At 34.6% G+C, this 72,089-nt stretch overlaps 2 protein-coding genes, 2 long non-coding RNA genes and 1 other non-coding gene across 5 annotated transcripts; 3 read left to right on the plus strand and 2 right to left on the minus strand.

Annotated features, from left to right (window-relative positions):
- Positions 1 to 19,577: 19,577 nt before the first annotated feature.
- LOC116420579 lies at positions 19,578 to 37,169 on the minus strand. The gene is made up of 3 exons (XR_004230945.1): positions 37,114 to 37,169; positions 36,016 to 36,091; positions 19,578 to 19,860 (listed from the first exon to the last, which is right to left on the minus strand). It is a non-coding gene; the product is annotated as an uncharacterized LOC116420579 (long non-coding RNA).
- On the plus strand, positions 30,694 to 31,941 carry MOS (MOS proto-oncogene, serine/threonine kinase). The gene has a single exon (XM_003759773.2). The coding sequence runs from the start codon at positions 30,812 to 30,814 to the stop codon at positions 31,868 to 31,870; it is 1,059 nt and encodes a 352-aa protein (XP_003759821.1). The 5' UTR covers positions 30,694 to 30,811; the 3' UTR covers positions 31,871 to 31,941.
- A 27,428-nt stretch (positions 37,170 to 64,597) lies between the features above and the next one.
- On the minus strand, positions 64,598 to 65,484 carry LOC116420580. The gene is made up of 2 exons (XR_004230946.1): positions 65,017 to 65,484; positions 64,598 to 64,772 (listed from the first exon to the last, which is right to left on the minus strand). It is a non-coding gene; the product is annotated as an uncharacterized LOC116420580 (long non-coding RNA).
- A 90-nt stretch (positions 65,485 to 65,574) lies between these two features.
- On the plus strand, positions 65,575 to 67,153 carry RPS20 (ribosomal protein S20). Its single transcript, XM_003759766.4, has 4 exons — positions 65,575 to 65,721; positions 65,988 to 66,087; positions 66,540 to 66,613; positions 66,932 to 67,153. The coding sequence occupies exons 1-4, from the start codon at positions 65,719 to 65,721 to the stop codon at positions 67,112 to 67,114; spliced, it is 360 nt and encodes a 119-aa protein (XP_003759814.1). The 5' UTR covers positions 65,575 to 65,718; the 3' UTR covers positions 67,115 to 67,153.
- On the plus strand, positions 66,390 to 66,455 carry LOC111719027. Its single transcript, XR_002769345.1, has one exon. It is a non-coding gene; the product is annotated as a small nucleolar RNA U54 (small nucleolar RNA).
- Positions 67,154 to 72,089: the final 4,936 nt, after the last annotated feature.

Here is a 72,089-nt window from a genome sequence, read left to right on the forward strand (position 1 = left end):
ATTACATTTTTAAATTTAAATTTTTGAACATGGAAACTTATGGTTCTGACAAATAAGGCTTTACATTAAAAAAGACTAAAGTAGAAAAATGTCCAAATACTTCCACCAAGCCAGATAGCAATATCTTGATGGGCGTATGCTACAAAATACCTTGCTGTAAAGAGTAAATGAAAGATGAATTTCTAGAAAAAGTACAGACAGCATTGAATTACAGAAGACTCAACTATTTGAATTTCCAGAGCTCTATCTCTGTTAAAAGCAGAGTAGCTGATAAAATCTTGACTTGCCTTAACAATTATTTGATTTATCAAAAAGTGGAAAAACAAGAACCAGCACCTTGCTGGTAAAAGTAAGAGAAGGCAGTACAACCCAACTCTATCTCATAACCACTCCAAAAAAGATTGAGAAAGTCACTCACCAGGGAAATTACAATGATGCATTTCCCCATCCCAAACTAGGTTGATACAAAGAAATACCCAGAGGCCTGCAGGTATAGAGCAGAGGAAGGTTTGTGTAGACACTGTGGCAGATGAAAGGTAAAATTACTGTATAGGAACATGATGCTCCATGCTATCCAAACCAAGCAGATCTCCTGATAGAAAGTGGAAAGTTCCCAGGAAATTTCTGCAAAAAGTTCAGAATCCTTCAAAGTGTAGTGCTCCACCCTATAACTCTTCAATCAGAGGGGATTGAGGAGTTGAGGTGCTAAGTAACAAAAACTACATCACTATGATGATGAGATTTCATGAGATAAATTTATCTTGGGTGGGCCTGTTATTCTATGGAGTCCAAATCAAGCAGAACTGCTAATGAAAAGTGGAGGAAAAAAACCACAAAAAGGAAAAAGAACTTATATAATGTAAGGAATGAAGAATATGCAAACATAGTGGAAGATGTTGAGGCAGTAGGCATTCCAAGAACCTTACTTTCATCTGAACTAGAAAAGAAAGACTAAAAACACTCAAACTTTTTTCTCAACAAACACAAAGTTTGGTGTAAAAATAGATGTAAACTAAATAGGAAAATTGGTCGGGAAAAGGAGGTAGGGTTAGTGAGGAACTAGTCATGAGGTAAAACATTTTACTGTTCAAGAGTGAAGCAAGAATAGAATATTAAAAGGTAAGGAAAAATAATTTTAAGACTGATCAGAGCAGAAAAATGGGGGGGGGAACAAAGTAGAAATATTGCTTCATATTATAGATCCTCTTTCACAATCTTCTTTGTAAAAAAAAATTGTAAATACAATTTATAAACAAATTTGTAAATAAGAAAAGATAAAAAATAAGGATAAGAATCTGTGAGTGAACATAGTGGAAGTAAAAGCAAAAACTAACTCTCATATGTGAACTTAAATGGGATGAACTTACCAATAAAATGAAAGAGCATTGCAGAATGGCTTAGAAAGAATCCATCAGTGTGTTATTTATAAGAAACATACTTGAAAAAGAAAAATTCATAGAGTTAAAAGACTAAAACAAAACCCATTATGCTTCAGGTAAACTTAAGCAAGAGTAGCAATTATTTCACATGTGATAGTAAAAAGAAACAAAAAGTAAATAAGGTATTTATACTATCCTTAAAACACCAAATATAACAAAAAGATAAATAAAAAAGACAAGTTGCTAAATGAACTTTAGCAAAGTTCAACAGAAAGGATTCTAGATATTTTTGAATTGGGCATGGCACCTTTACAAAAATTTTCAATATCTAGAAGTTTAAAAACCTAACAAATTCAAAGAAAGAAAATATTAATCACATCCTTTATGAAATACAATCAAGATGTTGACCACAATGTAATAAAAAAAAAAATGTTCAATAAAAGCTTTTTTTTTTTTTTTTTTTTCTTTTTTGCTGAGGTAATTGGGGTTAAATGACTTGCCCAGGGTCACACAGCTGGGAAGCATTAAGTGTCTGAGATCAAATTTGAACTCAGGTCCTCCTGACTTCAGGGCTAGTTCTCTTCACTACGCCACCTAGCTGCCCCTCAATAAAAGCCTTTTTAAAAAGCAAGAACTACATAGTAAAATTGTTTTAAAAAAAAAAATTGTCAAAGAATAAATTTTTTAAAATTAGAAATTTTTTTCAACAGAAATGACAATAAGAGAGTAACAAAACTTTTTAGATTTATCTGAAGCAGTCCAAAGAGAATATTAATTAGGAAATGAAATATTAATTAGGAAATGCAACAAGAAAAGCAACAAATCAAAAAATTCTCAGCCAAATCCCAAAATAGAAATTCTGAAAATAGAAAAAAGACTGAATTCCTTAATATATAAAACTATAAACAGTTTTTAAAATTAATAGATATTAATTGGTTTTAAAAAGAGAAAAATCAAATTATGTTAAAAAAAAAGGTAAAAGGAAAATTTGCAATCAGTTAAAGATCAAATAAACTATCAACAATGATTCATCTGAAACTATTTGTAAACATCGTTATATTTTCATTGAATTGTATGACAATATAGATAATGTAGATGAAATGGATGAATATTTACTTAAAATATTAAGTATCATAAGTAAATTAGGAGGATAGCTTGCCTATCAGAACTTTGGAGAAGGGAGGAATTTATGACCAAACAGTTAATACAGAACATTATGAAATACAAAGTGGATAATTTTGCTTACACTAAATTAAAACTTTTGCGCAAAGACAAACAATGCAGCCAGGATTCGAAGAGAATCAGAAAGGGAAGCATGCTTGCACATTTTCTGGATAATAGGCAGTGAGTGCTCTTACTTTTCCAGTCAGCAGTGAAGCTACACAAGTCACTGTGGGAGCTACAGTACTTGCTCCCATTCTTTTTAACATGATGTTTTCAGGAATGTTGCCAAATGTCTTCAACAAAGACAAAAATAACTTCAAGTTCAGTTACCACACTGATGCTAAATTATTTAACTTTAAAAAGCTGCAAGTCAAAGCTAAAGTGGAAAGAGAATTGGTGCGTGACTGCAAGTGATTGTGCACTCATTGCAACCTCTTAGGCTGAACTGTAACATAGTATGGGTCAGTTCTCTGACACTTGTGCTCATTTTAGCCTGATAAATTAATACCAAGAAAACAAATTCTCCACCAGTCAGCACCACACCATATTATCCATGTATGAAATTATTGGTTACAGCAAATAGAGAAAATTCGAATGCTAGGGTTAAATTCATTTAACTTGACAGTATACTTTCCAGTAATGTACACATGGATTATGAGATTGATACATGCATTGCCTGACCTTGTTCAGTGTTTGGGAGGCTCTGAAGGAAAGTATAGGAAAGAAGAGGTAAAAAAAAAATTAGCCTGCTTACCAAAATGAAGATGTACAGAGTCATTGAACTGATCTCATTGTTGTATGAGCATAAATCCTGATCAGCACACCAATACCAAGCTAGAAAACTAAATTTCTTTCATTTGAATTGTCTTAAGAAAATTCTGAATATCACCTGGTAAGATAAGGTACCAGACACTGAGATCCTTTATAAAGCTAAACTGCCAGGCATTTAAACTCTAACGTAGAAAGTGCAACTCTAATGAATTAGCCACTTTGAATGACAAAAATGTGTTTGTCTAAAAGACTATTTTATAGACAATTCACACAAAGCAAGTTTTCACCTGGACATCAGAAGACGTGATACAAGGACACTCAAGATACCAAGGTACTTTAGAATCAATTGTGAGACATGAGAATTACTGGCATAGGACTTCCCAGCGTGGTGTGCCTATATCAAAGAAGGTGCTATGTGCTATGAATAAAGCAGAATTGCAGTAGTTCCAAAGAAGCATGAAAAGTACAAATTTAGAGACATCTCCATTTCAAATGTTGATATGAACTATTTGTTCCTAACCTATAGTATGAGTTTCCAAGCTCATATTGTTCTGGTCAGCCACAGTTGGACACAATGTACCTTAACCCTAACATAGTGATGTTATTTTGGTCATTTTTGAGAACAAATAACAACAACCAGCCAAAAATCTCAGCTACTATATATTTTCTTTCTTTGCAGCTACTCTGTTGATTCAGTGGTTCTTCACCTGAGACTGAACTCTTTTTAAAAATATTTTCATAACTACTTCAACATAACTGATTTCCTTTATAATCCTCTGTATTTTATTTTATTCATATAAAAAACAAGAAGTGATCCATTTTTACTAGACTAATGAAGACATTCATGACACACAAAAATGTTAAATATCTTCCCCTATGATATTTTACTTGGGCAGCTCTCTGCTTTCCTGCATCCTTTTTAGTTTAAAGCTTTTGATTAAATTTTGCCAGACATCTGGCAAATACATTCTTTAAATATGTGCAAATATATGCACTTCTCTATTCCTGAAGAGTTTCAAATGTGAGATCTAATCGTATCTTTTCTTTGACTTCCCTTTCACTTTGATAGAACCCTTTTCTATGTTCCATCACTCTGATAATAATCAGATCTCCCCTCCTCCTCTTCTTCCTCAGATTCCTATAACACACCACCATTTTTTTTTCCTACTGAAGCTTGAATGTTTCCTTTAGGAGACCTTTATTCTTCCTAGTAACCTGGGCTGCAGAGAGGCATTCTTTCTGTCTCCCCAATAGGAAGAAGATCAGCTTACACTTGAAACAGAAATAATAGTCTCTCAACAGCAGCAGAAATAGATCAGTGTATACTTAATGTTAATCACTGAATAATGGATCTCCCATTTTGCATAATGGTTGAAATTTCCAGGCTTGATTCTTGAATCTATTGTAGAGATCTACATTTTAACTCTAGCACTTGATATAAAATTAGTCTACTTAGAACAGTTTTCATCTCTTTATTTGTTGACCACATGCAATTCCTATCCATTATCTCAACAATTCAACACAACAGATTCTTTTCTTTTCACTCTGGTACTAATTTTAGAGACCCAAACTGGTATCACCAGTTTTTCCATACACAAATTAATTGATAGAATTTAATCCACTAATTGTAACAAGGGAAAATGGTGTTTTGGAGATGATTCTGATCTCTTCAGAGAAAAATAGTTCCAAACTATTAAAAGAAGAGAATCTTGGGAAAAATGAAAAATGGTTGCTTCATCTTAACCCTATAAAAGCAGAACCAGGAGAATAATACATACAGTAATTATAATACTACAATTATATATGACAACAACACTAAAAGATATTTAAATATTGATTAATTATAATAGGTCAGTCTTAGTTTCAGAAAACAGCTGATGAAATATACATCCTCTGGAGTAGAGAAGTAATGACACGTTGCATTCATTGTCAAAAGCAGTATCTAAATAGGTCTTTTTTTTACAAGAGAGGACACAATAAGGGATCAGGGTGGGAGGATAGGGAAGAAATCAGTAAATGGTATTAAAAATAATATGCATCAATAAACTTGAACCCTCTTTTTCCTCATTATTTTCCTTAGTTTCCCTTGGCAACTTTAGTTCAGTCTGAATTTTAGCACTCCTAAAACGTCTTGCTGAACCATGCTACACATTTGTTTGCCATTACCAGCCGTTGCTTGTATCATTTATTTGTCTTTTGAGCATCTCAATTTGTGTGTGTGTGTATGTGTAATATCAATGGGGTGTAGAAATCTATCTTACCATACAGTAAATTAGAAAGGGGAGGCTCTAAGAGAGAAGGGTAGGGTGATGAGCTGATGAGATAGAAGAAAGAGCAGTTTTATGGGAAGGTAAAAGTCAGAAGCTAAACACTTGAGATTGGACAGAGAAAATAAGAGAGAATATAATAAATCAGGAATATAGGATGGAGGGAAGTACATAATTGGTAATCATTACTGTGACCAAAAAAAATTATTACATGAGTTTCTCTGACAAAGACTTTATTTCTCAAACATAGAAAATGAAATCAAATTTAGAGAAATAAGATGCATTCCTCATTTGGTAAATGGTCAAAGGATGTGAACAGGCAGTTTTCAGACAAAGTAATCAAGACTCTCTATAATCATTTGGAAGAAAAATGCTCCAAATCCTTCTTGAAGAGAGAAATGCAAAGTAAGACTACTTTGAGCTACCACTTCAAATCATCAGATTGGCTAATATGACAGAAGAAGAAAATGACAAATGTTGGACAGGATGTGAGAAAATTAAAATACTAATGTGTTATTGGTAAAGTCGTATAGAGATTCAACCATTCTGGAGAGCAGTTTGGAGCTGTGTACAAATGACTATAAAACCATGCATATCCTTTGACCAAGAAATACCACTACTAGATCTGTATCCCAAAGAGATAAGTAAGTTAAGAAATTAAGTAAAAGGACCTGTGTATATAAAAATATTTTTTGCAGCTCTTTTGATGGTGGTATGGCCTTGGAAATTGAGGGGATGTTTATCAATTGGGGAATGGCTAAACAAATGTTTAAATGATTATAGTGGAATACTATTGTGCTATACGAAATGATGAGCAGGATGCTCTAAGAAAAACATGGAAAGACTCACATGAACTGATGCAAAGTGAAATGAGCAGAACCAGGAGAACATTATATACAATAATTCCAATATTGTATGATGATCTATTAATAACTTAGCTATTCTTAGCAATACAATGATCCAAGCCAATTTCATAGGATGGATGATGAAAGGTTCTGTTTGATCTCCAGAGAAAGAATGTGAATGCAAATCAAAGATACTTTTCCTTTAGTCTTTATTTTTCTTGAAGTTTTTGTCTTATGTTTTCTTTCACAGAATGACTTAAAACATGGAAATGTATTTTGCATGACTACATGTATAACCTATGTCAAATTGCTTTCCTTTTCAATGGGAAGAACAGGAGAGAATTTAGAAATTAAAATTTGAAGGAAAAAATGTTGCAATTGTTTTTACATGTAATTGGAAAAATTAAAACATTAAATAAGAAAAAAGTAGGGGGGCACTCAGTCTGGTTATGAATCTTCTATGCTTCCACATCACATTTTTTTAGACATTCCATTTTGTGCTTATCAAAATTGTTTCTTTTTGCATCATTAAAAACTTAGGCCGTGGGATCCAAATTACCCTTACTCTGAATGTTTTAAAAATCCGTTCTCCCCAAATCTAAAGTTCACGTCAGACTATACCACTTTTCTTTCTTCTACCTTAAATTCTAAAGTAGAATATTCACTTTTTCTCAAGGTTTCCTTCATTTCAACTCCAGCAACCACTTTTTCTTTATTAGTAAGAATTCTATTTAGACTACATTTCCCTTGTTCATTTTTCCAACTTTTTGCAGAATGAAGTAATTATTAAGGCAAAACATATAATTGTGAAGGGTTTTATTTTTGCAATAACCTTCTGGCTCAAATATTTCCCCGCTCCAACCCATCTTCTACTTAGCTGTTAAAGTATCTTCCTAAAACTTAGGACTATATGACTTCCCTACATACTTTTTAATAAACTGTAGTTGGTCTCTATCACCTCTAAAATTAAATATGAAATTCTCTGACTTTTAAAACCTTTCACTACTTGACCCCTTCCTACCTTTCCAGGCTTCTCACACTTTACTTTCTAAGTACCATGTAATCCAGCAACACTGGCCTTCTTGCTGTTCCCTCACATAAAACAATCAATCTCTTGATTCCATACCTTTTCACTGTGTGCCTGGAATATTCTCCCTCCTCATTTCTACCTCTTGGCTTCCCTGACTTCTTTCTTTCAAATTCCCCCTTTTTTAAGAGGCCTTTCATAGACTCCTCCCTCCTCCAGTGCTTTCCCTTTGAAATTACCTCTCATTTAAACTTTGCTTAATTTACATCATGCTTAATAACCTCTCATTTATACTATGCTTTTAATAATCTCATTTTTTCTTCATTGATATTTACCCAAATACTCTACTCTTTACTTGTCTCTGGATTTTTTTCATATGAATACATCTTATTAATATTGCCTGCTGCTCCCCACCCCTCACTGTGCTTTTTGCCTAGCCTGTTTTCTTTTTAAATAAATACACCCCAATTCATCATGATATATATACGGTCAGATTTCTAATTCATCTTGCTACTGTCCTTTGTGTATTTTTGTTTAGATATATAAGGCTGATATTTTTTCAGTTTTATAGCTGACCCCTAAGTTTTCTCTCCCTTGCATTTCTTGATATAATCACTTGTTAATCTTTCTTTGTCTGCAATAATTTCTAGTTTCTAGCATTTCCATTTCCTTCTTATTTGAAAATCTTAATTAGATTTGTAAAATTTCAGGCAAATATATTTTTACTACCTCTTGTTAGACATGCTCCGTTCTAGGCGAAGAAACCTATCATTTCAGAAGTCAAGTCCTGCTCTCTGATATAATCTCAAACAACTGCTAACTTCCCAAATTGGCTTTTTGCCCCCCTAAAAGCTCTTATCTTCGTTATTTTAGGACACATATTGTATGAGCTTTGAATTGGTTCTGTTCTCTAAAACAATTTGGAATTATGTTCAAAAAGCTATTAAATACATATAGTAGTCTGTTTATAATGTCACATGATGTTAAGTGGGTTTTTTTTTATCTTAGATATCTTAATTAAATTAAATTAAATTAATTCTATTTACCCTTCCCCTACCATCCCCCAATAATAATTAAGTAAACATTTACCCACAGATAGAATAACACAATTTCTCAGCATGAAATCATTTGTTCTTTAAAAATTATTTGGATTTTGCTGTTGTTGCAGGAAGGCAAGGGGTTCAGATTCATGAGTCTGTCTGATTGGGGGTGGGGACTATCCCATAGTGTGACATCCCTCTGATGATACAATTAGCAGATCTTCTATAATTTATACAGTTAGAGAGTTGTTTAGAATATTGAAAGGTTAAATGATTCATTCATTGTCACACAGCTAATACGTATCAAAGGCAGTTTGTGAAATACAGGTCTTTCTGTATACATATTCCCATACATATAGGGAATCAATGCAAAAAATGGAAAGGAAGGAGAACTAGAATAACAAATTTCAAACTATATTACAAAGGTATAATCATCAGAACAATTTGGTATTGGTTAAGAAATAGAGCGGTTGATCTATAGAACAGATTAGGTACACTTTATATGGAAACAAATGAACACAGTAATCTAAGGTTTGATCAATCCAAAGGTCATAGATATTGGGACAAGAACTCACTTTTTGACAAAAACTGCTGGAAAAACTGGAAAATAGTCTAACAGAAATTAGCATCAGACAAACAGGTCACACCATATACCAGGATAAGTTCAAAATGGATATATGATTTAGACATAAGGGTGATATAATAAACAAATAGGAGTACATGGAAGAAAATTACTGTTATATTATTGTTAGTGGGAGAGTTTGTTACCAGATGAGAAAGAGAGGTTCACAGGAAATAAATAATTTTGATAATAAAAAAAATCAAAAGGTTTTGTATAAAATCCATTGTAACTAAAGTTAGAAGGAAATTAGTAAAAACTTTTCAGCAAGTTTCTTTGACAAAGCCTTCATTTCTAAAAGTATAGAGAACAAAGTCAAATTTATAAGAATAATTCATTCTTCAAAAATGAATTATCAAAGTACATGAATAGGTAGTTTTCAGAGAAAAATTAAACCTATCAGTAGTCATATAAAAAAATTAAAATAAATCTGAGGTACTACCTTACACTTATCAATTTGACTAAAATGATTAAAAGGAAAAGAAAACATGAATTCTGGAGTGTTGGAAAATAAACACTAATGAACTATTGGTGAAGCTTTGAATTGGTTCTGTTCTCTAAAACAATTTGGAATTATGTTCAAAAAGCTATTAAAGTGTATATACTCTCTGATCAGTGATATAGTTACTAGCTCTATACCCCAAAGAGATCAAAGAAAGAGTAAAAGGAAGGGAGAATATTATCCACTTTCCCCAGTGCAATTGATGTATGTAAGAATATAGTGAGACACACCAAGGTTTTGATGTAGTAACATGTAGTATCAATACCTTGTGATCCTTTTTTCAATATCTCTTTGAGTCAGAAGGGGCATTGTAAATGGATAGGCTAAAAACTGTCCATATTTTGAGGACCTTAAAAGGCTGAATTGTTAACTACATTCACTTATTCAAGAACACCATTTTCCAGAAGCTTTTCAGAAACATCAAATCTACCATGTTAAATCAGCTTCTACACATGTATTAATGGAGACAGGAGCTGTCTTCTGTTCTCTTGCAAAGGTGGAATAGTATTAGGTATAATTTCATTTATAGGTTTAAGTATTAATGTTTCTCAATTGGTGTTTCAGATTCATACCTTAATTAGCCTTCTGTCTATCTCTTCCATTCTAGGCAAATGTGATGGAGGAAGAAGTTGAGAGAAAGGGAAAATAGGATTAAAAACTGGTTAGGAATTTTAGTCCTATCAGGATACTCAGAGAGAGAAAAGAACTATCTGCTGAAACTGTTCTTCTCCTTTTCACTTTCAAAAGTCCTTGTGCTATACTGAAATATCTGCTCAATTACCTATGTAAGAAAAAAAAAAAAAGGGTGGGGAGTAAAAACTACCCCACCTCATTTTAGCTCTGATACTTTCACAGGATGTTAACATTATCACAACCAATTCAAAAGATCTTAACCTGAGTATGAAAAGTCTTTGATGAAATGACTCAAGAAGTCTATTCCAATTGGAGAATTTTGTTAATGTAATGTAATGTAATGTTAGAGTAAGAGAGTTAGCTGGAAAGGGTGATATTTCAGGAATTGAAACTACCATGGTATTCTAGCTAAAGTCCTTGAGAAATAACCACTATGGGATATGGGTTAGGAAAAGCTTCAACTTTTGCATTGGCCTGGCCAGGTTTCCTTCTGCACCCCCTTTTAGATTGAAGAGGACTTTATCAGTTTCAAAGTGTTGGAAGATGCGGACCTTCCCATTGTTGTCCTAAACATAGAGTTTGCATCTGAAGCCAAGGACAGGTGGACACCTTAAAGAGAAACTCCTGAGTGTCCCCAAAATGGGCGGTGGGGAGGATGGCTTCTAACTACAAGAGCTAAGAGTTACTCCTTTGTTTTGTGTTCTCTAACCTTGAACCCAATTTCTCTTGGACTCTATATACTTGGGGGAGTGTGTGTAATAGACTTGAGGTGTCGTGGGATAGGTGTGTTATACCAATATATTTAATTATTATGTACACCAACTTGGGAAATAGCCCTTTTCTAAAGGTGTTTTAAGTTTGACTACTAAATTCTCAACTGATAATATTGGGAGGAATCATACTAAAATTGAGTGGGAGGAATAACCCTTTTGGTTTTTTTCTTTCTCATTTTTCTTCTTTTTGATCTGCTTTTCTTGTGTAATGTGATAAATGTGGAAATATATATAAAAGAATTGCACATTTCAAACATATATTGGATTACTTGCCTTCTAGAGAAGGGGTTTGGGGAGAAGGGAGGAACAAAAATTGGTAACGCAAGGTTTTGCAAGGGTGAAAGCTGCAAATTATTTTTGCATGTATTTTAAAAATAAAAGACTATTTAAAAAAAGTAACCCTTGACCTCTCAGAGATCTCCCTAGGATTCTGATAAAAAAAATATTATCTTAGTGAGCTCTAGAGACCCAATTCATGCATGAGAAAGAGAGTTAGGACAGTGTGCCTCAAAGTTTACATAGGCTATATTTTCATTTGCCACCCAATTCTGGGTGCATAATAGATGAGGAAGTTAATATCATCATATTAGGGTATGGCTAATAGGATTGTCACATCTTACATTTTATCTGTGTATTATGCATCCTGTTAACTTTCTGATCTTTACAAGCATAACTGTTTGTATTCAGTAAGTACTTCATAAATGTTTCTTAAGTTGTGATTTTCCTAATTATAATATGCATACTTTTACATTTTAAAAAATATATGATTTCATTGGATGTGTGTATACGTGTGTGTGTACACACACACACACACACACGGAGACCTCAATCAACACAAATTTATCCACATACAGTGATTTTCTATGGCTGGAAAAAATGGATGATTTGCTGGCCAGCCTTCCAGTAATGAACACCTCATCACTTAGTTTAGCTAGTTCTTGGAAAAAAGACCCAGAAAACATTGATCTTGTATACAAAGACTTTTTAGCTTGGTAGAAATCTGCCAATTAATCAGCAGACATTTATTAAGTATTTAATTTCTGCTAGGTACTAAGGAGAATGAAGAGAAAATTATTTTTATAGCACCTACTACGTGCCAGGCAATGAATGTACAAAGCACTTTTTTTTTTTTTTACAAATATCTCATTTGATATAACAATCCTGCAAGGTAGGTGCTATAATTTTCCTCTTCTTACAGATGGGGAAGCTGAGGCAAACAGTTTAAGTGTTCAGGATCACACAGATAGTAAATTTCTGAGGCTGGATTTGAATTCAGTGTTCCTAAATATAGGATCAGTGCCCTATTATCTGACCCACAAGCTATCTCTAAGTATTTGAGATACAAACAAAAAGCATAACAATTCTTGCTTTCAAGAATCTTGTTATACTCTAGTAGGAGAAACAACATATATAAATCAAAAAATACAAAATAAAAACATAGTAAATGGAAGGTTATCTTAGAGGTGATAGCACATATGGCAGAATATGTTACAGAGGGGAAGACAGATGTGGTATTACCAAGAAAGGTCTTCTGGAAAAGTTTCTTGGGCTTAATCTTGTAGGAAATTGAGATTCTAATGCCCAGCTTGGGGTAACATACTGTTTTACAAACTCTGTTATTCACACATCTCAATGATGCATTGAAATAGGACTTTAGTACTGGGATCATCATATTCTAGATAGTTAAATGCCTTGATTTGTTAGAGATGAATCTGACTCAGTCCCCCAGTTCAATGATGGAATCATATAAGGCACTCATAGTTAGTTCAACGGTTAACAAAAGATTTATTTTGTCATCAAATGGAAAAGATATAGATAGTCAACAAGAAGATTATCCCCCTCACCCAGGGCTATGAAGTTTATTTAAAGGTCCACAAAACAGTTTTTGTTTTTACTATAGTCCGGCCCTCCAACACTCTGAGGGACAGTGAACTGGCCCCCTATTTAAAAAGTTTGAGGATCCCTGCATTAGAGGATGACTTTTGGGATTTCACTAATGATTTTTTTTTTTTACTTCAGACATATCATAAACTGTCTGAATCCCCCTTTTCCAAATAAAATAAATATAGCAATAATGGCTATAATAGGCAAAAAGATAATTTATTTAAAAAACAAAACTATGGGTACCTTGGGGAAAAAAACAATGTTCTGGTATTATTTGAAAAAGCTAACTGCAATAAATACATTAAAAAGCAACATGAAATAATCGTTACATGGATAACAGCAGCTTGCTTGGTGTCTTGGGGAGGAATGAAGTGAAGAAGAAAGGGAGGAAAAAAATTGGAACTCAAAATCTTACAAAATGCATGTGAAAAATTCTTTACTTGTAATTGGAAAAATAAAATACTATTGAGAAAAAATATAAAGAAAAAAATGAAAATTTTAAAAAGCAATATGACTCAAAGAGGGGCTATAAGACATAGCTTATGAATTCTGATGTTGCCTTTGCCCAATTTGAATAAGTTGAGTCATTTATTCAATTTTCCCACTAATAATATGGAGCTTAATCAGATACCTCTTAAGGCTGTTATAAGACTTCATTATATAGATCAAAAATTGTTATTAAGTGTCAGAATAAGTCTGGAGTTTTCTTCAACTCTTCTTTGTTCTGGGTGTCTTTGTTTTGGGATTAGAAAACTATTCTTTGGTTCTTCAATCAGGTGTTTTCTATGCTTTGAAGATTAAACTAGGAAAACATTCCATTCAAAGCAATCAAATTTCCTTATAAAATTAGTAGACTATTGCAGAAAAAAAGTAGATAATTTGTATTTATACTTATATTTTTAGGGAAGGGTGAATTAACCTAAAAGGGTCATCCCAAATTGCATGCACCCAGTGCTTCCCTGGAAATTTCCATGGATAGCAGGAACATGATGACTCTGAATGTGGGACCTTTGGGAATGACAAACTTGAATGCTTCAGGCCATATGGTGACTAAGTGCTGAAAAGACTTATTATTTTGGTATGATGCAGAAAACTCTTGACTGATCCCTCCCCCTTTACATCATGGAATTAAAGTGTAACATGAGTTAAAAAGAGAGGCAACTTCCCACAGATTCTCTTCCTTCAACCTGGCATTAAACATGGCATCATATAACTCTATGACTAGCCCTTCCTTACCACAAGATCTTGGTGAATCTTTACACATGGCTGTTAGAGTAGGGGGACTCCAGTAGTTGAGCTTTCTCTACCCCTCCCCCCATCTGTTCTTTCTGCTTTGTGTTTTTGTTCCTGAGTAGGAAAATGAGCATTAACTGCCAGGTGGATGTGGCAAGGCTTGAAGGGGACCTTCTGTGCTCAACAGGTGCAGAAATCCTAGGTCCATTAGGTGAATTTGACTAGTGGAAAAAATAATTTCTTCAATATGACTACTTATAAATGGAGACCAAATCCCTGAGTTGTTTATGTCAAAAAATACGGATATTGAATGAAAGGTCATATGCTATGTAAAATAGTTGATCAGTCTTACAAACTTCTCTACATTCTCATGAAGTATCTCAGCCTCCTAGAGATTGTAATAACAGTTATAAGTTCACTTATTGAATATTGCTTTTAAGTTGTTCTTTCAATGCATACTGTACTTCTTTCACGTTTAGTATTCCTTTTGTGTGATGGAAAAAAATACCTGTCCTGTACCTGATTATACTGTGCATTCAGTACTTTTTTATTCTTCTCTTTAAAGAGACCTTTTTAATAGACAAATGGAGCTAGTTTGAAGACCTATAGTTAACTATAAAAATAAACAAAAATTTGTGAGATGTACGTAAGTAGAACAGATCCTTTGAAGATCTGTGCCATTTTAGATTACAAATTTGTTTACAATATTAACGAACAGGATGAAGTCTCTGTTTCCTTTCTGAATAGCCACTTTGCTGTCAATGTACTTCATACACACACACACACACACACACACACACACACACATATGATGTCTAAAAAGTGCTAGTTTAATTTTAAACTTTGTTAACTTGATCCTTGTGGATCATTAATCTTCACAATGATCATATTAGGCAAATAATGCAAATCTCATTTTACAGACAAGAAAATAAAGGCTCAGAAATTGAAAGAGTTTGCTTGAATCTTTGGGAATGATGACTACCCAAACATCAGCAAAGATGTTTTTGTTCAGTCATTTTCAATTATGTCCAGTACTTTATGATCTTATTTGGGATTTTCTTGGCAAGGAAAATCTTATGTCACGTCTCCAGTCTATTTTACAAATGAGGAAACTGAGGCAAACAGGGTAAGTGACTTGATGAGGGTCACAAAGTTAGCAAGTGTCTGAGACCAAATTAGAATTCAGGTTTTCCTGATTCCAGACCCACTACCTATATCAAGAAACATAACAATCATATTTATTTACATAGCCTCTGTATGCTTTATCACAATGCATCTTTACAACAGCTTTTTGAAAATGTTATTTTCATATTACATTTTACATCATTCACCAGACAACTAAAATCACCAATACCTTAATCATCATCTCTCTTTAAATCTTGATGGAGGTTCAGCCCAGACCTTTGAACCCAAGTCTTTCTTTTGAATAACAATTCTTATAGTCCTGTATTAAATAAGTTCAACCCCAGAAACTGATTTGATTTTATCAATATAAATGGCATTAAGGAAAATGTATTAACATCTATTTTACCATTCTACCTGAAGAACCATGGGACTTTTCCATCTGATTTGCAGCTTTAACCTTCTATATGTTTTTCCCCATTAGAATTCAATTAAAATGGAAACTGTCTTACTTTTCTATTTGTAATCCCCTTAAGCACAGTGATTTGCATATAGTAAGAGCTTGATAAAGGCTTCATCCATTCATTATTTTGAAATAACAATAGAAAAATGAAGTTTGATCACTTGATTAAAATAGTGTGAAAGCTTCACAGAAATCCTGAGTATGCTTCACAATCAAAGGTCTATATCAATTTTTTTCTTTGGGTAGGCTAGTAGAGAAGTAGGAAATAGTTCATGGAAGAATACGTAAGAGAAAGATCAACAAAAGGAAATATATAACAGATTGATTCCCCACCTTAAAGATTTTTGTTTTTATTCCCTTTTTGTCTGATTCTTTGTGACCCCATTTGGGATTTTCTTGTGGAAAATACTGGTATGATTTGCGATTTCCTTCTCCAGACCATTCCAGATGAAGAAACTGAGGCAAACAGAGTTAAGTGACTTAGTGAGGATCTCATAAGTAGTATTTGAATCAGATCTGAACTCATCTGGCTCCAAGTCTCAAACTCTATCCACTGTGCCACCTAGCTGCCTTTGCCATACTCCATGATCACCACACTCACTGTATAGCTGGATAATCAATTACAGTACAATGGAAATCATGTTGGATTTGTAATCAGAGGATATGCGTGAAGATTATGGTTTTGCTACTTGCCATCCATGTGATCTTAAGTAAGTCACATCAACTCTGTGAGGAAGTAGTTTAGCCGAAAGGTCTCTTCTGTTCATATTATATTCATATTCTTTAGTCCCCCTCATTTTCTTGCCTGATCAGCAAGTATATTGTTGGTACAGTACTTCCCTCTCACAAGGTATTTTTAGTCAACTAAAGCACTTTTTTTTTTTTATTCAGAAAGAAATCTGAGCACTGTGCCCAGGGAAGGATAGATTTTCTTCTCCATCTATCAATCCACACATAGCCACACTCTAAAAAAAGTACAACTTTGGTGGTTCATAACACTTTAGTCAGAAAGTCATTCAGTTCTGTTAACTAGTGCTAAAATCTAGTGGTTATTTTGGCTATGCTTAGTGGAATAAGGATAGAAATGTCTAAAGCTTAATATAGATAGTAATTTCTAATTAAAGCCTAGAGTACATAAAAACACATTCTCAGTTCACTGTAAAAATCTTTCCTCAGGCAGTAGGCTCATTTATTGTTTATTTTCTTTCTAGTTTTGTTTTTGTATTTTAAGTGTTCACCACATTATGGTGATCCAAATATACAACTTAAAATAAATAGCAAATATATGAACTAAGAACCTAACAGCATTATACATCTTTAGTTATCTTAGATAACAATTTTTTAAAGTCTGCCAAATAGGATTTTCTCCCTTCTCTTTCTCCTTGGTTATGATTTATATGTACATGACACTGTTTTCAACAGTTTATATTCAAAAAATAGAATTTTGTACTTTTTCATTGAATTAATGAATAATATTCTTCTTCTTTCATTGCCTCCCATCATATTTCTCATTCTTTTTTCTAATGCATTGTCTTCCCTGCATTAGAATGTATAAGCATAAAGACTATCTTGTATTCTTGTGTTTTTATTCCCAACTGTTCTGGCATATAGTAAGTAAATATTTACCCTACCTACGCACCTGTCTGCTTACCTATCTACTTCTCTATCAATCCATTCATCCATCCATGAATTATTTAAATTTTAACAAGGTTTATCAGCAAAATACACTCAAATTCATTGCATTTGAATTGTATTTTAAATTGTTTAACAAAATAACTTATCCCAAAATAATGTTCAGTAACTTCAATCTATATGTCTCTATAAGGCATGCTTATGCCATGAGTCCTATCAACATATTTTGACACATCCTATTTCTGAGGTCCAAAACCTTAAATAAAGCTACTATATGTAAGGTACCCAAATCAGACCTTAATAATTACCACTGAAGTTTTGCTAGAAAGGAAAAACATTTTATAAGATTTCTAATGAAGAAAAAAATAGCCAATAACTCATATCTACATAAATATATGTATATATTGTATATGAAATTGTTTACATACACACATTTTATCTTTTAAGCAAATCTAAGTTAGGATGATATGTGTGTGTGTGAAAAGCCTCATTTTAAAAAATATTTTCTATCTCATTTAATCTAAAACTTTGAATGTGGAATTTTGTATGCTTTGTACTAAAAATGAAGTTATTTTGATAAGAATAGTGGAAGTTGCAGTAGTTTCTGAGCTGGAAGACCTGAGCTCATATTCTGGCCCTAACATTTCCTAACAGGAGGAGGAGGGAAAGGAAAAAGAGGAAGAGAAGGAGAAATTATCTCTCTAAGCTTTAAATTCTCAAACAATATTTTCCATAGCACAATTGTGAAAAAAACATTTTTTATACTTTAAAGTGCTGTGTAAATATGAACTATTGTTATTTTGTCTCAGGACTGTTTCAGAGCTATGGCCAATCAAGAGGATATTTTTTTTTTTTTTTACAACACATTAATTTTGCATTTAGAACACTTAGCAATAGAATGATTTTTACGAACTTCTTTTGCCATGAGACGTATTAGATATTAAATTTAATACCTCTTCTTTACTGTATATTCCAATAGTGATATATTAATTTTAATATGTCTTCTTTACTGGGCATTCCAAGAATATAGTTTACTGCTATTCAGTCCTATGCGTACACAGTAGATACTTACCAAACAATATTCCTAATAAAAAGAAAGTGTGAAATGGCTTCCTTGTTTATTTAGATTATGTTCCCACCAAAATAGGAGGGCATTTTTTTTCTATGTCACACCTATCACATTGGAGTTGCTCAATATCCAAATAATGCTTTTTATTTGTGGTTTGAGAAGGTACACATAATTACAAAGAATGCTATGAGGAAGCTAACAAACTGATAAAATGACACCATCTTTTGTCAAGGAGCTCAAAATAAAAGTAGTGAGTCAGAATATAGCATACATGTGAAATAACAGCAATGACAAGGTGTGGAGTAAATTCACTTTTAGTAAGTATGAATCTAGAATAAGTGTGGTTTTGTGGACAAGAGTGCTAACCTCCCAGTCCAACCCACGGCTTGAATTCAAGTCCTACCACTTATACACAATTGCTGTTGACTATAGGCACTCAGTGCTTTAAGCAATTCTCTAAGACTATAATTTGTAGATAGTTACCATTCATAATGAAAGATTTTCTTTTTGTTGTTGTTGTTTTCCGGTTATACATGTACATTAATTTTTAAATACACATTTCTTTATGAATCATGTTGGGAGAGAAACATCAGAACAAAAGGGGAAAACTGTAAGAGGAAAAAAACAGAAAAAAGAAAAAAAGTGAATATAGCATGTGTTGATTATATTCAGTCTCCACATAATGAGAGATTTTTCACTAGGAGTTCCCATAATCAGTAAAGTCCCAAGTTCCCCCAAAAGGATGATTCTGTGTGTACACCCGCTCAAGTTCTTGTTAATTTGCCCTGTTAACCTCATATTTAACAAGTGTAATTTTTAATCACCAAAAGACAGCCCAGTGGCAGGATGAACATGTAATTTTTTTTTTTTTTTTTTGGTCAGAGATGAAAAATCTTCAGGAATGTTACACTCTTCTTGGCTTCAGGAGCCACCAAGAATCCTAGAATAATTATGCTAGTGAAAATGTGATAAAACTTTTCATTTACAAAGTATAATTAGCAGGATGTAATCAAAGGCAGCTTTATTAACAAACAGGTATAATCCTGTTTGCCTCAGTTTCTGCATCTGTAAAATAAACTGAAGAAAGAAATGGCAAACCATTCCAGTATCTTTGCCAAGAAAACTCTAAATGAGGTCACAAAATGAAGTGACTGAACAACAGTGTATAAGTGAGATATAGTCAATGTGCTTGTTTTGCTTAACTCAGTAGTACATTTTGTTTCAAGAGAATATTCTTAGGAAGAATTGGTAAATAATAATGACCAAAAAACAATCAATAAAGCATTTATTTCTAAAATTGTGATGAGGAAACAAACCCTCTTTCTCTTCCTATATAATCCAAATGATCATTAGAAATGGTCATTTCACTAGAAAAATCCTACATACCATGCAAGTCAAAGGAGTCAAATCTTCAAATTAAGTCCACATCATGAAAACCTGTAAAAAGGACAAAATCTATATAATGGCAAAATAGATCAATAAAAGTCTACCTCTAAGAAATTACTCAAGTTATAAAAGACATGCAAATTGGAAAAAAAAAAAAAAGCTATCAAGCATTTAAAAGATAGAGGCCCCACTAATGAAAAAACATGTTCCTTTCTGTCCACGTAATGGTAGCAGTAATAGATATAGTGCAAGCTAAGCAGAGAAATTATATACAAAGAACTGTTCTCCCTAAAGTGCGCTGAGTTTTTGTTTTTGTTTTTTTTCCTGCACATGCCCAAATTTGCAGAAAATAATGCAGAAGGGTTTGGTTGGAGATTCTTTCACCATGTACATCTTCAACTCATCAAAACTCCCAACATTCACAGGCATACTTCACATATGTTTATAGCCTGATCAATCCATATATAAATTCTACTCACCATAATAAGATACTCAAGGAAGGAAGGAAGGAAGGAAGGAAATAAACATTTATTAAGTGCCTACTATATGCCGTGCACTATGCTAAACACTTTACAAATATCTCATTTAATCCTCACAACAACTCTAAGAAGTAGATGTTATTAGTATCCCTATTTTACAGTTGAGGAAATTGAGGCAGACAGAGGTTAAGTGCTTTGCCTAAAGCATCTGAGAAAGGAAATGGAAATCTTGACTCCTGGCTGAGTGCTCCATCCATTGCGCCACCTAGCTGCCTCAGTAAAAAAGAGCAAGTTATTCCTAAACTAAGAGACATCATTTAAAAGAAAAAGATATTCCAAAAGAAAATAAAGAAACAAAACCTAATGGGATGAAAATAAACATGAAAGTAAAAAAGTGAAATTAAATTTTTAAAGCAATTATAAAAATATTGGTATATTTACTAGTCCAAAATCTTACAATCAATACGGTTTTCTTGGAAACCACATGATAACTGGGATTCCTTTTCTGGTGTAGTGACCCTCTTCCAACATGCCCCTCTTTTGCAGGTGCTGCATCCCTAGTTTCATTGGCTAGGTTAGTCAGGTTTGCTTATTTCCTTAGGGATGCTTCTTGGTCCACATAAATTTCCTTTATAATACAGGAATGTGAATGGCCAACTCCTGGTCCAGAAGTATAAATATTACTTTGCAGTAGCTCAGCTTTTCACAGACTATATGTGAAATTTGCACACTGAATGAATCTGCACTCTTGATCAATTCTAATCCGATACTACAGGCGGTTTCAGAGTATAATCAAACATTATGTTAATTCAGTAAAATAGTACACCGGGGGAGCTATGCTTTTTGTTCACATTTCACAGAGCCACAGCTGGGTAGTTCAGTCACACCCAAAGCAAAGAATGCCTCTGCAGAGATATACATCCTTTTCTCCTTTTTCTTGTTAAATCATATTTTTAAAAATTCTGAACTTACCAAAAAATAAAATATTCACATATAAAATAGAAAAAAAGAGAATTTTACATGAAACAATATCATGTACAGGTTGACATTACCTTTAAGTATACAATACAACAATTCTGACTGTCCCTCTTATCTCTTCTTTTTAAACTTAAAATTATTTCAATAATTCTCTTCTCTTATTTAAATGGCAACCATGAAATTATCCCCTCTTATCCTTTTATTCCCATTAAGAAAAAGAAAAACTCATGTAAGTCAAGCAAAACAAATTCCCATATTAAAAATGTGATTTTTAAATTTTATACATTGAATCCAGTATCTGTATGCCAGGAAGTGTTTATCATGCAATGATCATTATGGTTCTTAAGTCTTTCTAAATTATTTTTCATATATAATGTATATATGTATGTATATATTTATATTGTAAAAATTGTTCTCCTAGATCTGCTCACTTCACTCTGCATCCATTCATACAAGTCTACCCAGGTTTCTCTGAAACAGTCTCTTTCATAATTTCTTATATCACCTTAATATTCATATACAGAATTCACTTACCCAATTTTCTCAACCCATCCTCAATTGAGAGAAATTAAAATTAATTTCAAGATATCTGCTACAATAGAGAACTGCTTTAAATACATATAAGCAGTGGATATTGCTGGGCCAAGGGTTTTGCACAGTTTATTAAACTGTGGAATAGTTTTTTGAGGAATAGTTCCAAATTGTAGAGCATTAGTGTCCATTTTTCCATAGGCTCTTATAATGATTATTATTTTCCTGGTTTTTTTTTCACATTTTCAGTTTTTTACCATCAATATATTCAAAACTGAATCATCTCTTTTCCTGACTTTACTATTACTATTGAAGGGACCACCATGCTCTTACAGGCTCACAACTTTTGGTGTCATTCTTGACTTCTCATTCTCTCAGTCCTCATATCCAAGTCCTACCAATTCTACCTTCACAACATCCCTTGTATACACCTTCTTTACTTATCTAATACTGCTACCACCTGGTACAGACCCTTATTACCACAAACCTAGGTTTAAAGTGTGTTCCTGGGTTTATATTCTCGTCTGTCCCTCTGCCTCAAGTCTCTCTCCCCTTCCAATCCATTCTCTGTGATCATATCATCCACCCATTCAAAACTCTAGTGGCTCCCAAGTCTCAGCTAAAATCCTACCATCTATAAGAAACCTTTCCAAGTCCCTAATAATCCCTTTTTCTGTGTGATTGTCTCCAGATAGAGATTATTTTTGCCTTTTTTTTTATCCTTAGTATTTAGAATAATGTCCATCACATAGTAGACACTTAATAAATGCTTAATGACAGCTTTGATTTATTCTGTTATTTTTACCAATATGATAGATGTGAGATGGAATCTCACTGGGGTTTTAATTTTAATTATTATAAGTGATTTAGAACATATTTCATATGTTTCTTATTGAATTTCTTGCTTTGAGAACTGCCTGTTCGCATCCTTTGACCATTTTATGTGTTGGGGAAAATCTTTAATTCATAAATACACATACATATATATGTTTTATATACAAATATACATACATATACAGATGTGTATGTATACAGAACTGTGCATGTGTTTATGTATATACTCTCTAATAAATACTTCACATCCAATCTACATAAGGAACTGATTCAAGATATGTTTATATATATATATATATATATATATTTGAATATGTATATATAATATATATGTATGATAATAGAAAACAAGCAATGATATGGAGGAGAATAACTATACTGGATTGTAAGTTATATGGAGGGGAAAACAAAGTAAGAAAGTAGGAAAGATACAAAAGGGACCATGTAAAGGACTTTAAAAGTCAAATTGGATTTTATATTTTATCCTTGATGTAACTAGAGGCCAACTGGCATTTAGTTAGTGAAGGTAGAAGGAAAGTTGGGCATAGAACAATTTGGAACTTGAAAATAGAATGGGTAGAAGTGGGGAGAGACTTTATACAGGGAGACTGATTTTTTAAAAAGGCTCTTACCTGTATTCCAGGTGTTTCAGGAATACTTTAAATTTTATTCTTTTTCCTCCCTAAACGTTTACTCTGTTTTAATATTTCTCATTGTTTCTCAGTCAGTGGCTATTTGATCTATATTCATTTTAGGAAGAATATTACTTGGGCAAGGTTAGAACACTTTGTGCTCTAAACTGCTCATTTTCCTTCTTTCCACTTCACCTCTCATTTCATTTAACCTTACATTTTGTCCCTCTTGATTTATTTCTTCCAAGTATTTTCCTTGTGGAATTACTCTCTTCTTCCGAGTTTACTTTGTTTGCTTTTTCTCAGTCCATAATATTTCTTAAGTGTATTTGTTATTTTCTTCTGTTGAATCACATTTCCAGTCTCATTTGCTTAAAGAGGGCGGCAGATTCATCTCCATCTTTTACTCTTGGATGGTTTCAGGAAGCTCTGCTTCATCTTGAATATAGCCACTACAGCCAGGCACTCTGTTGTAGGAATTCCTGGGTTTGGGCTCAGTCTTCTGAGAGTTTAACTTGAGTTTTAGCCTCAGCCGCATCCTTCTTACATAAGCTTTAACCCAGAGCTGGCTCCCCCTGACTCCCCTTGCCACCCCGCCTAGGCCTCCAACTAGATGTTGTCAATCATACTGGCAGGCTTCCAGGATTATTTTGATGAGCCTTCCCTGACTATCTTAGGTTTTTGGAGAGCAGCAGGCCAGCAAGTCTATCCCTGTCTCCCGCTGAGCTTGGGCTTCTGGATGAGGATAGTTATACTGCATTGTAAGGTATATGGAGGGGAATACAAAGTAAGAAAGATATAAAAGGGACCATTTAAAAGACTTTAAAAGTCAAGTTGGATTTTATTCCCTGTTTATTCTTGGCTGGGCACAAACTGCCTGGGTTCTGATCTGGCCCTGAATGTCTGATCCAAGGAATGCTGTGGTACCAGGGTCCCAGCACTCACTCAGCTCTTTCTCCTGGAGTGAATTGGGTACACTGACCGGATGCTGTCTTCTGCTTCAAGCCCTGGACCCAGAGCTTCCTTACATTGTCTCCTGAGGTGGGTCTGGACTGCCTACATCTTTTGCCTTCCTGGCTATTTCTGCTCAGGGCAAGTTTCTAAAAGAGGAGCCAATAGTTAGCTTTCTTTGGCTTCATTTGTCATTGTTCTTTCTGGTACATTAGCTCTGTTTGGGGGGTTTGGGGGATTTCTGGGCTACCACACTTTTCTTGTAGTACTCCATCCCCAGTTCTGATGCTGAAAGTTCTATTCTCCTAGACACCTTTCTTAGGAAGGTGACTGAGCCCTTAGTGGAGCTGGGGTGCTTTACCTAAAGAACTATATTCTACTTATTGAAAGTCCAGCAGATTAGAAACTGGTAACACATAGATTCTATCTATCCATGACATTTCCAAAAAAGCCACCACCCCTCCTATCCTCTAGGTGGGGCCACAATCTAGGAATATTTCAAGTGTCATATGCCCTGAAGGAATGCTGCTGTCACTTCTTTCAGTTGAGTAATATTTAGAAATGTGTCCCCACCTTGATGGGGAAAATGAACAGCTTAGAACACAAAATCATGAACCTTGCCCAAGGAAGTTTTGTTATAGTGTAGCCACAGCCCTGAACAAACTCTTCCACCCATTAGTGTTTTAATCAATAACAATTTCTGAGAACTCCAGACTGGTCTTCTAAAATTATCTATTTTTCCTCCTTCCCTTCTCATCTTCATCTTTATCTCTCAAATCCTGGTTGTTCTGTAAGGTTAGCTTAGAATCATAGTCTCTGAGTTGCAATAAAGCACAGAATTTATCATCTATATTCCCCACATCTAAAGAATTATCTCTGCCACATTTCTAACAAATGGTCTGTTGATGAAGAACTCACTCCCTACATCATGAGGGAGTCAGTACACTTGTAGACCAATTTAATTACTGCTAGCTAAGGATAATTGATAAGAGGGGGGAAATGACACAAAGGAAATTTATTTAAAATAGGGATCAGCATTTCGAAATAAAGTAAAGGGGGGAAAGGTTAGAACATTATCCTGGGAAATAAAAATACATATATTTTATCTCACATTTAACAATAGTTGGGATATAATTGCAACTATGGTCTAGTTCTCAGCAAAGAATGAGTCTATTGTTGATTCTGTGGGGAGATAATCTTTTTCTAACAAAACTAGATGATAGTTTTCACTTTGTTTCACTTCTGTATCATATTCACCATCAATCTCTTGCTCCTTTGACATTCAAATCATTGTCTTTTGAAGCAGCTACAACAAAGATGACAGAGATGGGGAGGATACATGCAGGTGTTAGACTGAAAGATGTTTGAATGGAGATATATTTCAGAAGAGGTTAATTCATGAATGAGCCTTTCCTAACTACCTCAGCTTTAAAAATAATGAAAGCTCATAGTTATCTAATTTTTTTATAAATTTACAAGGTGCTTTCTTCAGAACTCCTCTATCAGGAATTTGGCATTCGAATAATGTGGCCAACCCAAAGGAGTTGTGCTTTCTCCAGTAGAGTTTGAGTGCCTGGCAAGTTAGTTTGAGAGAGGATCTCATTGTCTGGTATCTTATCTTCAGAATCTTCCTAAGACAATTCAAATGGAAGCAATTCGGTTTCAGTTTCCTAGCATGGCACTGGACGACTGGTCAGATTTCACAGGCATACAACAATGATATCAGCACAATGGCTCTGTAGACCTTCATTAGGTCAGTCTAATTCCTCTTCTCTCACACTTTCCTTCAGAGCCTCCTAAACCCTGAGCTAACTCTGACAATGCATGTGTCAATCTCTTTATCAATGTGCACATCCCTGAAAGTATATTGCCAAGGTAAGTGAACTTATCAACAGCATTCAAAACTTCATCATTTGCTGTAACCACACTCCCTCCACTTTGTTTTTGGTTTGTAGCCTTTTGAAGTTGAAGAACTTACCAAAAGTGTGTGGTAGCTGACTTTGATTCCATGTTTGCTCCCATTGAAGGCATATAACAATATGGCTGAAAATATGCAAAAATTATGGGAAACAACCCTGTCCAACTCCATTGGTAATTGGGAAGGCTCAAGAGCATTATCCATTGTTCTTGGATAATGAACATTATAAAACTGATGTACTATGCTGAGCACATTGCTTGAATGCCAAATGTACACTTGCCAAAAAGATTATTTTATGGAGAGCTCACTCAGGACAAGCACTTACAAGGTGGTCAGAAAAAGCAATATACTCTCAAGGTCTCTCTTAAAAACTTGAGAATTGATTGTATGTCATGGGAAAACTGGCCCAGGTCTGCCCAGCATAGCATGCCCTCAGAGAAGGTGCTGTGCTCTATGAGCAAAGCAGAATTGAATTGGCTCAGAAGAAACATGATATGTGCAAAGTTAGAAAAGCCACTCCAATTTTATACGGACTATTTGTATCCAACCTGTGGCAGAGCATTCAAGCTTATATTAGGTCTGATCAGTCATTGTCAGACACACTGTAATCCAACTCTAACATAGTGATGTCATTTTGGTTCTCTTAAAAAATAATGGACAACCAATCCTATCAGGTAAGTAGTACACATTTTACAGATTATAAAAAGAGAGAGAGAACTTGAGAGAGGTTAACTGATTTGCCTAAAATGACACTGGATTTATCTATTAGAGTTGGGGTCCAGATTTCTAGGTCTTTCTACTAAATCAGTAGTGTCAAATTTAAATAGAAAAGGATCCTTTCCCATTGTATACTAACTTAGAAAACTGCATATTAATATTAGCTATGTTTTAGTGTGTCTTTATTTATTTTGTTAAATATTTTCCAATTACATTTTAATTTGGTTCTGGCCATAGGGAGTGTTATGGAATGACTGCCTGTTTGACATCTCTGTACTAAACCACATGATCTCCCTTTTATTGTGGTTCTTATATCTGAATTATCTTATAACATATGCTACTCTATAATGTAGTTATATGTAGGCAGGTAAGTGAGGCAGGGGATAGAGTGCCAGGCCTGGAGGGGGAGGGCAACTTGAATTGAAATCCTGATTCAGACACTTATCAGCTGTGTGACCCTGGTCAAGTCACTTGACCCTCTCTGCTTCAGTTTCTCATCTGTAAAATGAGTGGGAGAAGGAAATGGCAAACTACTCCAGTATCTTTGGCAAGAAAACTCCAAACTGGGTCACAGAGACTAGAACATGACTGAAAGAACTACATGTATATACTCTATGTATATGTGTACACACACATATATACACATATACATACACATGCAGGAATTCTCATTTTTCCAACTAAACTGTAAGCTCAAAGAGAAGAATTGTATAATTTTTTTTTGTTTCTCCTACAATATTTAGTACATCTTTTATAAAAGGAAAGGGAATGAGCTGTGATTTTATTGTTATAGGGAATTTAAAAGTGAGGACACTCCCTATACCAGTATATTTGGGGGTTGAAATATTTGCCTAGAACACTGGGAAGTTAAATGAATTGATTTCTCAGGTGTCCCTTGGCAGTATAAATCAGACACACTTCTTTGTGACTTCAAAGTCAATTCTCTGCCTATTAACTATGCTGTCTTTCACACCTTATTTATGACAGAATCTTAATGAATTTTTGCTGAATGGATGAACAATATAAAATTCATAATAATACCAACTCTGCTTTTCAGCCAGGCATTCCATTTAACTAAGTAGAGGTGGGTGGATTTTGGGAGGGAAGAGAGCATTACACTGAGGATTTTAAAGCATTTTATATCTATTACTCTGCTAATATTGACAATACTCCTGAGAACTCAGTACAATTTTAAAAATTCTTTAGTGAAGCTCCTCCTAGTCACACCCAAATTCTCCATTCTGAATCTATTGTAAAGGCTTTGCTGAGTGAAAAAAAATTGAAATGTGTCTCAAACCTGTCACTAAAGAGTATTGATACAGTGATTTGGGCAATTACATTAGATCTTTATTGGCGTGTTATATTGAGCAAGGAATTTACTTAATTTTTCATACCCTCCATTTCCCTATATGTAAAATGGGGGATAATAATACAATATTATACCTGTTTCATAGGCATTTTGTTTTAAATGGATCTGTAATTTTTTCAGTATAAGAAAGTTCCTGAGAGGAATACCTTTTACTAATTGCAGATCCATAACTTTTCGGCAATTTGGAAGTCTTAGAAAGTTGGCTGGGGGCACCAAAAGAGGAATTGATTTGCTTATGCCCACAAAGCAACTCTTGAGACCAGATTTCTATGAAAATGCTTGGTACAATTTAAAAGTACTATGTAATCACAAGATATTATTATTATATGGTGGAGACCTAGGGTAAACTAACTTTTAAAAATAAATAAATAATATTTATTGGCATGCACTTATTTTATAGTTTATAATATATGTGGTATTTGAAAAATTTGAATTTTTAAAAAAAATAATCTACAGTTTTGACTCATTAATTTAAATCAAATCTCTACTGTTTTGAATAAATGGTGAGCTTAATGCCTATAGAAGTAATGTGATTTATCTAAACTCTCATAATAAGTTAGGAGCATGCTCAAGCACAGAAATCACACTCTAGGACTGGAAGGACTCCAAGTCAGTTGTGTCTGATTCTTTGTAATCCCATTTGGGGTTTTCTTGGCAAAGATACTGGAGTGGTTTGCCACATCTTTCTCCAGTTTATTTTGTTGTTGAGGAAATCAAAGCAATCAGGGTTGTGTGACTTGCCTGGGGTTATACAGCTAGTAAGTGTTTGAGGCCAGATTTGGACACAGGAAGTTGAATCTTCCTGACTGCAATCCTGTCATTCTATCCACTGTATTACCTAGCTGCCCATCTCCAAGATATTTTATTCTTATTCAGTTCAAAAATAACCATTTAATGAGGGGCCTCTGTGTTTTTACACCATGAAATTTCAAGTTCTTGATATGTTGACTATGTGCTAATATTGTGTTAGGCTCTTCAGTGATATAAGGCAGAGATTCTTGAGTCTGCCGTTGCGACTTTACCCCCACACACACACGCACACCTGTAATCCAAAGTAGAATTATATAACTTCATAATTATATATATATATAATTATGAAGTTATATATATATATATATATATATATATATATATATATATATATATAATTCTAGCAAAGGTCAGGAGAGTAAGGAAGGAATCACTCTTCTTTCTAAAAGGATAAAAAAAGCCTTCATAAAAGAGAAATTCAACTACATCACAGACATGGAAGTATAAATGCTCACAATAAACTTGTGCCCTTATAGTACTCATAAGTATTCCCAGCAGGCTGACTAAAATGACCTAACTCAGAAGTGGAAGTGAAGCTTTTGGTTCCAAATCTAGGCTTTGACCATTTGTTTTCCAAAACTGAGATAATACTGAACTTGGTGTTTTCTTCATAAAGCAGGTGTAGAAAAAAAAAAAAAATTAATTACTTCGTACCAGGAACTATCATTAACAATTATTTGTTTTATGTTTAGGAGAATTGTATGTATGAATGAATAAGGTTCCTAACATCTTGTATTTTCATGTATTTGTTCTACATATGTATCAGAAATAATGCAGACTTTCTTTTTTTTAAAACAAACTTTTTCTCCTACTTTCTACTGTATATTTGCATTGTTTCAGGGCATGACTGTGACTCTATTTTTTATTCTTTCCCCTTTTGTTGCCAATTTTACTACAAGACTTCTGTAACTCATTTGTCTAAAATCTCTCTTGCTAGTGAATTTACTGGGTGGGCTGAATTGCTATGGAAGGTTAGAAGGATTTTAAGGAATTCCTTCTAGATGTTGCTAAAAAGTATTGCTAATTTCCTCTGGATGTTGAATGGAATGCCAAAGCCTTAACTTTTTTTCTGTTATGTAGGGGAGAGGCCCTTGTTTTAGGGTTACCAGTGATTTTGTTTGTATCAATTACATTAACATTGCAATTCTTTACTGCTGAATATTGCACCTAATTGTTCCCTTAATAAGTTATACAAATGTGTGCTGTTCTTATTTCAACTGGAAATAAGTAACTGCTTCCAGTAACTGCTGGAAGTTATTTAATACAGCTGGAGACAAAAGTTGACAATCACTCGAGTCTAAAAAGTGTGAAATTATTTCATTTCATTGTTGTGGTCTATGTAGTCTAAGAATGGATTTCAGCTGATGACACTTGGGGGGAAAAAACAACTTCCTTTTAATTAGGGACATAGAAAAGGGAATATGATATAAGGTGAGCTGTAGGGCATATGTTTGTTGTTTATATCGTGAACTCTTCTCAGGAATTTTTTTAATGTAAGATTTTTGAGTTATGTGATTGAGATAATACTTTAATCTGAAAGTGATTGTTTTTGCCTTCATTCAGACTTTTCTTTTTCGTAGGGAAAAAAAAAATCCCACCAGCAACAGATGTAGCTTATTTGTTGGGGTTTGGGGACGGGGGTGGGAGAGGAGAAATGAAGGAAGAGAATAAAGAAGGGAGTAGTGATGTATCAGCGTGAGTGGTTACTCTTTGAGGCTCATTTGGCCTTTCCCCCACCTCTTTCTTCAACCGAGGGGAGCTGGTCCCCACCTTAAGGGGGCCGATGCCATCACCAGTTCCCCTGCCTCGTTTCTTTCCCAGAGAATTTTCTCCTTCAGTGGATTTGCGGCCCTGCAGCAGCCCTCTGGAGCTCCCAAGGAAGGGGGGGAAGCTATTTTTAGAGGGAACTCCCTCCCCAAGGGCTCGACGGCTACCCCGGAGACTGGCCTGGTGCTCCATAGACTGGGAACAGATACGTTTCCTGCAGAAGCTGGGGGCCGGGGGGTTTGGCTCCGTCTATAAGGGCACCTACCGAGGGCTTACCGTCGCCATAAAGCAAGTGAAGAAGTGCAGCAAGAACCGGCTGGCTTCGCGACAAAGCTTCTGGGCCGAGCTCAACGTGGCCCGGCTGTGCCACAAAAATGTGGTGCGGGTTGTAGCCGCCAGCACTTGCACTCCTGCGGGCTACGACAGCCTGGGGACCATCATCATGGAGTATGGTGGCCACACGACCCTGCACGACGTCATCTACGGGGCTAGCTCAGCAACCGACGATGAGGAGCCCGGAGTCGGGGAGCTCTCGGACCTGGGAAGATGCCTCCAGTATTCGCTCGACGTGGTCAGTGGTCTGCTTTTCCTCCACTCTCAAGGCATCGTCCACTTGGATCTGAAGCCGGCCAACATCTTTATCGGGGAGCATGAAATCTGCAAAATTGGGGACTTCGGGTGTTCCCAAAGGCTGGAAGATCTGCTGGGCTTGAGCGCCCACCATTGCCATCTGGGCGGCACATACACACATCGGGCCCCGGAGATCCTCAAAGGAGAGGCGGTGACTGGCAAAGCAGACGTCTATTCCTTTGCCATCACGCTCTGGCAAATGGTCACAAAGGAGGTGCCTTATTCAGGTGAGCACCAGTACATCCTGTATGCGGTGGTGGCCTATAACCTCCGGCCACCGCTCACATCCCCGGTCTTCGCCGACTCCATACCTGGCCCAAGACTGGAACACATTATCCGACGCTGCTGGACTGCTGACACTTTGCTCAGACCCAGCTCAGAACTGCTCCTGGGTGATCTCAATTCCTTGCACGCTAACTTGGCAGGCTTGAATGCTAGAAGTTAAGTCAACAAAAAGCTTTCCTATGTGTCTGCTTATTTCTGTGTTTTCTCTTTCTCTTCCCTTGCTTCCATGTGGAGACTTGGAAAGATTTTTTCTTTTTAAAAAAAAAAAATGTTTCTTGATTGCAAGAGAGACTTTTAAAAAAAATAAAGTGACGTGAACTTTTGTGGGTCTCATTTAAATGAAGTTGAGTACAGAGTTCCAAGTTCTGTAATTAAAACCTACTTCTAATTAGAAACTAACCTCTGAGCATTATGTCATTTTGAATTGGCTTTCTGCTGCTACTTTAGTTTCAAAGCTCTTTAGGATTGCACACATACAAACTTACAACTTGTGAAGCTGACAAAATTTGCTTTTATGAAATAGAACCCAGTTGTAGACATTCAGCAGCCAATTCAACTGAAGATTACTTTTTGAAAGAAATGCATTATGCATATATTCATGTAGCTATTTATTTTGCACTTATGCCTTATTCATTAAATCTACACTGGATCAGTTTCTGATAGATAAGCTACTTCCCACAGTTGAGTGGACCATAAACACTCAATAAATGTTTGATTTGAGAAAACCAAGGCAGAGTTGAGTGACTCGAGTCACATTCTTAGTGGTAAAATTGAGACTAGAATTTGTTTCCTGATTTCTAACTTTAGTCTCATGTTTTAAATATTTATGAGAAATTTATCACCTGAGTATGTAATAGCTAATAGTTACCACATATATAGCATTTACTGCGTACCAGGCACTGTGCTAAGCACTTTCCAATTGTCATCTTATTTGATTCTCAAAACAATCCTGAAAGATAAGTGCCATTATTAGCCCCACTTTTGAAAGGAACAAACTGAGGCAAACAGATGTAATTTGCCCAAGGTCACATTGGAACTTTAGTTTGTTTTTTTTTGTTGTTGTTGTTGTTGTTGTTGTTGTTTTAAGCTGAGCCAATTAGGGTCAAGTGATCTGTCTAAGGTCACATAGCTAGGAAGTGTTTGGAAGCTAGTTCTCGCAAATTAGAAGTATTTGAGGTCAGCTTTGAATTCTAGAACTATTGACTTCAGGGCTGGTACTTTATCCTGTCTTACTGATTCCAGACCTCAGTGTTGTATGAACCATTGTGCCCTCTAGTTCCTAGTAATGGTAAAACTGGATCAAAGAATGTACAGTTTTGTGAGTTAAAAAAAAAAACAAGCACACACACAAAACTGTATTCCAAATTTTTTCCAAGACTGTTGGACCAATTCACAGCTCCAAAATGGTATAGTGCAATGTTTGTCATTGTACAATCCAATGGAATCTTTTTCCAGGGGATTATTTTAAGGTCAAGCCATTTTCATCATACTAAAGTATTTTAATTTCTAATATAGTGAATATTAATAGATAAAAGCCAGCAATAGATAAAAAGCAAAAGGTCTTTGGCGGGGTCCTAAGTAATTTTAAGAGTAAAATGAATGCAATACTAAAACAAACAAACAAACAAAAAAAGAACCACCAATGGGATATGGGATTATAGGATGTTGCTTCAAATGTCAACTATAAGGTTATATCTATGTGAGCCTGAACAATCCCTTTAACTCCCAGATTTCACATTTTCTTGTATAAAATGAAGGGGTAAGATTCAATGATTTCTAAGGCCCCTTTTAGCTCTAATTCTGTGATTTTATGATCCCTCCAACATTCACTATTTTTTTCTTTTGTCATCTTTGCCAATCTGATTTTTCCTCTTCCATGTTGCCCTTGACATTCATTTTAAACTGACTTCAACTATATGCAAATGTTGAGATTTGAAGAAGACATAGTAAGACATTGTTATAGGCCCATTGAGATGAGGATCCCATGAGATGGATACTCTAGCCCAAAAGTGTGGATTTCTAAGATATCCCAACCTTGAGGCTTTTAAAAAATTTGCTCATTGATCATTATATACTACAACAATGATACTGTATGAGGATGTATTCTGATGGAAGTGGATTTCTTCGACAAAGAGAAGATCTAACTCAGTTCAATTGATCAATGATGGACAGAAACAGCTACACCCAGAGAAGGAACACTGGGAAATGAGTGTAAACTGTTTGCATTTTTGTTTTTCTTCCCAGGTTATTTTTATCTTCTAAATTAAATTCTCCCTGTGCAACAAGAGAACTGTTTGGTTCTGCATACATATATTGTATCTAGGATATACTATGACATATTTTACATGTATAAGACTGCTTGCCATCTAGGGGAGGGGGTGGAGGGAGGGAAGGGAAAAGTCGGAACAGAAGTGAGTACAAGGGATAATGTAAAAAATTACCCTGGCATGGGCTCTGTCAATAAAAAGTTATAATAAAAAAATTTGCTCATTACATCCCAACATTTGACCTGTAACAAGCTATTTTAAAGTGTATATACAAGTGGAATATACTGAATCTTGAAAGTATTTTCAACAGGATTTTTCTGATCAAGATAACTAGCTTATGAAGATAATAACATGAACCACTACTAGCTGTTCTGTACTAATGTTCATCTTTTACTAATATTCAGAGGTACTGAGAGGTTTCATAAAAGGGGGGGAAGGTGAAGTTATATGACACCCTCACCTGTGTGAGATGATATGAGGATTTTCAGCTAACTAGCACCAATAATTTTCCTATTTGGTCTTTGGTAAAATTACATTTGTTTTCTTTGAAACTGGCATAGTTGTTAGTTTTTACTTATTAAATATAATAGAAAATAGAATGAAATAAATTTAATGTTACTTTTTTGAAGTTTAGTTATCTTACAGAAATTTTTTTAAAGCTCCATATTTAGTTCAGGGAATATATTTTCTTTGAAATCCAGTCTAGCTTTGGGTGGTTTAAACATCATTGGAATATGTTCTATGCATAATGAGATCCAAGTGTTGATTATAGCCCCAGTTTAAAAATCTGAAAATACTTCAATTCTCACTTTTTCTTAATTTAGGAAGATAGAAAACAGACTTTTTCCTTCTTAAATTTGCATTTTTGATGTGTACTTCTGTGATACACCAGGTCATTTTCTAGTGAAAGAAATAAAACAATCTGAGGTTATGGTAGTATTTAAATTCATTGAAATTTCAAGGGATTTTGGATTTAGTGTTCTTTTTTTCCTCTTCTCACCTCATCCACAATAAACCTTGAAGGAAAAATTCTAGGATAGGTATCCTTTGAGGACATGTGGTAATGCTGGATTTGAAATAGGGTAGAACTGAATTCAAATCCTACCTCAAGCATTTATTAATTGTATAACTTCAAAGAAACCATGTAACCTCTTTCTATTTCTATTTCCTTTTCTCCAAAATCTCATTTCTAATAGCACCTTCACTTAAGGGGAGATAATATAGGTAAAGAACTTTGAAAATTTTAAAGAAGCATGGAATGATGATGATAATGAAGTAAATAGAATATTAGGCCTGTTCTCACAAAGATCCGAGTTCAAATGTAACCTCAGACACTGTGAACCTGGGCAACTCTAATTGCCTCAGTTTCCTTATCTGCAAAATTAATTAGAGAAGTAAATGGTAAACCATTCTGGTATGTTTGCCAAGAAAACCCCAAATAAGCTCAGAAAAAGTTGAACACAAATTACTGAACAGTTGTTATTGATGAAGAAAGTGTCACTTGAACATTGAGTATTGAACCAAAATAATGAATCAGAGGAATTGAATGAATGAATTGAATGAATCAGAGGAAATGAATGAAACAGAGGAAACACCCCTCTCCCAAGCATATAGGACAGCTTATGTAAATATAAATGTACATAGAAGAGGGAAGTGACAGGCTGAGTATAGGGAACTTCTGCTTGTCCAGTTTTTTAAAAGAGAGACAATGTGAAAGGAATCAGTATGAAATGAAGGTAGAAATGTAGGCTGGAGCTAGGTTATGGAAGGACTTTGATGCAAGCCTAAGAAGTTCCTATTCACCTAAAGATAATAAGGAGCCACTAAAGATTTTTGAGTAGGAAAGTCACTTTGAAATTACAAACCTGAGATACTGGCAGGATGGTGATGCCCTTGACAAAGAGTAGATTTAAGGGATGAAGATGACATGCCTTTGAAGTATTTAAGTAGAGATGTCCAGTATATAGTTAGAGATGTGGAATTAAAAATCAGGAGAGACTGGAATGGGTATGGAACATTTCATAGATATCACACTTACTTGTTTGGCTTGCCAAGCTTGCTGTTTCTGTGTCTTTTCTCTGTCATTTTTGTTCTTTGTTAAAGAGCATGGTTCTCTGGATAGGGAAAGAGGAAGAGAAATTTGGAATGGAGGTATTGTAAAAATAGGTTAATATTAATAAAAGAAAAAAGTACTCAAGATGGTCACTCATGCTTTATATTTGTTATAGGACTGGCTCCCCCTTTCTGGTTATATCTGGTCGGGTGATATCTATCCTCATTATTTTTTATGCCATTTCACAAATATAAGTCATTATGGACATATGTTACAGTATACTTACATGTATCCTGCATCTTTCCATTGACCTTTTTGCTACCTAACTTTTTTTATGAAATCATGATGTTCCAAAATTCATATTTATACCGAACCACCAAAATAATGTTTGTATGCAAAAAAATAAACTTTCTGTAGCTTCATATAAGTGGCTTAGGAGCACTGAAATCACTATACAATTTCTTAAACACCTTCTAGATTTAGAAGAAATGTGATTTAGTGGATGGAATACTGAAAAAATTGGGAAAACCTACCTCTGGATCCTGTCTCTGATACTTAATAGCTATTGAAACATGGACAGGTTCCTTACCTTTTCTAAGTCTGACCTTTTTATATCTTACAGTTTGTTGTGAAGATAAAATCAATCATAATGCATATAAAATATTTTACAAACCTAAAAGTATAATAAAAATGTCAGCCTTTATTATCATTATCTCTTCTTATTTAATTATGAGCCCAGCTCATTGGCCATTTACAACACTTGTCCCAGCTATAGGTACTCAAATACTATGTCAGTAGACTGCAAGTTCTAATTATATCAATATACTTTCAACATCCAGTTTGTCTTTCCATTGTGGATGGTTTGGTTGGTCTCTTAGACATCTGTGGACCATACTGAAGAAGCTGTATAGGATTTAAGGGTTTAATACCACCAGAACATGTAAAAAGTATTGGCAAATATGATATTTCCTTTCACAGAAAATTTTACTCCATGACACCAACAAACAACCTTGTTTTATATCTAATTTGATGTTGTCCCTCAGTGGATAGTTTTGTTTTTTTAATGGATGCCTTTTGTCTTACCTTATATTCATTTCTGAATTCAGTCCCATCCAGTACACTTTTCTTCATAATAAAACCTTAAAAAGAAAAAAAAACAGTTAAGAAAAGCCATTCAATATGTAGACTCTATCTATTACCCATATTTTCCTCACTTCTTCAATGAAGGAAAAGAAGTACATTTTCTTAATTCTTTTCCAGAGCCATGCTTGGTCATTTTATTTTATAGAAGGTATATTTTTGTTTTGTTCTATTTATATTTTTGTGGTCATCAAATATATACGTTTACTGGTTCTTCATATTTTAAATTCATTTTTTCTATGTTTCTCTCAATTTTTCATAATCATTTGTTATTATGACACAGTAATAATTCATTTCATTAATATGTCACAATCCCTAAATGTTAGGCAATCCCTAAATATTAAATATTTATGGTGTTTTAGGGTCAGTTTCCAAAAAGTGCTAGAATAAATTCTTTATTAAATGTGAGGCCTTTTTTTTCTGCCTTCACCTCCTTGTGATATATGTACATATTGTTATTATTGTCATTTTAAAGATTTCTGTAGTCACATCTGTTGTAGGATTTTATATGATAACATGCAAGGTAGATACTTTATTTAAGGACAGCCTTTAAAGCTACATTTGTCTACCAAATCAAATGCCTTTTTATAACCAATAAATCCCTCATTTCAATGTTACTTAGGAAGTGACATGAACTGTGAAAACTTAGTCTTTTCCAGTTCATCTTGCAGATGAGAAAACTGAGGCAAATAGGGTTAAGTGATTAGTAAGAGTAAGTTTCTGAGTCCAGATTTGAATTTATGAAGATGAATTCTCCCAACTCCAGTTCCAATACTACTCACTATGCTACCTAGCTGTCTAAGAACTGTATTATTCCTAGAAATCTCTGCTCCTTTCCCTTTCTCTGACATTCTGCCTCTATTACAATAGAAATGAAAGGGGACCACATAGTATTCAGGCCATTTGGTTTTGTTGATATTTGAAATCTGTTTCATGTTGATATGACCAAATATATTCATCATCTAAATACCAATATCTTGTGGTGATAACCCCTCTTCATGCTTATTTAAGCAAATAGCACCTATCACTACAATTATACAAAAAATCCTGACAGGACAACAGTCTGATAAAATACTCTTTGAATTCCTAAAGTCATTTCCATTCCATGATAAAGTATTGGAGTATGGTATTTGGGGAGGAATCTGGCTATATTCTCAGGTAAATAGGTTATGGTGATTTGGCATAGTAATCTAGCTATTATTTATAAGTTTTTCTTTTCTGTTGGAAAATACTTTCTGAGTTCCAAATAACAGAATTAAGAATTTTTAGAAGACAACTTTTATATTTTGGGAAATGGATGCACATACATGCACATGATGTGACAATAAAGTGTTTTAGTTTTTGGACTAGACTTAGAGCACCATGAGATTCCATGAATTGTCCAACATCACAGAAATCGTCTCTTACCAGAGACAGGTTTTTTGTACTAAAGTCTTCCTGATCCAAAGACCTGTTATCTGCCATACTACCTCTATTATAAAGCTTTTAATGATTTTTATGTATTGCTTATAGAAACCAATCTTACTATTCTATTCATGCTTTGATTTTAATATAATTAAAAATTCATTTCTATACATAATATAGTAGGAGCTTTTTGCCTAAAATCAAAATATTTGAGTTTTAGTACCACCTCTGACATTGTGTGACCAAAAACAGTCATTTAACCATTCTATGTTTTATTTTATTCTGTAAAATAGGAATAAAAATACTTGTAGTACTTACCAGATTATCATAAAAGTTAAAGACATAATTCATAAAATGTATCCTAATCTTAAAACACTATGTAAATGTTAAACTGGTATAGTAATTTTTATTAATTAAAAGAGAAGACTATTCACTTAAAACTAGTGCCCAACTGGACATTGCACCTCAACAAAGGAACAGACCTGCTGAATTCACGTCAAAGAGATTCCTCCTGCTTTTAAAGCTTTTTTGAAGTAGGAGAGGGAAGCAATGCCTATAAAGAAACTATACTAGAAAGGGAAATGACGAATTGATAGGTACAACTTTTTCTTGGATATAAATATTACTACCTAAACATGATCTGCTATAAAAATATAGAACTTCTAACTGGGACTTTTTGTCTAAAAAAATAAAGTTACAAAAATGCCTATCAGCAATCATCTAAACTGTTTCCCAAAGTCCTAAGTAATATGAAATCTTACTATTGGAATGGACCTGCTTCTATTTAATGTTCAGCAAAATCCCACTCAATGACCAGCCAGCCTTTTCTTGGACTAGTCACAATTTTGTTGTATGTGTTGACATTTTGATTTTTTAGCCTAAGCATCATTCATGTCTGAGTATGTTTTCTGAACAGATTCATTCATTCATTCATTCATTCATCCATGGGAATGCCATTATGGATAAAGATTTCTTGGAACTTTTTAGAAACTTCAAAATTCATGTCTAAGTAATTTGAGATCCTTGAATGAAAGGTGAAGACAAAATATTTTCATAATCATAATTACGAAGATTCACTCTAGATGACTACATCCTTTAAGTTAACCGCAAATACTCTTAAGACTTTTTACCTATCAGTTTCACAGAATCTGAGTTGGAAAGAACTTTGGTGGCCATTGCTCAAACTTGTTATAAATGCCACAGATTTTTTTTCTGCTTTTATCGTAACAAATTTATTTTAAAGAGTGCCAACTAAAACTAACCCTAACTAAATCATCATAGTGTCCAGGAATGTGTGTGTTTTTGTTTGTTTGTTTGTTTGTTTTGTTTTGTTTTGTTTTGTTTTTAGGAAAAGATCTTATTCCTTTTAAGAAAGGTAAAGTCTTCTACAAGTTCACACATTTAATTATGTTTTGGCAGTTGCAAGGATGACATAACATTCTTTTGAAGAATAGAAACACTGTAGACATTTAAAACAATCCATATTTTTAAAACTAATACTTCAAGCCTCTCTTTTTTAATGCTGTCATTCTTTGGACAATGTGTTTCTGTTTTGCATGTTGCTCTGAATGCTCACAAGATGGCACTAATGGTAAAATATGCAGGAGCCTGATAAAAAAAAAAAAAGACACCATGAAGCTTGTATTCAATAGTACATGCCAGAAGGATTCATAAGCTACACTACTTTAAAAAAAAAAAAAATCTTAATAATAGAAATGAAAGTTATTCAAAATAAAACAAAACTTGCTAGAGTTCTTACCTAGTCAACTCATCATTTAAATTCATCTTGATCATTTAAGTTGCAGAAATGGAGAAGTGGTCCACAAAGAACAAATCCAATTCCATTGGAAGTTTATAATTGTGGTTTAAAGAGAGAGTTAATATTTCTGATAGTTTACTATCTTTAGCACAATGGGGATTAGTCTGGTGCAAAAAAAGAGAGGCATCCAAAACAATTATAAAAATCTAAGTAATGAATGAGATAGTGCTTTAATATGAGTTGGCTACATGTTGACTAAGTTAATCTAACTAAATTAGAATAAATAATTTGTAAAAATAAATACCTTATTTGAACCATTAAGGACTGACTTTTGATAGTTACAAGAAAATATATGCTACTTATACTTAAGGGGAATGAAAATTTCACTTCCTATTTATTTCTAAATGATTTTATTACTATAATGCAAAAAGAATATAGCATTTTAAAATGTATTATTAAAACCTTAAATCCACTGAATTCACTGATGAAATCATTCTTTTAAAAATAAAATTAAGAAGGTTTAGAGAAGACTAATTTTTTAAAATTGAAAATTAATCTTAAATCACCAAACATAATGTGCACATTACAACCTAATTTGCTTGGGAGAAATTTTCTGAAAAAAGCTCTATCAATAAGTTTCGATGTGAGGAGAGATCTAAGAAAAATTATGATACTGAATCCTTGGAGAAAAACAAAAAAGGCAAGAGATATGGAAAGATGACCAAAGGAGATGCAAAAGACTAAAGACAATTGGTCCCTCTGGACAATGATAATGTGATATCATTAAAATGGAACTCCTGGAGTGAAAAGAGACATTGATTCATAGTCTTAATTCCCTGGGGCTCTGAGAAGAAAAGGTAATTGGTAGTACAACTAATATGTACCTAAGACAGGAAATGAAGCGAGATATTTTAAACTCCTCTGCCTATTTCAACAGGCTGCTTCTGTTGGTATTTCATACCTATTAAGCATCCTTGTACAGCTTGCTCTCCTTTCTTTCAGATAAGCAGATTCCCTAACTACGCAGTCTCCTTTGGGAGTTTACCTTTCCTTTCTAAGCAACTCCTTCAACCTCCTGTTTCCTTTCTGTCTCCATGCCAGTCTCATCACAATCATTGGAATGAGCTAGATTTTTGTGTCCCTGCCTCCCCACCCCATCTCTTGCCTGGTTTCCACCTCTCTGGCTTCCACATCGACTTACAAGCCTGTTTTTCAACTTGGGAAGTGAGGGGCAATCTTGGGAGTAAAGGTCAGCATGTTCTGCTAGTATCAGTGGGGACCTTCTCCCAAATGTCACTGTCCTCTGTACGGCATGGGCAAATGAATCTGCTGCACATAAATGAGAAAATTAGCTAGAGAACCTTCCTCAAAGTCTCACAAATATTAAACAGCAGAAACAAGATTCAAATCCAGGTTTCCTGATCCATTACTTCAAATTCATTGCTTCCTCACTCCTCTCCCCCAACTAAGCCATGCTGCTTTTTAAACTACCTACTTCTGGTTTAATTACTTATACATAATGACATAATTTAGCCCTTGATCCATATTAGATTTATGTAGATGCTATAGTGTAGAGCAGAGCATCTTAAACTGTGGGGTGCAACACCATATGGAAATGAATGTATCATGAAAAAAATTGACAACAGTAAAAATGATGAGATTTGCCTCCCCTCAATTCCTGATCAGGAAACCAAATGATGAGATTTGGCTCCTCTCAATTCCTGATCAGGGAGCCAAAAATGATGAGGTTTGGCACAGGGCAGGGAGTTGTGAGGACCCCTTCTAGTCGGTGCAGGTCCTTCGTAAATGAATTTATGAACCCAAAAAGTTAAACTGGCAAAAAGAGTTTATTGGCACTGGGAAGTCAGCTTTTGCTAGGTGGCTGACGTCCTTAGTGACAGAGTAGTAGAGAAATCCTCTAGCAGAGAAAGTTTCTAGCAGAGAAATCCCGACAGAGAGGTATATAGGGTCCTGTTAGGGAAATAGGTGAGAGATAAAGAGGGAGTAATGCTGAAAAGAGAATGTCTTTTCAGCAGACAGAGGGTTACAGCAAAACCTGCTGCAACCCCAAAAAGAGAGAGAGGTTCCTTGGAATGATTAGGTCCTATGCAAGGGATTGAGCTGAAGGAAGCTTGTTTTATGGGCAGCTCTTGGTGGGGACTGAGAGTTGGATAGAAATATAGATCTCCAGCTCAGGTTAAGTAGGAGTGGTCCTGGACTCAACTAGTCCCACCCAGATAACAGAATGAATGAAACCACATTATCTTGATTCCCTGGGGCGGGTCTCCCAGGGGAGAACTTTTCTAAGAATTTCCCAAACTTTTCCCTCAAAGTCCGGGAGAGAGAGTGAGAGAGAGTTTGGGGGCTCCCCTCATCAAAAGGGTTCTGAATTCTGAAATATTATCACATATTTATTAGATTGGCTAATACAATAGAAGAGAAAAGGGACAGATGTTGAAAGGACGTGGAGAAAATGAGGCATTAATGCATTGTTGGTGGAACTGTGAACTGATTCAACCATTCTCTTTAATGTAGAACCATGCTTTTAAAGGACTATAAAACCATGCATGCCCTTTGACTTAGCAATATCACTACTGGGTCTGTGTTCCAAGAGAGATTTTTTTTAAAAAGGAAAAGAGCTTATATGTATAAATAGAATGTATAATGTAATACTATATTTGTAAAGCTCCTTTCTAGGGGCAAAGAATTGGAAATTGAGGGGATGGCCATCAATTGGGGAATGGCTGAATAAACTGTGGTTTGTGATTATGATGGAACATTATTGTGCTATAAGAAATGATGATCAGTATGCTCTCAGAAAAACCTGGAAAGACTTTCATGAGCTGATGCAAAGTGAAAATGAACTGTTTACAAAGTAACAGCAATATTGTAAGATGATCAGTTGTGAATGATGTAACTATTCCCAGCAATACAATGATATAAGACAACTGAAAAAGTTATAATAAAAAATGCCATTTATCCTCAGAGAAAGAACTGATGGTGTCTGAATGCAAAATGAAATATACTTTTTTTTTAATTTTCTTTTATTTTTCTTGAGAATTAGCCAGTTTATTTTTGATTTATGTTTTCTTTTGCAACATGACTATTAAAGAAATGTTTTACATGACTACACATGTACGGTCTCTATTGAATTACTTGCATTCCCAATGGAGGGGTGAAAAGGGAGGGAGAAAATCTGAAACTCAGAGTTTTAAAAAACAAATGTTAAAAATTGTTTTTACATGTAACTGGGGAAAATAAAATAGTAAATAAAGAAAAAAAATCATGTTAGTCTGGAAAAAAGTATACAGAAAAAGAAAGTTCAGAAGAGGCAGATAAAAACATCAGAATTGAATCTAATGGGTTGAATATATATATATATATATATATATATATATATATATATATATATATAGTGTGTGTGTGTGTGTGTGTGTGTGTTAAACTTAGCAGGGTGGGGGGAAAAAACCCAGTAAAACAAAAATTAATTCAAAATCAAATGTCTAATGAATCCTAAGTATTTCTGGCAGCACTTGCTGTGTAGTATCATGAGACTTCACCACAGCCTTGGTTGTGAACACAACATGCATACTTTGCACCACCCATGCATGAACATTGCCAGAAACACTTTCACTCAGAGTTGATTTAGGGTCTTAGATTATGAAAGGTCTTAAAGTATTAAAAACAATTATGAAATTTTAAGTTTTAGGTATTCCTCATTTCCAAAGATCTGTGTTCAAATCACTTCAAAGGAGAGGAAACTCAAAGAGATTCTATCTCAGAGCTCACCAGTTAGTGATGCATTTGGAACTTGGTTTTGAGGAGACTGTGTTCTTGAAGGTTTTGAGGAGAGTAAAACCAAAAACCAGAATTTAATAGTTCTTATGTAGCCTACTACATGAGAAGGAAGCATAAAATAATTGGGGACTGAGAGAAGATTTTAAGAAGATGGTGGAGTAGGACAAAAGCCTTTTGATGCTCCAAATTTCCTCAAAAAAGAAAAAAAAAAGATAAAACATTGCCTGAGAATGAATATAGAGCAGCAGAAATAAACAGGAGTCAGGGTAAAGCAAGAGAGCCAACAGCTTACTAAAGGAAGATTGAAGGGCTTTCCACTGTGAAGGGACACCAAGAACAGCTGTGGTGACCTGATGGGGTCTGGGCTGCAGCTTCAACAGGGCTGAAGGGGTAAGATGGGGAGAAGGAATTAGCACATTCCTGATGAATGCCGAATGTGAGCACTTGTAAGAGAGCAAAGTCCCTGACTTCTGTTCCAGAGCATAGAAGACAGCTAGAATTTGCCACTACCAGAACCATAGTAAGAACATTTGTAAGAGAGTGTGGCTGGGGGGCCCTAGCCATGGCTTAGGGGTGAAGAGGAGTGCCTCAGGTTGGGTCCCAGGTTAGGGCCCAGAAAATAATAGTAAGAAGGACCTTAGGATTGGGGCACCATTCCCCAAATTTTGGGAATAGAGTTTGATTATAATAATTTCTAAAAAAAAAAAGAAAAAAAAAAAGTAAAACTGAGTAAGAAAAGGAAAAAGAAAAAGAACCCAATAATAGATAGCTACAATGGGAACAGAGAAGACCTGGCTTCATATTCAAAGATAGTAGACCTAAAAAAGCCATTCTTTTTTTAATGAGAAATATCAAATGCTCCCAAGCCCAAAAAGAGTTCTTGGAAGAATTTTAAAAGGATTTAAATAAAGAGATTCAGGAAAACATTTTTTTTTTAAATGAGCACTTCAAGAAAATTAAAAAATTATAAAAAGAAAGTCAACCAACTGGAGACAAAGAATCAAAAATTTAAGGAAGGAAAAAAATTATTTGAAAGGTAGAAATGGGCAAAGAGAAGCTAATGACATTATCAGATACCAAGAAATAATAAAAACAAAATCAAAAGAATGAAAAAAATAGAAGAGAGTGTGAAAAATCACATCAAAAAAACAACTAATCTAAAAAATATATCAAAGGAAAATAACATAAGAATGGTCAGACTACCTGAAATTTTTGATTTAAAAAAAAAAGAATTTTGATACATTAAAAGAAATTATCAAGGAAAATTGCCCTAAAATTCTAGATAAAGAAGACAATGCAGAAATAAAAAGAATTCACCAATCACTACCTGAAATGGATGCCAGGAAGAAAATGTACAGGAATATTACCATCAAATTTGAAAGCTCCCAGCTTAAGGAGAAACTATTGCAAGCAACAAGAAAAAAAAAAACTAATTTAAATATCATGCAACTAAAATAAATATTACACAAGTCCTAGCTGTTACCATGCTGAAAAACCATAGGTCTTGGAATTACCACTTTTCATAGAGCAAAAGAACTGGGATTTAACCAGGGCTAACTTACCCTGCAAAGAAGTATAATTCTCCAGGGGAAAAAAATGGAAATTTAATGAACTGAGAGATTTTTGAGTGTTTGTGACAAAAACAGCGTAACTTAAACAGCAGAAAATTCAATGTTTAAGATCCAGGAGAAATGTAAGATAAATATTAAAGACCAATTATAAGGATCTCAGTAAAATCAAATTGTTTATAATTTATATGTGAAAATAGTATTAGTACTCTTATGGACTATCATCATTATTTAGGTAGTTTGAAAGAAAGCTTAGGCTGAGCTGTATATGATTTTTTTAAAAAGTAAAACTGTAGGGAGAGATAAAAGTCAATGATCTCATACAAATGAAGCATGAAAGCAAGAACTGATAGAGAAGAAGAAAGTGATGAGCAATAAAGGATGGTAGTACTAGAATTTACTCTTATCAGAAATGGATAAAGAGTAAATAATATATGTATCTACAAAGATATCAAAGTGTTCTAAATTTAGAAAAAATAAGAGAGTGAGGGGATATGATGGGTAAAGAGGATAATATATGGATTCTTAGAGGAGTGGGTAGATTAAGAAACATTAGGGCAAGCTGGCTGATAGAAGTAAATTAGAGAAGGAGGAATAGAATAAATAGGATAAGTATGGTGAGGGGGAAATATACAAAAAGTAATTAAAACTTACAATGTGAATGGAATGAATATACCCATAAAACAGAAATGGATGTCAGATCAAAAATCTGAATCCAAAAATATATTTATTGCTTTCAGGAAATACAATAAAAATGAGAGAAAAAATAAATGACTAGATTAGAATTTATCATGTAAAAAAGCAGGAATAGTAATCATAATCTGACAAAATTAAAGCTAAATTGTTTAATTAAAAGAGAAAAATAGGAAAACTACACTATATGTCACCAATATTATCCAATATTGATTTATGCCATTTAAAATAAGTAGGCAGTATAAAATTCCTGAGAATATACCTACCAAAACAAATACAGGAGCTACATAAATATGAACATAAAGCAGTTTTTTCTACAAATTATTCGTGGGTAAATAAAGCCAACATAATAAAAAATGATAATTTTACTTAAGTAATCTATTTATTCAAAGTAATCCAAACTAAGATACTAAATATTATTTTACTGTTAGAAAAAAAATAATAGCAGTTCATTTGGAAGAACAAAGGTCAGGAATTTCAAAGAAACTGGGGAAAAAGATATGAAGAAAGAAGATTCAGCAGTAGCAGACCTTAACTTATATATAAGGTGAAAATATTATTAAAATGTAAAATGGATATTTGATTATTTTAAATTAAAGGTGTCTTGTATAAATGAAACCAATGTAGCTAAGAATAGAAGGACTAAAGAAAATTGAGGGGAAATCTTTCATAAATAATCTCTTATTAGGATGTAATTGTGCAGACAAATATATACATATATCTGAATGTAATTGTAGCTTTCTTTAAGGCAGGGAGAGGGGAAGAGGGAGAAACAAAATGCACAGCAAAGAACAAAAAAAAAAAAAAAACCTACAAGGAAGCAAAGAAAAGCTGAGTAGTTTTGAAAACAATATGTAATATTTATTATATAGGTTTTCTTGAAATGGAAATTTATATTGAATCCTCTCTTGTGTTCTGGTTGCTATGTACATGGAAATATTCTTTTTTTCACTTTGTGTTTAAGTTTAAATGAATAAAATATTTACCAAAAAATAAAAGATAACTGAGGACTGATCTCTTAGTACTGGACTCCTCTTCTTCCATATTCTGATGAGGTCTTCTTACAGATAAGGGGAATGAATAACTAAACTGATTGGTACACACTGGTGAGACTTTAGAGAAATGGAAATCAGTTTTTTAACGCTTTGGAAGAAGACTAAATTGAGGAGAATAAGCTGATCCTATTCTTCATTCAAGGAAACTCAGACTTTTTTTGTTCTTCAATCACTACCCATTATTGCTGTTACTTTATCATTGTATCATTAATTTGTTATAACTATATTACAGTCTAGTATTGCTTATCTCAACTTCTAATCAAGGGGGTAGGCTAGGTCCCCAAGAGCACAATTTCCATGATCTCCTCAGAACCCAAGGGTAGTCCTGAAGGGTTGGGTAATTTTTCTACTGCTATAGCTGAGGAATCCCCAATTTGTGTGTTCCCCACCATTATTATTTAATATCAATTAGCCAAAACAAATTAGCTTTCAGAAATAAAGAGGTGTTTGCTGAGATGGTATGGTACAAAAAAAGATGTTTACTGAGATGGTATTGGTACAAAAAAATCTCACCACCACAAAAGTCTGGACATACTCTCCAACCCATACAGACACAATCTAGGAAAAGCAGGCTCCCGTTTAGAGTGCATACAATAAAAGAGCTAACTCTTAACTCCAGGAAATCATTTTGCTGGAGTCCTCAATATATTTCCCTTGGTGTGAAGTCACCAAGCTCTTTATAAAGCTTTGAAGCAGGTTGTGGTCCCTTTAAGAAACTGTATTTCCTATTAATTGGTGCCCTTTGAATTCCAATAGGAGATCTGGCCTTGTCCCAGCCCCCACTGGTTCTGATCTGCTCAGACTTCCTAACCCCCGCTAAGACACCCAATATAATAAGCTTCCATCAACTAAAGTCTTTTCAGATGAATCTTGGCAGCTCCCTTTGGTGCCAGGACCTTCTGTCCACTGAGAACTGCATTCTAGTGCAAAACTCCATTTTCCATAGATTTATCCACTGGAATATTCTTTTCCAGTGCCATCCTCTTTTATTTATTTATTTATTTATTTTTATTTATTATAATAACTTTTTATTGACAGAACCCATGCCAGGGTAATTTTTTTACAACATTATCCCTTGCACTCACTTCTGTTCCGATTTTTCCCCTCTCTCTCTCCACCCCCTTCCCTAGATGACAAGCAGTCCTATATATGTTGAATATGTCGCAGTACATCCTAGATACAATATATGTGTGCAGAACCAAACAGTTATCTTGTTGCAGTGCCATCCTCTCTTTACCCTCACCTATTTCCCTAACCAGACCTTATGCCTCTCTGTCAGAATTTCTAACTTTACTTCCAATATCCATAATAAATCTCTTTTATCAATCTAGGTTTTCGGGTCTGTAAATTCCTTTACAGAGAACCTCTGTGCCACCAGAAGGGAACCCCCAAAACTCCCTACCCTTGCACCGAATCCCAAGGAATTGTAGGGGAGCCAAACCTCTTCATTTGGTTCCCTGAACCCTGAACCTGCCACTAGATCTTATCATTTAACTCCCTAACCACCAGAAACCCTAATCTCATTTTGTTTCCCTAAATCTAGACCTTATCATATTTTGGTTCCCTAACCGGGAACCCCAAAAAACTAGACATCAACTTCAAATCTTTTCCCTGTGTCCAGCTTGTTCTCAGTTCCTAATGTGGGCACTAGTCACAGCTATCCAGTTGCAATGCCAGAATGACAATAGGAAGAGAAGAAGTCCAAAATTATTCTGATCCTTCAGAGTTAAAGAGATACTAGTTAAGATGAGGAAGAGGAAATGTCAAGGTAAAACTATTATCCTTTGATCTTGATTCTTTCTCAGGGGCTTAATTGGAAGGCTTCTAGGTACTCCAATGTGTGGGTCCTGAACTGGCTCACTTTTTATAGGCAGTTCATAGCCTTTAACAAATTAGAATAGACTTCCTGACCCACCTCATTTATGAGTTGATTCTATTGACATGTTCTCCCCTGATTAAGGTAATAGGCTTTGGAATCTTATCATTTAAGTAGGGTGAGATATTTGATTGACCAAATTAATTATGTCTACCTTTACATCACTATTGATTATGTTTCCTTTCTTTATATTAAAAAAAATCCAGTAGCCTCTAAATCTTTGTCTGGTATGATTAATGACGGCAATAGATCAGAATCTGGGAAGAAGTTATGGATCTCTTCAGAGGAAGAAGGGATATATCATCACTTCAGGAAGGCTGAGTTGTGAGGGGAGGAAGAAGAGACATTTGGAAATTCCAAATGAAAGAGAGGAATATTGAAACCATATCCCTAGACAGGCATAAGTTTCCATAAACATGAGAACCTATACACAGAAAGAATAATATGTGTATAATAGTTCTTTTGGTAGTGCTTGAATTGGCTGTCTTGTGTGGGGTCCTAAAAGTTGCTAAAGATCCTGGGAATTGGATTTCTCCCAAGGTCAGAAAGAGAGGAAATTTTGGCAAGAATGAAACTGGAAGGTAGAGTTTTCCTCTAAAGGAGCAGAAGTTTAAAAAAGTCTCTGGAGAGAATGTAAGGAGAGGAGGGTGGTAGCATTTCCCACCAGTTCACTGAATAGTGGAACTGGAGTCACTGGAGAAGTAAGTACGATGCTGTTTTGGATTGGCAGCTCAGAAATTTTCATTCTCAAAGGTTTGCCTCCAGTGAGATTAGAGATGTGAAAGCTGGAAGGTCAAGAAGCATGGTACAAGACTGTCTTTTTGTTTTTGTTTATTCTGTTTTAGTTATGCCCACTTTCTCAGGTGGCTAGAGGAAAAACATCCAAATACACTGTAAGGAATATGAAAGAATTGAAATCCCTTATGCCTTTCCCCTACCTCATTTTAGCTGAGTCAATCACTGGCACTACTCCCTAATTGCATCCCTCTGGTAAAGAGTGCCTTTAGCTAATGTAATGTTGATCCTCATCTTTCATACTGTCAGTCACTGCCTTCTTTAATCTTTTCCTCTAGGTTTTTGATAGTTCTCTTTCCTTGTTCTATATATCTGACAACTCCTTTTCAGTCTCCTTTGCTAACTCACACCATGGATGTCCTAGATTCTGTCCTAGTCACTCATTTCTCTTGTCCTTGTGCAACCTTTCCTTCTTTTCTCCCCTTATACTAATTTTCTTAGTGATCTTAGCCAATCCCATGGATTTAATCAATGATTCTCAGATAGACTTATGCAGCCTGAAATGCTCTCCTGACTTCTTGTCACATCTCCAACTGCTGATTGAACATCCAGAACTCGATGTCCTATAGATATCTTAAGCTCCACATGTCAAAAATAGAATTCTTTGTCATCTACTCCTCAACCGTCCCCTCTTCCAACTTCCCTAAAATTGTCAAGAGCATCATTATCTTCCTATTCACTTAGGCTCACAACCTAATTGTCATTCTTGACTTCTCCCAATCTTTCACTCCACCCCACATATCCAACTGGTTACCAAGTCCAGTCATATATCTGTCTTCATAACATTTTTTCATATGCTCTCTGTCTCCTCTGACACTGTCATCACCCTAGCATAGGCCATCATTATTTTATGCCTAGGCTATTACAATAGCCTGCTGTTTGTTTCCTACCTTAGGTTCCTCTACATTCCAGTTCATCTTTTATTAAGCTGGCAAAATCATCTTCCTAAAGCACATATCTAACAATGATATACCCCATTCTTAATTATATATATATATATATATATATATATGTATTATATATATATATTACATATAATTCTATATAAATCTATCACATATAGGATATATATATATATATAGGAATAAATTATCTATCACACATAGGATCAAATAGAAAATCCTTGCTGATTCAAAGTCTTTCCTAATACTCTTCAATCTTTCCAGTCATCTTATTCTACAATTACTCTGTGATCCAGCCATATTGGCCTCCTTATTATTCCACCCACAAAAGTACTATCTCCCAACTCTACATTTTTACTGACTATCTCCTATGTCTAGTTCCTCTTCTTGTTCATCTCCATCTTATCTCCTTCAATTTCAAGCTGAAATGCTATCCTCTAAATTGGTCCTCAAACTACAGCCCATGGACCAGATGCGGCAGCTGAGGACGATTATCCCCCTCACTCAGGGCTATGAAGTTTCTTTATTTAAAGGCCCACAAAACAAAGTTTCTGTTTTTACTATAATCCGGCCCTCCAACAGTCTGAGGGACAGTGAACTGACCCCCTATTTAAAAAGTTTGAGGACCTCTTTGAGTTTAAAAGCTGTCTTTATTTTTTCCTCCCTGCTAATTATTTCTAATTTATTTTGAATATATCTAATTTGAATGTTATTACTATTAGACTATGAGATCCTTGAGGGCAAAAAAGGGATTTTGTTTGTTTTGCATTTCTGTGTATACTGAATGATTAATACAGAACCTGGCACCTAAAAGGTGCTTAATAAATATTTGTTGACTTCACTGATCCTGTTTCTCATAAACACTTGCAATTATCCCCAGTTTGTATGTTTCCTGTCATTGGTTTGTAGATATGACATTTTGGGATAAATTTGGTATTCACACAGGAAAAGGTAACCTTTCCTAGTGCAGGATTGGAGCCCTAATCTCAGCCTGTTATTAGAGAATCTCTTTAACTAAGGGGACAATTATTTAATCTCTAAACTCTCCAGTGATGAATTAACATTAATCTGGAAATTTCAGTTCCATCCATTCATCATGATCCTAATTTGTCATTACCTTTCTCCCCTTCTTTAGTGTTATAAGGGCTTCTTCTTGCATTATTTTCTATTATTTTTTTTCAGAATTACTAAAAAATTTTATACCAATACTACAAGAATTTAATTCTGACATGATTTTCTAAATCTATTTTTAATTTTTAAGATTTTTTACACATTGACTTATAAGATAAATTAAGTCAAATGGTTACTAATTATGTGCATTTGTGTGTGTATATATATACATGTGTATATATATATATATATATACATGCAGACAAATATGTATACATGTATGTGTGTATATATGTATAATTATAGTTATAGTTATAAACTCTTTGCTGTTTGGTTTTTTTCTTATTCGGATTTTCCCCTCTGATTTTGGAATTGTTTTTCAAATCTTATTTGGAGTTGCCCAAAAAGTTATCAAACTGTTCATACCCTTTGATCCAGCAGTGCTATTACTGGGCTTATACCCCAAGGAGATACTAAAGAAGGGAAAGGGACCAGTATGTGCCAAAATGTTTGTGGCAGCCCTGTTTGTAGTGGCTAGAAGCTGGAAACTGAATGGATGCCCATCAATTGGAGAATGGTTGGGTAAATTGTAGTATATGAATGTTATGGAATATTATTGTTCTGTAAGAAATGACCAACAGGATGAATACAGAGAGGCTTGGAGAGAATTACATGAACTGATGCTAAGTGAAATGAGCAGAACCAAGAGATCATTATATACATCAACAACGATACTGTATGAAGATGTAATCTGATGGAAGTGGATTTCTTTGACAAAGAGACCTAATTCAGTTTCAATTGATCAATGATGGACAGAAGCAGCTACACCCAAAGAAAGAATATTGGGAAATGAATGTAAACTGTTTGCATTTTTGTTTTTCTTCCCGGGTTATTTTTACCTTCTGAATTCAATTCTCCCTGTGCAACAAGAAAACTGTTTGGATCTGCACACATACATTGTATCTAGGATATACTACGACATATTCAACATATATAGGACTGCTTGCCATCTAGGGGAGGGGGTGGAGGGTGGAAGGGAAAAATCGGAACAGAAGTGAGTGCAAGGGATAATGGATAATGTTGTAAAAAATAAATTACCCTGGCATGGATTCTGTCAATAAAAAGTTACTATAATAAAAAAAATCGTACTTGGAGTGATACCTATGCACTATTCAAGCATTTATGAATAGTTATTCTTGTTATTGAATGCCACCAGTAAGAATATAAGAATACATTCGCTGTCTTAATAAAACTTTTCTAGTTAAGTTAAAACAATGTAACATTTGTTAGATTTATTGACTGGCCAACCCTTTAAAGTAATAAATCTCTTATTACATTTGCTAGTAACCTTTTGATTAGTTTCCCTGCCTCAAATTTCTCTTTATTCTGATCCATATGACTGCAGATTTCAAAATGTAGTCAGAAAAAATGAAATAGACCCACACACTTAACATAAAGTAAAACAAAAATCAAGATTGTATGATGATAATAACTCATAGTTTATCTATTTTATACATGAGAAAATTGAGATTCTGAGGTTAAATCACTTACCTTTAGTCACATGGCTGATGTCTGAGATAGGATTTGAACCTAGACATTCCAAGACCAGTATTCTTTCCACTATAACATGTTGCTTTTTATTTCTAGGTTCAGAAACTCATTTGCCTTATGCTACTAAATCAGCTAGGTAGTACAACAGATATATTTCTGGGGCACTCTAGTTTAAGAAGACTTGATTTCTAAGCTGTGTAATATTAGTCAAATTCTTAATTTTAATTTCTGTTTGCCTTTCATCTGGAAAACAGGGATGATAATAACAGCACCTACCTCTCAGGGCTGTGAGAGTCAAATGAGATAATATTTATAAAGAGCTAGCATAAAACCTGGCACATAAAAGACCTATAATAAAATGCTTGTTTCCTTACTTCCTACTTAAATAGTTTACTTTTTAATGTACAAAATGTACATTCTTTTTAGAAATTAAACATTCTGGATTCCTTTATTATATATCACATTAAATAGTTCAATAGCTAAAATTCATACTTTAAAAAGTGCATTTCAATGGAAAACCTATAGAAAACATGAAAATAGAGCAAAATCAAAACAAAATCAAAACAAAAAACAAAAACCATACATTCAATTAACAAAAAAAAAAAAAAAAGAAGAAGAAGCAGTTGAGCTGGGCTAATAATAAGACAGCTTCCTGCACATTGTTAAATATAAGTATCATATTACAAAGAGGAAAAAACTAAGAGTCCATGTAGTAATAGAAGAGACAAAAGAGATTTAAACTAAAAGAGGGAAAAACTTAGAAGAATGTCAAGCAGTGCCAAAAATGTGTCCCCTTAGAGGTTTCGAGACAATGACTTCAGAGACTAGAAGTATATTTTCCTTCCCTCCTTTCACAAATGAAACCACATCGGAGCATGTTGTGCAATTCTACCAAATATGCAAATACTTATTAAGCATACTCTATTTTAACTTCAAATTCTTAAGAAATTTGGGAAGTCTTGTGTAACAAATTATAAATCATTAAAATGAGAAAAATTATCCAATTACCTTTTTCTTGAGAAAGTCTCCCTCTGAAAAAATGTAACAAGTTCATTGTAGGTGGATCATATTACAATCATGAAATGTCAAACTAAGCTCACCTTTTGCTAATTAAAATGATATGTATCTTCTATTTTATTTCAACTTGGATCAGAACAATAGACCAGGAAAAAAAATTTTTTATTCCTTTATATAAACTCAATTAAATGTATTATTCAGGGCAGATTATAAGATTTGAAATTATTTTGTCTTAGTTTCCTCAATTTTTAAAACAAAATGGAACATTAAATAAATTATTTCCAAGGTACTTTGACCTTCAGTTCTTTCTTTTTATGACTGTATAAACTGTCTTCCTCTTTATTGCTGACCACTTTTTATCCATTGGCTTTGTCTAACAATACTTATACCAGAAAAAGAACAAATAAAGTGGAATAATGAAAATATCAGTCTGTTTTGATGGCATTGTTTTCAATGTTTGGGTAGAGAGAAGGTAATTTTTATGGACCAAAACAAGATGTAACAATCAGTTTTATTTCTTCATACCTTTTCTGTACCATGGAAAAATCTATCAGTGCTGGTGATGGCTGACTTTGGCATTTTTGCCCAACATGGCTAAGATAAGGAGGTTACCATTTATTGGTGGAAGTCCAGGACATAAGAATCCCCAAAAATGGGGAATCTAGAAGCAGAAATTCCATCCTTTCCCCACTTTTTTCCTCCTCCCACCCTGCCCTAGAGATAGCCACCACTGGACACAAGTAGGTGTATGTATGTATGTATGTATGTATGTAAGTAATATTATCTTATACCTACTTCTGTTTATCAGTTTTTTTTCTCTGGATTTAGATAGCATCTTTTTTCATATGTCTTTTATGGTTAATGTGAGTATTTACAATAGTCAGAATAGACACTTAAGTTGTCCTTAAGACAATATTGTTGTTACTATATGCAATGTTCATTTGTTCCTGCTCATTTCATTCTTCATTATTTCAAACAAGTCTTTCCATGTTTTTCTAAGAATGCTGAACTCATCATTTCTTGTAGTGTTAAATCACAATCATACCACTTATTTAGACATTCCGTAATTGATAGGCATCACCTCAATTTCCAGTTCTTTGTCATCACAAAGAGAGGCTCTATAAGTTTTTTTTTAGAACTTAGTTCTTTTCCTTTTCCCTTAATCACCTTGGAGAACAGACTTAATAATGCCATTGCTGGATCAAAAAGCATAAGTAATTAAATAGCTCTTTGGACATAATTCCAGCTTGCTCTCCAAAATGGTTGGATTCATACATAGTTCCACCAAAAGTGTATTGTTATCCCAATTTTTCCATATTCCCTCTAAAATTTATCACTTTCCTTTTCTATCATAAAATAATAGGTAATCTGATAAGCATAAGATGACATCTCAAAGTTGTGTTAATGTGAATTTCTCTAATCTTTAATGACTTAAAGAGCATTTTTATATGTTTTTTTTTAATAGTTTTTATTTCTCTATTGAAAAAACTGCCTGTTCATATGCTTTGACCATTTATCAGCTAAGGAATGAGTCATGTTCTTATAAATTTGACAATGTTCTTTATATGGGATATGAGTCCTTTATCTGAGAAACTGTTGATAAAAAATTTTCTCCCAATTTTCTATTTTCCTTCTAATCTTGGCTACATTGGTTTTGTTTGTACCAACTTTTTAATTTAATGTAATTTAAATTATCTGTTTTATACCTCACAATACTCTTTTTCTCTGTTTATTCACAAATTGTTCTCCTACTCAAAAGTCTGATAGGTAATATGTTTCTTGTTTTTCTAATTTTGTTATGGTACTTACTTTTGGGTTATGTATCCATTTTAATCTTATCTTGGCAAATAGTATAAGATATTGGTCTATGCCCATTTTCTGCCAAACTGCTTTCCAGTTTTCCTAACAATTTTTTTCCTACCAATTAATGAATTCTTATCCCAAAGCTTAGATCTTTACATTTTGTCAAATACAAGGTAATTATAACCATTTGCTACTGTTTTTTGTTTGTCTACTCTGTATGAATGTATAATGAATTTCAATATTATTTTGTCTAGCTCAGTAAGATAATTTTTTGGTAATTTAATTGGAATGCCATTCAATAAATAGATTAGATAAAATTGAAACTGCCTTCCTATGAACAATTAAGATTTCTTCAATTATTTAAATCTGACCATTTATATCAAAAAGTGTTTTTTTAATAATGTTTATGTCTTTCCTGGGTTTGTTTTGACAGGTATTCTCCCAGATATTTTGGACTGTCTACAGTTAATTTAAAAGAGGTATCTCTTACTATCTCTTCTTGAAGGGTTTTGTGGGTAATATATAGAAATGCTGATGATTTGTGTGAGTTTCTTTTATATCCTGCTACTTTTCTGAAATTATTATTTCCACTAACTTTTTTAGTAGAATATTTAGGATTTGCCTAGTATATCAATGTATTAGGTGAAAAAAGGATAATTTTTTTAAACCTCATTGCCCACTCTGATTTCTTTAATTTCTTTTTCTTCTCTTATTGCAATTGCTAGCATTTCGAATATAACATTGAATAATATTGGTGACAATGGGCATCCTTGTTTCAATCCTAATGTTATTGGGAAGGTTACTATCTTATCCCCATTACAAATTACAGTTGCTGATGGTTTTAGGTAGATGTGTCTTATCATTTTAAGAAAGAATACCTTTCTTTTAAATGTTTTGTTTTTATAAAGAGGAATAAATGTTGTGTTTTATCAAAAGTTTTTTTCTGCATCTATTGATATAGTTATATGATCTTTGTGATTTTTGTTATTGATATAATCAGATATGCTAATAGTTTTTCTTAGGTAAAACTATCCCTGTATTCCTGGTACAAATCCCCACTTGTCTACAAGGTATAATCTTTGCAATATATTATTGTAATCTCCTAGCTAGCATTTTATTTAGAATTTTTGCTTTTATATTCTTAATGAAATTTGTCTATAATTTTTCTTTCTCTATTTTTGTTCTTTCTGGTTTAGGTATCAGATGGTACTGGTTTTTTTTTTTTTATTTCATAAAAGAAGTTTGGTAGGACTCCTTCTTTGTCTACCATTCCAAATAACTTATTTAATATTAGAATTAATAAATCTTTAAATGTTTGGTAGAATTCACTGGTAAATCCATTTAGTTCTGATGCTTTTTTAGGAAGTTTATTTGTGGTTTGTTCAATTTCGGTTTTTAAAATAAGTTTATTTAAATATTCTACTTTCTCTTCTGTTAATCTAGACAACTATTATTTTATAACTTTTTTTCATTTCACTTAAATTGTTAAACTTAGTGACATATTATCAGACAAAATAATTTATAATTGCTTTAATTTCATCTTTATTAATGGTATATTCATCCTTTTCATTTTTAATACTCGTGATTTGGTTTTCTTCTCTCTTTAAAATAAATTAACTAATGGTTTACCTAGTTTTTCATAAAACCAATTTATTATCTATCAATGATTTTCTTACATTCATCTTTAATTTTTAAAATTGCTAATTTTTTCTAATTTTTTAAGTAGCTGACAGTTCATTGGTATGTTCTTTATTTTATTGTATAAGCATTTAGAGTTATAAAATTTCCTCTGGTTATTACTTTTGCTGCATCCCATAAGTTTTGCTGTTTTGTCTCATTATTGTCGTTCTCTTTAAGGAAGTTATTATTTCTGTGATTTGTTCTTTAACTCACTTATTCTTTAAGATTAGGTTTTTAATCTGTGTTTTCAAGGTCCCTTATTAAACATAATTTTTATTGTACTGTAATCTGAAAGGGATGCATTTAATAAATCTGATTTTCTGCATCTGACTACAAAATTTTTAATTCCTTAATATATGTTCAGTCTTTGTAAATATGCCATGTACCACTGAAAAAGGTATATTCTTTTCTATTTCCATTCAGTTCTCTCCAGATACATATTATATCTAGTTTATCTAAGATTCTATCCACCACCTTAAGTTCTTTCTTATTTTTTATTTGACTTATCAAATTCTAAGAAGAAAAGGATAAAGTATTATAGTATTATTGTTTATTTCTCCTTGTATATAATTTAATTTTTCTTTAAAAAATTTAGATCTTATATTATTTGGTGTACATAGATTTAGTAGTGATATTGCTTTTTTGGAGGGGTACTTTTTATCATAATGTAGTTTCCCTGTTTCTCTTTTTTAATTAAATCTACTTTAGCTTTAACTTTTTCTGAGACTTGCTACTTCTGCTTTTTTTTTAAAACCTCAGCCAAAGCATAATAAATTCTATTCCAATCTTTATTTTATTTGTATGTGTAGCTCTCATTTTTAAATGTGTGGGGGTTTTGTTGTTGTTGTTGTTGCTGTCATTTATTTGGTTGGTTAGGTATTTAAATAAATAAAATATTGTCAGATTCTTATTTTTAATCTATCTTGCTATCTGTTTCTGTCTTATGGATGAGTTTATCCCATTCACATTGAAAGCTATAATTTCTAGTTGTATATTTTCCTCCATCCTATTTTTCCTATTCTCTTTCTCATTCTCTCTTTTTATCTTATGCCTCCTCATATATCTGATTTACTTCTAACCACAACTTCACTAATCTGCACCCTTTTAAAGAGTTTCTCTCTTATCTTCTCCCTGTACCCTTCTATTCCTTAATCTACCCATCATTTTAAGAATCCTTTCCTTATTCTTTCCCCATCCTCCTACTTCTTAATCTACACACCCCTGTAAAAGTCCCTCACTTAACTTGTATCCTCATCCTTCTGTTTCTTTTTAAATTTAGACTTTTATATCCTTCTAGAGATGTTATTCCCTCTTTAATCCACTTCTGATAAACAAAAGGTTTAGCACATCAGTTCTCTACCCCACCTATTTTCTTTTTAACAGTTCTGCCATTGATGCCTTGTTTGTATGAGATAATTGCTCCATTTCACCTCTCTCTATCCAATTTTATTTTTTAGAGTCACCTCATCATACTCAGTTCAACCCCAAGTCTTCCATGTGTGTTCTTTCAAACTACCCAAGTAATGATAACATTCTTAAGAGTATAAATAACATTTTCCCAAATAAGAACTAAGTAATTTGACTTTCTTGAGTCTCTTATAATTTATTTTAAATGTTTATCTTATGTTTGTCTTGGATCTTATTTGTCAAAATTTCCATTCAATTCTATTTCCCCCCCACAAATACTTGAAGACTTTCAATTTATTAATTTTTTTCCTTCTATTCAGGGATGAATCCAGTTTTTCTGGATAAGTTATTTTTGGTTGAAAATCCTGCTTCTTTGCTCTTCAAAATATAATGTTCCAAGTGCTTTTAGTGTAGAAGTTGCTAGGTCTAGTATTATCCTGATTATAGCTTTACTATATTTTTAAAAACTTGTTACTTCACATAAATTTTTTTTCTTAACCTGACTTTCAAAATTTGACTATGATGTTTCTGTTAGTTTTTATTTTGGGATTTCTTTCAGGTAGTGATCAATGGATCTTTTTTGTATTTCTATTTCCCCCTCTAACTCTACAACTTCAGGACAATATTTATTAATGATGTTTTGTAATATCTAGATTATTTTTATCATAATTTTCAGATAGTCCAATAGTTTTTAAATGGTCTCTCTGTTTTTAGATCAGTTGTTTTTGTAATGAGATGTTTCACATTCTCTTCTATTTTTTTATTCTTTTAATTTTTTATTATGTTTTATTTATTATTTCTTGATGTCTTATAACATTATTAGTTTCCCCTTGCCCAACTCTAGTTCTTAAAGAGTCATTTTCTCCTTTAAGTTTTTGGATTTTTTTTTTCTAGTTGGTTGACTTTATTTTTATATTTTTCTTGATTTTCTTAGATTGTCCTTTTTTCCCCCTAATTTTTGCCTCAATCTTCCTTATCAGATTTTAAAAGTTCTTTTTTATGTTCTTCTGCAAACTTTTTTTTGGGTTGTGACCAATTGACATTTTTCTTTGAAATAAGAATGGCTTTTAAATTTTTCATTATTTTCTTCTGAGTATAGAACTAGATCTTCCCTATCCCCATACTAGCTATTTATGTTTGGGTTCTTTCATCCTTGCTTACTCATTCTTTTTATTTATTTATTTATAGAGTGACTTCTTATTATAGTAAGGTTCTAGTCCCAAGTGTGGGCAATTATGCTTCAAACTTCCCGGTTTTTTTATACTATTGTTTTCTAAGTCTAAGGGGCTCAATCCTGGGTACGCCTACTCTACCCCCCCCACACACACACCCCGCCCCCTCCCCGAGCCACGGGAAGGATTTAGCCATACTGTTATTGCAAATTCTCTTGTTCTCTGAAGTCCCTCCCATGACTGCAAACTTCACTCACCCTTTTGCGGAACCAAAAAAAGGGACTTTACTCTCCTGAAAGTGCCCACAGTCACCAGGGTCCCTATCACTCTCTTACCAACCTCACCAGACTTGAATTTGTCCCCACAGCTTTAGCTCAGGACTGCATCTGGTCAGCATAATAGGCTGGCAACCCAGGATAGGAAAGTATCCTCTAATCTCCCCCACTGACCTGCTTGATCCCCACACTTTCTGTGAGGTGAAAAGTTCCTAACACTGAGGCTGCCAACTGCTGAGAATCTGATTGGAGGTGTTTGTTCTTCTACTGGGCCAAACCTCTACTCCTTAGAGGTGGAGTCTTTCCTAAAATCCTCCCGAATTGTCTACGGATGACAACTACTTTATCCAACTTTTAATTATTTCTGTTGCTTAAAGTTCACTTTGAGGCAAAATTTTACCTTGTTTGTGGAAGAAATTTGGAGATCCTGGTATGTCCTGTCTTATTCTACTGTCTTCCAAAATTGAACCCTCTGACTCTGAGTGATCCATTTGGATGATCTGTTGTTCAAGATGTGGAATCACTATCAGGACAAGACCCATATGTACAGAGATACTTAGAACATCTGCTTTTATTGCAGAAAAAAACTGGAAACTAAAGAGATATCCTTCAATTGAGAGATGATTGAACAAATTATGCATATAAATGTAAAGAGATGGTATTGTGCCCTAAGAAATAACAAAAAGGGATTGATTCTGAGAAAAACAAATCCAAATGGATGTTGAAATCTGGACAACAGAAATACTTTATCTGCCTAATCTCTCCAAGACAAATTCTTTGCGATAATTACATATCTCTACTAGAAGGCTCGCCAATGTTTTGGAGTTTGATTGAATGATCATTATATCATCTAAAAGCAATAGTATCTGGAGGACCACACCATCCATAGCTGATCTTTTCTTTACCTGGACTATCTTCCTCCATCACAGTGAATAAACTTAGTCAGAACATACCTCCTTGCTTCATGAATCCTCTGATATTTATTATAAGGGGGTCATTGAACTAAGTTATTTTTCAAATTACATCTTGTTGCAATATGGTATAATGTACAATGAAAGCTTGAGTTCAAGTCCAGAGCCTAGCAAATATTGGCTTTGTAATCTTGAGCAAATCATATAATTGGGTCCTAAGAAATTTATTAAGGATATAATCTGTAGAGAATGAGTTGATCTGCTTAGTTCCCTATGATAATGAAATCAAAGTCCAATCCCTAACCCTATAACAACTTCTAGAATCCTGAATGATCTTGATGTATGGCTATGAGCTTACACTTTACTGTAACTTAGGAAAACTAATATAATAAATAATGACTTATTTTCTAGCATTTTAAGATTTACATTCCTAAAAATTCTTTGAGATAAGTTCTACAAGTATTATTTCCAGTTTATAAGTAAATAAACTGAGACTCAGAATTGTTGTGAGTGTAAAAATAAATAATATTTTTGTAATGTAGATAGATAAAATAGGTCCTTTTCAAATCTGAGACAAACTATGAGTTTATTCAAAGTGGTAATTGACTACTTGGAGATTCCCCTTTGTGGACTGGCAAATTTTAAATCATGGGATTTATTCTCTTCAGTTTGGCACTTAAAGCTCTTTACAATTTGGCTTCATTCTACCTCGCTAAACTTATTGCACACTTCCTTCATGAACTCTACCTTCTCTCTATACTGGCCTACTCACTGCTCTCTGAAGTTGAGATACAGCTCCAGAAGTTGAATAAAAAAATTCCACGTCTTTCCAACTCGTTTTCCTTCATACTTAGAATGACTCCTACCCTCACTCTGCCTTTAAACATCTTTGGGGGATCAATTCATGTGCCAGATCCCATGGGAAACTTTTCCTGAATCTTCCTGTTAGTGTTCTCTCTCTTCTAAAAGTGTTACATATATATGTACACACAAATAAATGTATTTGTTATATTTATGTATATCTCTATATACCTACCTGTCTACATAGAAAGATGTAGATAAAATATGTGTGTGTACGTGTCTTTGTTATACTCCCCTCTGTAGAATGTAAGCTCTCTGAAAGCAATGACTGTTCCCCTCCCCTTTCTATATACTTAAGTCCTGATGAATAGTAGATGCTTAATGATTGTTGGATTGAAAGGCTGGATGATTGGTGAAATACTGTTCTCTTATTTGGGATATTCTATATCGCTTCTTAAAGCGTGGTCCACAAACCACTAGGGATTCCTTAGATGATTTCAGAGAGTTCATGGGATCAAAACTATTCATTATGATACTAATACATTTTAATTTCTAATATGGGAATATGAATAGATATAATCTACATAAAGAAAAGTTGAGGGGTCCTTAATAATTTTTAAAAGTGTAAAAGTTTTCTAAGATCAAAAAGTGTGAGAACCTCTATGTTATAGGAAAGCAAACAGAGATCTACAGGTACATACAATGTGACATCTCATCCAAATGGTTTCACTGAAAGATAAGGTGTCCTGAGCACAGGAGATGATTGTAAAATTATATTTTGACTTGGTCAGAACACTGCTGGTATATGCATTAGGTGCTGGGTGCTACATTTTAGAAAGGACATCAAGGAGCTAAATAGTATAGAAGAGGGACTTTGACATGTGAATTTAGGAATGAATTTGGAATATAATCATATATATATATATAATCATATATATAACTGGAGAAGTCTTAGAAATCAAAATAAACTGATTCTCATGTATAAGAGAAATCATTTTTTTTTTTCATTCAACTAAGGGGCTTATGTATTCTCTACCAGTTCTGAGATGTAAAACTTGCCCAGGGTCACACATTATCAGAGCTAAGATATGAACCCAAGTTTTTAGTGACCCTGTGCCCAGCTTTTTTCACTATTTATTTCTGCCCACTCATTTGATAAAATAATATTTCATTTTTTCCATATATATGTAAAGATAGTTTTCCACATTCACTTTGATCTACAATCACTCTTCATAGTTCTCTCTCTGCATTCAGAAATCATTTTCCACCCCTGTCTTTTGGAATTATCTTGGATCACCATATCATCACTGTGAAGAACTAAGTCTACCGTAGCTGAATATCACCTAATCTTGCTGTTATTGTGTACAATGTTCTCCTGGTTCTACTTATTTCACTCTGCATCAGTTCATGTACATCAGGAAAAAAAATTTGTTTAAAAAACTTCTTTGTCCTGACACTTACAGTAGGATTTTATTTGTGTCTGACAGCCTAGACAAGTCCAGATAGAGCTAATTTCCCACTTCATTTTGATTCTGGTTACCTTGTTTGCTTACCTGGGAGAACATTCCTAGATGTTCTTTAAGAAGTTAAAAAATCAACCATATCTTTTATAAACAAAGTATTTGAAAAATGCAGTTGCTACTTACTTTTCATACAATAGCTTAACTTCATTTTGCCCATAAAAATACACATTTTCCTTTTTTGCATATTAATATCTATGAATATGTATATATATGCAAATATACATGTGTATATATCAATGTATATTTCCTTTTTAAAACTGATAGGATGACACTGTCATTGCAACAATGTACCAGCAGATGGCTGTCATTAAAACCACATTAACCACATAAAGTTTGGTACCCTTTTTATTATCAGTTTCTGAAAATGTACAAGTATACTCTCTTTTTTTTCACTTCCTTCCTTTCTTCTTTCCTTCCTCTCTCTCTTTCTCTCTCTTTCTTTTTCCTTCTTATTCTGGCTCTTAAATAACCCAGTGATGGAGACACCACAGGTAGTTTGATCCTGTTTTATAAAGGAGAACATTGCCTCAGATTTTGTGACTTGATGTCAAAGGCAGGAGCCCAGCCCCTCATGCTGTTCTGCATTTACCCCTTCCACAACGCTCGACACCGACCCCCTCCTCTCTATACTTATTACCCGGACCCTCCTAATATAGGCTGTCACGGCTATCTCCTCCCTCCCGTATTGAGCTTGCCCTTTTATGGCTCTTCCCATCTCCAAACCCGCGCCCCTTTTGCACACATACATTTGCCCGACATTCTTCTTTGTCGCCACCCAGCGAAGCTCAACCTTATTTTCTTGGCATTCAAAGCCCTCTTCATCCTCCCCATCCCAAAGCCCCGCGCTCCCGCAACCTCAAACAAAGCAAGTCAGGGCTTCTTAAGTACCACAGAGTGATTGGGAGAACGTCCTTACTGATGGGGGGCGGAGGAGGGGCGGAGGTAGCGTATGTGGCTCTAACACAACGCTGTCTGGCTGAGCGGAGGTTCGACTTCCTTCCCTGACTTCCTATTAACGTTCGCTGCCACCCTCGGCTTCCTAGAAGGGAACAAATCCGAGGGAATCGAATGGAGCCGATTGGCCACTCTGAGCCAGGATTCCAGTGCTCAGAAAGCGAAGCGCCCACTCCGCCAAGGCGGCAGGGGTCACTGGAGCGACGCAAGGCGCTCTGTTTTTCATTCAACTCTCTCTTCTTATTCCCAAGACCAGCTGCTCTCTATGGCTCTCAGTGCCGAAGATTTCCTCTTCCGGGTTAGTCGCCCCAAACGCGCGTAGCGACGGGACGTCTCCGTGGCTATAAAAGCGCCTGTCCGGCCCCGCCCCTTCCTCTTTGGCGAAGGTATCCTCGCTTGGGCCGCGTGCGGGCTGCGGTCCCTGCCTCTCCTCCTGACTCACCGCTGTTCGCTCTCACCGAGGAATAAGTCGGTCAGGAAGCCGCTTCACTGCCATGGTGAGGAGGACAAAAGGGGCTGGGAAGCTGGTGGTCTCGCGAGCTTGCCGGCCACGGCCAAGTCGAAAGGGGGAAGCCGCGTGGGCCTGGGCGGCTTCAGCACACGTGACTGCCCGCGCGCGCTCCCGGGAACCGACTCCTAAAATGAACCCTTAACCTTTTTTAAATTGGGAATCTTCTCCTTTTTGCCTTCCTTTGGGTCTGGTTTTCTTGTTTCCCCCCCCCCCCTCCCTCCGCACCTCTATAATGGCTTCCTTCCTCCTTAGGCGTTCAAAGACACCGGCAAGACACTTGTGGAGCCCGAAGTGGCCATTCATCGGATCCGCATCACTCTAACCAGCCGCAATGTGAAGTCTCTCGAGAAAGGTAACTGTAGGTGGGGGAGGTGAGGAGCGGAGGACTTAACTTGCACTTAAAAGATTTTAAAAAAAAAAAAAAGCCTCTCGTGGTACCGGTGTGTCTTTTGGCATGTTAATGCTATGAAACCTGCCCCAAGTGATGGAAGGCTTTAGCGCCTGGGAGTAATGAAAAAACTGTTTCGCTGAATCCAGAAGGGATGGGGAGGGGAAGAGGTTTTTTTTTTTTTTGTTTTTTTTTTTAAACCGAAGGCTACTTTACAAAGGTTCATTCAGTTGGTAGGCTGAATGAATTGGAACTTTTAGAAAAGTTGGCAATGATGATAAACTTCGTGGTTGAGTTTCAGTGATTATTCTATACGCTATTCTGAGTCAACTCTGGAAGGGCCATCTTGGTTACTTTTAGGGCTACTCAAGGTTTCTGTCAATGCATTAAAAGAAGGCCCTTTTCTTTCCTTTTAGTGTGTGCTGACCTAATTAGAGGAGCCAAAGAAAAGAACTTGAAAGTGAAGGGACCTGTTCGAATGCCCACTAAGGTATGGAAGATCTTTCAGAGTCCTAAGATGAAAGTAATATCTATGTGAAGGGTTTTGAGTTAGTAACTTCATGGGGAAATGCAGCAAAAATGCCCCTCAAAGCACTTTTCTTTATTTCATGGGGAAATGCAACAAGAATGCCCCTCAAAGCACTTTTCTTTTAAGTCTTCATACCTTTAAAAAAAAAAAATTAAGAATGGTGGTTTGCTCTAAGAATGCTTAATGTATAATTAGAATATTACTAGGTGACCAAAACTTGCACTTAAAAGATTTTCAAGCATAACTTAAAAGATTGGTTTGCCATTTCTCCTATTTTAGACACTTCGAATCACAACTAGAAAAACTCCTTGCGGTGAAGGTTCAAAGACTTGGGATCGCTTCCAGATGAGAATCCACAAACGCCTTATTGATTTGCACAGTCCTTCTGAAATTGTAAAACAGATCACTTCTATCAGCATTGAACCAGGTGTAGAAGTGGAAGTCACCATTGCAGATGCCTAATCAGTCATCTCTTTTAATAAATTGATTGCAACTATTAAATTTTGTTTGATGTCTTTGAATTCAAATCATTATCATCATAATTCCTTGTAAAATAATATTTGGAGTAGGTAAAATGGAGTGATTCAAGAAATGAGAATTTAAATGCCAGCCGATAAAAATTATTTTTTTAGGAAGTCAGAATTGGAGAGGGTGGGGGAAGAAGAGGTGGTGGTTAGGGTACTGAAAAAGGTCCTGACTTGTGCCATCAATGTAATTCAACTTTATGGAGGTTGTTGGAATTTGTCCAAGGTCACAAAAATGATGTGGACCTTATGTTAATTTGGCCCAGATTTTGTTTTTGATTTAAGGAGAGTAAACTATTACACAGATTTGTCAAATCATTTTCTGTTCCAGTTGTTTTTTAAATGCTTTTGAGTATATCTAGTCTCTATTAATCTTATAATTTAACATTTGACAGTTTTAAATTTATTTTTGTATAGTTGCAATAACCTACTAATAGTAAAGCAAGCTTCACATAAATGAATACAGTATGTTTGCTTTAAATTATTCTAGGAAGAACTGGGGATTTTGAAAAAGCCAGTTGTCAGTTCCATTAAGGGACCTACCTTGCCTAACATTGATCACTTCTTGATCTTAATTGTCCTTTTAGACAAGCCTAGTAATTTCTTTTATTAGAATAAAACTTTATTTAAAGGACCTGCTACTACTAATAGGAATCTAATTTGACCCAATAATTCAAACCTTGACAAGCTATGGATTATAGTTGCTGTCTTAATGGGAAAGGAATTGACATAAAAATCATAAATGTTAAGTATTGCTTGGCATGTGTGGTGAATTTGTTTGCAAGGGATTGTGCCTTTGGCAGTTGTTTTTCCCCTTTTGTCAAACTTGAAACCTTGAAAGAAGACATTACAGGAATTTATAAATGGAATGTAGGTAAGAATTCCAGTGTAGTACTTTGTTGAGCAATTTGCTTTTATAAAAAATGGAATGCTTGATTCGGTACTAACCAAAAATCAGTTTGGGTACTTTTATGATTTGGAAATCTGATACATCCACAAGAAATATCAGTTTCCTCTTCTCCAGGAAGGAAAGGTATATTTATTATAATTGATGCTCTTGATTCCAGTTTGTCACTTTGTTATCTTTTCAAAGCACTCCTAATAGATTTTTCAGCTGCAAGTAGCAACTACAGAAGCACTAGCAAAGCTCTTAATTGCACAAAGATGATTTCCCAAATGATGGTTTAGGGTGAGGGCACTTGGAAGCATTGCTGTTCTCAAGGCTCCTGGGTTCTGAGTCCCAAGTTTGTCTCCATCAGGGTCTGAGGGGAAATGGTGGTGGTGGGTTGATAATCTAGGCCCAGGATGTTTCTATTGCAGACAGTTTGGCTCTTCAGTTAGACTAGTTTACCTGCCCTCTATATGACAGGTGGTTGGCAGTAGAAAACTTGCTTCCTCAGATGATTTGATAACATTTGTGATGATTTGGTAATGATTCCTTTTGAATTTTCCAAGCTTTCAAGTCTGAGGGCAGAATCTACTATATGGACAATGTTGGGAAATTAGTATTATAATCTAATAGGCATGAAGAACCTTTTAAAAGTAAAATCCATTTACCCACTAAATTAAGGACCACATGGAATGAGCCTGCTTATGTACAAATCTAGAAGTATTAAATATTACTATTTAGGTAAGGTCTTATAAAGCTTATAGACCCCCAAAAAGCAAGTCAAATTTCGAATTTAAATCAAAACTTGTTAATTATGCTTTTAAAACTGATTTTTCTCTAGTTCACTTCAGATTCAAGACATACTTTGAATATTGCTTTCCTCAAGTGGTTATGCATTTTTAGTTAATAGCTAAAAACAATCCAACCAAACATGAAGTGTAGAACCAAAACTAAAACAACTATTAAAAAGTGTGGTGTGTTAATGATTTAGTTGCCCATTATTGAAATTGGTTTCAGTCAGAAAAACCACAGTTGCATTAGATTTAATAAGTATTACATCTATGGGTCTCAACATGTCAGATATTCTAAACACATGAACTATCTCAGAGGAACTGAAAATTTTTTTAAATTTCACTTTGAATATATATTTTAATATTTACATTTGTATTTTTTAATAGGGCAATAATATTCCATGGAATACCACAATTTATCAAGCTGTTTTCTGGTGGTTAGATAGTTTTACAATTTCTCTTTAGAAATAAAATGACTGAATTAGTAAAACTACTATGAATGTTTTTTTGTAAAGATTACTATGTGCTAGACAGGGAAAGAATAAACATAGTTCTTATTTACTCAAATTTGTAGTCGATTTCTAAAAAACGGATATAATCTTGGTAGAGGGATATTGGGTTAAAAGTCAGTTTTTACACTGACTACACAAAAAAGTTCTACATTGAAATTTTGTCTTTTTAGCCAGTGTAGTTGGCCAAGAAGTTTAATTTCATAAGAAAAGTATTTCAATTCTTAAAAGATATTAAGCAATTAAAGAGATTATTAATTTGTAGCATACTCTATTTGGAGTGAGTTTGGATTCAGACTTAACTGTAATGTTGGTATGCTTGGACAAGTCCTCCAACTTTTCTGAAAAAAGGGTTTGGACTAGACAGCCTCTGAAATTACTCTAAAACTGATGCTTTCCTAACGGTCTACTCATGTCTTGGCCATTTCTCCAATGAAGAATGAGTTTGGTTTGGGGGGACAGACTTGGGATTGATTGCACAAGTACTGGACAAGGTGTGATTTCCACCAATAAAAACTATGATTTAGTAGTGTCTAAAATAAATGGAAATTAATACTTCCTTTGATCGAGCTTGGAAACTGAGGGGATAGTGGATTGAACTGGGAAGAGTTATGAGGGCACTAGTCGAACGTGATGATGTTGAGGCCCTGTACTGGGGTGACAGCAAGTAAAAGATAAATACATGTTTAAATGAGGGAATTTTGTGTTAGTATTTGGGGACCATTCTATTTGATTCAATCACCACAGTAATCTGCACTGAGAAGTCCCTATCTTATTATCTCTTCCATTTGGATGTCCTGACAGAAATCCCTACACCCCCACCCCCTCATATTACCATCCAGATCAGAGATTTTAAGTACTGTAATATGCCAAATCTTTTGCACAAAATCTCAATGGATAGAATAGTCTATTTTTCCAAAGGTAATATAAGCAAAAGAGGCATGAGGGAATCTGGTGGAAGGTGGGGAGAAACAGTGATTTGTACTCAGTATACAAGTTGCTGGCTGGTCAGCAAATACTGTGTGGAGAGAAATGATTCTTCATACAGAGGTTTGGGCTGTGAATCACCTCTGAAGAGCAGTGATTGATGCCTTGGATGTTAAAGTATGAGCCGTGCTGCGCCTGGACAGAAAGAAGCTGGAGCAGCTGACTCGGGGCCAGCAACGGGATGCAGTGAGTACCCAGGGCACTGAGTTGCGGCTGTCTCTAGCTCCTTTCAAGTGGGAACACAAGGAAAAACTTTTTCAATAGACTGACACGACTCGCCTTGACTCTGGGTAAGAGTTTGTCCCATGCATTTCGCCTACATCTGCTACTAGGGGAGGAGGAGGATGAAGTTGGCCAGCCCTCTTTCCCGGATCAAAATGCAAAGGATAAGGCGTCCGAAATGATCCAGTTGCCTAAACTAGCTTTTTAATATGGAAAGAGTGAGCACTGGGACTGCCTTTCGGCGCCACCTAGATAGTCATTGCCCTAGTTACAGGTTGGGCAGCGGACAGGTGCAGTTTTATTGAACCCAATCTCTAATTCAGTTTCCTGGATATGAAAAAGCCCGGGGCCCCTGCTCGGGTGCCTGCGTAGGCACAGCCAGTCAGAGTCAGAGGCCAAGCAAGCACTTGCTGGCTCTTTCAGACCTGATCTGGAGCTGTCTGCACTTGTGGGAAAAGAATAGAGGATAAAGACCACACTTCTTTTGGGGAGCAGGGGATTTATGTGAACCTTTTTCACTGGCACTGTAGCATTAGGGAAAGAGTGAGTGAGAGAAGGACGAACAAAAGGATAAAAGGGGGAAGAACTGGACTTAGACCCACACTGGCCAGATTAATGTCAATTATATCTCTGTTGATTGGGAACAATCCATCTCAAGGTAAGATTACAAGCAGCTGATGTCACTTAGAAAGCTAGAACCAATCTGTGCGACCACATGCTGAGAAGAGAAACCTGGCTATCTTTAGGTACCCCCAAGCAGATGGACACAAACATAGGGGCTTTGCTTCTATTGTGAGTTCCTTAAGCTTGCCCAATATTCCTACATTCTTACAGGGTGAGACATTAAGGGGCAGGATGCAATTGGAAGCTGATAGTTAAGTCAGACAAAAGTTTACTGTGTGCCAAGTACTATGCCTTAGCACCATATTTATGGCTATGAAGAAAAGGAAAAAAAAAATCCATATTTTGGAGGATCTTTCCTGAAGGAAACATCAGGTAATTAACTAATATATAACTTAATTTGTATAGTGTCAACGGAAAGTAACCTCTGAGAAGTCATTAGCAGCTGTGTGGAACAACAAATAAGTTCTGCAGAAGGTGAGACGAACTGAATCTTTTAGGAAGCCAGGAAAAGAAATTAAGAGATAGAGGTGAGAAAATCTATACAAAAGTACAGGTATGGCAGGTGGGACATTGTTTGCTGTGAACTGCTAATAGAACAGGATTGCTGTCTTGGGGAGTGCTGGGCGGAGAGTAAAGTGTGAGAAAACTAGAAAGACTGGAAGACCTCTGGTTACAAAGAGCTTTAATTGCCAAGCCGAGGAGTTTGTTTTTGATCCTGATGGCAATAAGGAGCTGCTGGAGTTCACTGAACAGGTGGATAATGTGATCAGATGTACCTTTTAGAAAAATTACCTTGGAAACTGAGGGGATGGTGGATTGAACTGGGAAGAGTTTTGAGGGCACTAGTAGAATGTGATGATGTTGAGGCCCTGTACTGGGGTGGCAGCAATA

The sequence above is a fragment of the Sarcophilus harrisii genome, chromosome 1 (genome assembly GCF_902635505.1).
Source record: "Sarcophilus harrisii chromosome 1, mSarHar1.11, whole genome shotgun sequence".
NCBI classification, from domain to species: Eukaryota; Metazoa; Chordata; class Mammalia; order Dasyuromorphia; family Dasyuridae; genus Sarcophilus; species Sarcophilus harrisii.

Bases quoted from the DNA above. Each gene is read 5' to 3' on its own strand.
- MOS (XM_003759773.2), top strand. From the start codon at position 30,812: ATGCCATCACCAGTTCCCCTGCCTCGTTTCTTTCCCAGAGAATTTTCT.
- RPS20 (XM_003759766.4), top strand. The intron at 66,088-66,539 runs GTAACTGTAGGT...CTTTCCTTTTAG, and splicing joins TGTGAAGTCTCTCGAGAAAG to TGTGTGCTGACCTAATTAGA. The intron at 66,614-66,931 runs GTATGGAAGATC...CTCCTATTTTAG, and splicing joins CTGTTCGAATGCCCACTAAG to ACACTTCGAATCACAACTAG.